The following is a 68,349-nucleotide window of genomic DNA, read 5'->3' as shown; positions in this document are numbered from 1 at the left end:
GTAGTGGACATAATAAATTAGTACAAAATGACAACTTTATCTAAAATTATCTGCTTTCATCGGTGTAGAAGCAAAGTATTGATTGCAATTATTGCAGTTTACCGTTAACTATCGTAGAATTATTTTGTGCAGTGTGTCAGTGTGACTTTTATAATATTTATTGTGCTATAATACTTGTTAAGTCATATTTAAAGTTAATATTTTATTTAATTTATTTTGTATTATGGAATTAATTAATTCAAATAAAGGAGGATTAAAGGCATGTTTAAATGGCTATATGTACGTTATAAGATATAAAGGAAAAGAAAAAATATCATGGCGATGTGTGAAGTCAAATAGCTTAAAATGTCCAGCTATTTGTCGAACCACATTAGATTACAGCAACCCACGTATATCAAAACAACATTTTTGATGGTATGTAAAAGTAATCAGAATGATGTAGATGTCACAAAATGTTTAGATATTATGCTAAAAACCATTAAAACGAATGAAATAAAACCAGCTGAAGTATTTGCCAGAGAAGTTGCAAATTTACCACGAGAAGTTCAAGCACAAATACCGCCGGAAGAAATTGTAAAACGAAGATTACGTCGACAAAAATAAAAAAATAATCCTGTGAGTCCAATTAGTTTAGCTGATTTAGTATTCAAAGTTGATTCCGAGTGGTGTACTCTTGGTGATACAAATTTAACAAGATTTTTGTTGTACGACAATGGTGTAATGGCAGAAGAACGAATTGTTATATTTGCCACTAATAACGGTCTTCGATATTTAACTAAATCGTCTACATGGTATATGGATGGAAATTTGTCCATCGCACCCAACATATTTCAACAACTTTATGTCATAAGAGTAGAAATAAATAATGTTTATTGCGGCTATTTATATTTTATTAGAAAAAAAAACACAAACAACATATGAAAAGATGTTATCTATTATTATGGGAAAATGTGAAGAACTAGAAATGTATCCGGATCCAAATACTATAAATTGTGATTTTGAAAAAGCAGTTATAAATGCGATAAAAATCACATTCGGAGATGATATTAAAATACAGGGTTGCTTTTATCATGTATGTCAAAGTACACAACGGCAAGTACAAAAACTGGGATTGGAAACATATTACAGAGAAGATGAGACGTTCAGTAAATTTTGTGCGATGTTAGACGGGCTTGCCTTTCTCCCTGTCAACGATATTGAAAAAGGTAATTAACATGCATACAATTATAAATTAATTAATTGTTCTATTGTACTTATATATTTTTATTTTTTTCAGGATTACTTTATTTAAAAGATATTATGCCAGACAAAGCCAAAGAACTAGTTACATATTTTGAAAATACATATATTGGAAGTATTAAACGAATAGGACGTAAACAACGTAAAATATGTGTTTTACATTCGCCATCGGTATTGAATGTTATGGAAACAACTTTACGTGATGGTAACCGGACAAATAATCAATGTGAAGGATGGAATCATAGGTTTTCAAATTTAGTTAGTAGGTACTTAAGCATACAATATTTATACAAGATTATTGTCGTTATATTATTCTAACCTATATTTAAAATTTCAATTTCTAGGTAACACATAATCATCCAAGTATTGGACTTTAATAAAAAAAATGCGCCTGGAGATAGCCACCGACGAAACAAAAATTGCACAAAGAGAGTTAGGGACATTGGATCCACCACGAAAAAAACCAAAATATGTAAAGATGCAAGAAAAACTTAAGCTTCTTTGTATTGAATATATGAATGGTGAAAAAGATTTAGATATTTTTTTAATTGCAATAGCAAATATAATATGATAACTTATATGATATTAATACGATATTTATATAATTAAATTATAATATTATAAGTTATATAGTTTTAAATAATATAAATCTTATAAAAACTAATTATTATATAACGCAACATATTATTTTTATTATTATTTTATTACCAGCTACTGTATTATAAAGTATTATGTTATTAAAATGTGCTTTAAAAATTAACAAATTTATAATCAACAAAATTATGAGTATTAAAAATACAGATTTTAATAATTTTTTTTTATTTGGATATTTTGTCCTATACATTGATTATTTTATCCCTGGATATTTTATCCGTTGGATATTTTAACCTTGGATATTTTGACTTGGATATTTTAGTATAGGATATTTTGTCCTTGGATATTTTGTCCCAATACCATGTAAATTAGGTAAAATAACGTAAATGCCTAGCCAATATCATAAATTCTTAACACTGTCGATATCGTCAATGCATTAATTTTAATATTAACATAAACAGTTTATGCATTAACTGTCAACTAGGCAAGGTTTTAAAATTCAAATATTTTGTTAACACATTTAAAACTATGACTAGAAACTTACCTAAATCTCTAAAACTGATCGACAATGTTGATCATTTTGTTTATCGAAATATATAAATTGGTTCAGAAATTGTAAATTATACATTAATTATACTTAATATTACATAGATAAAATAAATAAATTGAGTCATTTATTTTCACAATTTGATGTACCGTGACACTTTGAAGGTAACTACTATAGGTTAGGTTATATAGGGTAGATATTAGATACATGTTATGCAGTGCCCTAGTAGGCATCCGTATGTACAAATATTATAATTTAATTAATATAATTATTAATTAATTATTATAACAAATAAGTAATCGCGATTTATATTGTAAACCTAATATATAGATGAGACATATTATGTATCCAATAGACGGTTATCTTTTACTTAAACTGTACCTAATGTACGACCATCGACAATATTATTAGAGTAGGAAAGTACGTCATTGTTAGTACCGATTAATAGATAAATTGACTTAACAACGCGAGTCTGTTTCTAACTTTATTATTAAAATTTACAAATACACTATTTAAATTTTTACATACATAACTATTTAGAATTTATAATAAGTACCTACCTAAAATTAGAGTTCACCTAACAAGTTTACAATAAATGTTAGATTAAAATTTTTTTTTTCAATTATGTTTGAAAAAGTCCGGAGTTATCGTCATTAACTATAGGAAATATTTCTAAATGCATTATTGCCTGAACATTATGGACATTAGCGTTATTTCTAGTCAAAATCGTTTACCGTCTAATTTGATCGGAAATATCGTTATTGACTATATTCATTAACTTTAATTTCTTAGTTTACGTCTTTGCCTATAACATATATTATAATATACCTATGATGCGTTATATGTTTAACTATAATATGTTCTCCAATATTATTATATATATATTTTTTCTACGTAGTTTCCAGTTAATTTTTTATATTTTCTATACTTTATACTTATTTATAGGTTATAATAATATATAGTGGTACCTATATACTACTTTATAGCCTTTAATAATACAATACCAAATAATAAATAATAGTAATAATATTTGTGCAAACGATAGACGTTTGGGTGTTTGTGACGGTTGACTGCAATGTTTGTGAATAAAATTGTCACGGATTAGCAGAAAAAAAATATAAGCCGCAATACGAATATTTTTTTTCGATAGATTTACAACTATATGTAAAAAACCGATCCATACACAAAAAACGTATCATAAAAATAATATATAAATACCCAACAGTGATCACGTGTAGCTGCGTAGATACAAAAAGGAATAGTTACACATATATTATTTATTATATTTTACCCGGTACGTGCATCTTACATTCTAACGATATTATGATATGTTACTTTATATTGTCGTACGTGGCCCGAGACGAGGCTCCTGAGTCTATTATGTATATAATAATATAATATAATATAATAAAAATATATTATAGTTTTTCGACTGGCTCGAATTGTCGTCGACGTGAACGCGCGATGGGTGATTATCATTCCGCGGTGATGCGCATTTGCCAGCAATTTTTTAAATAACAATAATGTTCTATTTTAGTGATATTTTATCTACAACCCAAATTTACGAGAGTGGGGAAAGAAAAATTTCAAAACTATACCAACCACCGTAATTCTAATAAGACACGTCATGAACATTATTATATTATTATTATGAGTCATTAAATATACTTAAGTATATTGCCCAAGTATACTATACGATAGTATTCCTGCAGTCATTCTAAATTAATATTCTAAATATTACTATACTATAATATTATTACTTTATATTGGACTTGCCGCTTTCAGAGACGCAGAGTGTTATTGTCATTGGAAATTCGTCAAGAGCGTGCACGGCAAGTGTATAAGCAAAAACACGATTACAGGTTAGAGAACGAAAATTATGATGGATCGTAACCTCATCCGGTAATCGTATCACATACGATGGCGGTGTCATACTCGTATATTGTATAAAATAACAAAATATGTCTAAGCATGATAATATGATATTGAATTACGGCGCTATTATTATTGTGGTTTCTTCAATTTTCATTCAGTTTACGTGAGTGAAACTTATAGTGTCACATCGAAATTTCTGGTTGAAAACCGGACGTTTCAGCGGTATATAATATCGTGGTAGAAATCAGACGAATTCCTCTGCTTGATTCAACTGTCCAAAACGGAAAATGCAATTTCAATTAGTAAATAGTTTATATATTATTAATAGTATCTATAATAACTAGTAGTGTCGCGACTGCCAAACAATGATATACTTAACATTTTCTGGAAGAAGTGAACCATAATTATATCATAAGACTACATAATTTATTAATTAACATGTTTTGAATTACCAATTTACTGAATTAAGTTAGCTTAGTTTTATTTGAATAATGTGAGAATCTAATATTGTAAGCGTAGGTACTTTTAAGTTTGTCTTTACCTACTCTACTTTTTAGTTTATTCTATATGATTTTTTTCTTAGATTCCAAAACAAGTTTGGGTACTTACTAAATCTTTTCGAAATTTGCCAAGTATTAGTGTATCTTTGAATTGAGGCATTTTATTCTCTTAACTCTAAAATATGTGAAAGCTTTAAAAACATTTAATAATTGTGAAAAAAAAAACAATCATCACAGTAAAAAAAAAAGTTGTTAGATACAAATAGGTACCTAGTAAGTTACGTTAGGTTAGAGGGAAGTACCCACTCTTAGCACAGCGATACATTCTTAAAAAAAAAATACCTAGTCAGTATAATAAGCATTATGCTATTTGGAGAGAGTTTCATGCTATATTCTACGTGCGTAAGATTGATAAAAAAATAATTACTGAAGCACCTCTTAAATATAAATTATATTATGTTATATACTCATATAATAATAAGCATTAAGCTTAAGCTTTAAATATACATAAAGTGTGGCTTGGCGAAGTGTGGTGGTTGCAATCAATCACGATGAAACGCGATCTGAGAGTAAGCACCGGCGCGTGCTATGAGTTCCCGGATGGGTGACCATTCGGGTTCTTAGTGGCAAATCCTTACCACACATACACACACTTATCCAAAAACCAACCGTACCTTCCCCCACAGTAATAAACCTATTAAGAACCTACAAAAATAGATAATGGCCATAGTTACCGGGATTAAGTTCTATACAAAAAAAAAAAAGAAAAAAAGATGTCAAGTAATTTATTGATTAGGTATATTATTTAAATGACAAAAATCAAAATTTCCTGATTACACTACCTTATCATTTTTTTTCTAATGCTATAGCATTGTCCCCAATGGTCCATGCCTACCCAATATCTTTATTTTAATTTTATCAAATTGTTTATCAATATATTATATGGTTAATCAATAATTTGCATAATATTATTATAGTGAATTTATATTTTGGTTTTTAATACGTCAGTATTATTTTTTTTAATATCATCAAATTTTAGTCATTTTGGATTGTCCTAAATACTAATAATACCATCCACAATTAAACACAATTAAAAACTACACTATCTCTAGTCTATTATACTATAGGTTATATGTAGGTATATATTTGTAGGCATATGCATTATATTATGTTAATACAATTTCGTTTTGTATAACTGTAAAAGTAATCTAAATTCTCAGGCAATGTTAGACTTAAATTATTATTGTAAAGAGTAGCCACAACAAATAGTTTACAACAAATTCAAACCACACGTGTGTTTATTTACAATAAAGGTTGAGTATCTGTAGAAAAATTAGCTTCAAATAATTATTAAGAAGACCTTAAGCAAATTCTCACGTCCCAAATAACGAGGAGTTAGTAAGAAATGTCTGTTTGTAAAGGTAAATCGTATGTATTGTATACGTATATTAATACATAAAATGAATAACTTAAAAAAAAGTGGAATGTTATTAATGTGCAGTGATAACATTTTCTAAAATCTGTTCACACGCCTTAATACATAAATAATAAAGAACGAATGTGTGGCAGTTTTTTATAGTAGAAATGTATGCGGGTAAACCAGTGAGATGTTCGTGTATGTTTTTTATAAAATATATTTTTAGTTTCAAATCAGGTAGTATAGATGCATCAAGATAAAATTTTAAAAAAAAATGTTCCTGAAATATCTCGAAAGAAAGTAAATGCGTAGGTAGTACACAAAGTAATATTAAAAACAAAAAATACACGAAAACAGAATATTCTTATTATTTTCGGTACATCATTTTAATATAATAACATATTATGATAATATTATACCATAAATTATAATGCGTTGTGTTTTCCGCATAAGAGTATTATAACCGTCCGTCTCAGTAATCCGGTGAACTAGTTCACATCATGTGCGCATAGTATAATATTAATATTTAAAGACACTTTCATTACCGCGTGTATTTTCGTGTCTCGATTAAATTATAGGTCCCTATTGTTTTCCAACTGTTTAATTAAAAGTGGGTAACTTTTCAAATAATTGCGCGCACACACACGCACACTCACACGTGCTCTTTGTCGTTCTAGAGATTTTCAGTAGGTTGAAATCTAACCATTATTAAATGTAACCGACGATCGTACGATAAAGTAATCTGTATATTATGTCCGACACAAAACAACTATACAGTGTGCGCGACTATAATAAATATTATACTATAATTATAATACGCCGACTCGACAATAATATTATGTTACACTATTACAACGATGATTATAATCAATAGATCGCCTAATATGCCTTTTGGAAATCGGTGTTCGTATGTCTGAATTAATAAAAACAATGAAATAGTTTGTTTATTAATTGTACGAAGTGAAATGATATATAAAATATATATTTTTTTAAAAACCGAAATTACAAACCACTCCAATTAATATATTATTGTGAGGAATCCTTTACAAAAAATAAACCACAAAATTAAACCGACGAGTACGAAAATAATATTATTTCTTTGATCGTGTGCTGGTGAGTGAGTATGTGTTGGGAATCTACAGGTGGCCCATCAGGTATACAGCTGGTGCCTTTCATAATTTATTTATTATAATTCAGATTTCATTATATTATGTATTTTAAATACTCTCAAATTACGTATTTAAATCGTAATCGAAACCAGTAGTTTTCGAGTTATTCAACTGTATTTACTATGGGTAATAAATTCATTAATACAATGTTACATAGAAGTCAAGTAGCGCAAGTCACAAAAAGCAAATTTTTACAAGAGAGACCAAACAAAATTCACGCCAGACATACGTTTCAATACTATTACTTCCAATATAGTTTAGGCCTTACATCTGTATAACTCTTACTATCTATGCATTTATTGTAAGTTAGACTTATGTTTTAATACCTTTAAAAAAAATCACAAAATTATTTTCTGATAATAGAACTAACTATAGGTATATAAGAAAATGAACTTGTTAATGAAAATTAAAATGTTGCTTGACTTTTGTGGTACAGTGATAATAGGTTCGGTGTATATGGCGCTATGATAATTTGAAAATTATAGTAATTAATATTAATCTAAGTATGTTTAAAATTAGTAAAAAAAAATGGCTGAGTATAATATTACAAGTACTAGATTAAAATTAAATATGACATCTAACTCATATTAATTGTAAAAACCATTTTTAAGAATTATAATTCCGAGAATAATATCCACTAAAGAATTTAAATTCACATATTAAACAACTCAGAAACTACTACTATAAATTTTGATCATTTTAAAAAAATAACCTAACAATGTACATTAAAATAAATTGGTTATCATTTCAATATCGTCGCAGGACATTCTATCAATGGTATAAAAAATGTAAGTATTTGAAAATAATTGTATGGTCCTTAATAATCGTACTTCACTATTTTAAAAATTAGAATTTTAATAAATTCATTATTGAAAGGAAATATAGCATTCTTGGTGAATCATCCTATATAGTACCTATCACCTGTTGACCACAATAACCCATGCGATTTATGCCGACTGTTATACATTATAATATTATACTATTATGTGCGTGTATTATTATAAATTATAATATACCTACTATTGTATACATGTGTGTACAGTCATAAAAATAGATGTACCTAACGTATGTTCACGACTGACTTTCTTATTTTTTCTCTATTTTCTCAACAATTTTGAATTCCTAATGTGACCACGATTATACCTATACGCGGACATAGGTATAAAATATATTATTACGGTTTGATAATGTTGGAGATAAACACGACGTTTCGTCCGCCGTCAATGTTGTGTTTTTATTTCTTTCGAAAAATAGTTGTAATTATATTATTATCTACACTGTTTTAACTACCTACTACATATAATTATAAGTTTAGATCAGAGTGGCTATTTATTATATTATATACAAAATATGCACACGTAGCACACTATAGCAGATTTTTAATTTTATAAAATGGTTATCCGTTATCGTACTTTATACAGGTGTCGTAAGACGATGCGATTTTTTATAAATGAAAAACCAATAAAATATTCAAATCTATATTCAACGCAGATAGAAGATACTATACAATTTCAAAACACGTGATATTATTTTGGCCTATATTTTATTGTGATAATGTATTCCTAAATGTATAACTTTAAGTATACAATTTGGTTTTGTATAGGGGAACCAGCTGGGCAAAACGTATAGTATGGTCATATTATCTATTATCTTGTTAAGGCGTTTATGGTTTATGCACAACATTGAATATTGTTTATTTGTGTCAGATATAATATTTATAAGCCTGCAGCATGTCACATCGATAACGCTAATAAACGATGGTATTAAAAGTATGTTTATTTTTCGTTTCTTATATTATTATTTTCTTGTCCATTTTTTACAATTTTCTTCCATTTGTCGATGCATATGGGTGAAATTATAAATTTAAATAAGGAGAATACAATGTAATTATTTCATTACGTACTTTTGATGGACTGTTTTTCTTGCGTCATTATTACATATTGTTATCTATTCGCGTTTTAGTGTCAAAAATGTTTTTTAATTCACTGTAATATTTATGGCACGGCGTACGGTTGAATATTACGATGACTATAATATAGAGCATTATGGGTCATTAGATTTTAAAAAAATTGGTTGGTATTTATTTGCATTACACCTGCGTATTTATAATATTATCTATGTATGTGTTTTTTATCCGTACCCCCAAAATACCCCCCCCCCCAATCAGCCCAATAAATACTATTCAAACATCACGTGTATTCCACTGCCTACGGACATCGTAAAATATTCACAGGGCACGTCGTGCGAGGATAAGATTGATTGTTTTATGACTAGGAAAGGCACTTTATAACATGGCGAACTATGGACTATACGGAATTGATCGCGGTCCACAAGCAGTCTACCCGGTGATGTTTTTTTTATCAAACTCGTTCTCGGCGTACCTATCATAATATCATTTATCTATATTGTACGTATCCGAATATATTATTATTAATACTCGTCTGATTTTTTTTTTTTTTTTAGCTGATGGGCGTGACGACGGAGAGTTGAAGTAGTTTTTACTTACGCCCGAAACGATGATGATGATATTGTTATGCGTACCTATATGTACGATAAACGCGCGGTAACGGCCCACCGACAGAATTGGCAGTGGTAACGTTTTAAGTGCATAGTGTTACACACACACACACTTATTCATAATCTGTCAAGTGCGAGATTATTATGTACATTATATTATACAGGCCGGCGTTATCGTGAGTGTTGGCTGCTGCTGTTGATGCTGCGGGTCACGCGGGTGAAAATGTGCACTTGACCCTGCGAGCGATCTCGGCCTACATATTTCAACGCCGCCACCGCCGCCTTTCAGCTCCATTTGGGCCTGGTACAGTAATAATAATAATAATAATAATAATAATAATAATAATAATAAAAAGCGGTAATGCCGTCGTGTATCCTCTTTCTCCCCCTTCACACTGCGCTATCTGCATTCAGCACCGCCTGGGTTCGTCGCGTGTAGCTAGCCTAGCTGTTAATTATAATTATCGGCCGCTGTAAGTATAATAATAATTATAGTAATACAATCCGATCTTAATAGAGTCCGTTCGAATGGAAATAAGCTCTCCGGACACAGAATCGTCTCATAAGTATTTGATTTCTTTTAATTGTATAAGTACCACTATACGGTCACTGCAGCAACCGTCCAAATCACTAATTAACATATATATAATATATTATATAGGTAGGTACTAATATTATATTTTACTGTCAACGATTTGTAAATTATAGATAATTTAGTAAAAGATTTGAAAAACAAAAATTGAAAAATAAGAGAATATTTGATTTTGAAATAGAAATCTCAGAGTTTTGAATCGATATCGTTTTGCTTGGGCTGAGGTAGTGGGTGTATTTACTATTTCATAATGATTCATTCATTTTTTAGGATACGAGTATTATTTTATTACAAAATTATATCTAGTTTTATTAAAGTATATTTGTAGATAGATAACTCTGCAATGATGCGATAGCCAAACATCTTATATAGTCGCCACTAGTAGATGTCAAGGACATGCTCACAGACTGTATAATATACGATCAGGTATTTACAACTCAGACAGTACGTCCGATGCACTTGATAGATAAGTATTATTTTATCGTGCTTTCGATTAATATTTATTTTATCCTATTATTCTTCATCGAACTCCGAAGTCTGTTCAGCATAGTTTGTTTAATTACATGTTCCGCTCACTTTTTTCTTCTCGAATCAGGTTATTACAGTATGAAACTTATAAATCCTATGGAAACTGACTTATATGACTTTATATTATTTTTTTAATTATTTTTATTTTATTTTTTATCAAGATTTTTGTAGGAAATCCGCAAGTCGCGCGTTAGGATGACTCGCGGGTATCCTCTTCCACAGCAAGATTTGACGAACTGCATAGCGAATGTTAGCTCTGCGTATGTAATGTATATTATTATCGTTATGGAAATGCATCTATAATGAGGGTGGAAAATCATCGTGGTGCGTGTGATAATAATCAAATTCCAAAAATTATCGTCAAATAGCATCGAGTCTAATGTGACGGTGAAAATGCATTGCACAGCATCACGACGAACAAAAATATGCTCGTCCAGGCGATGCTCACATGTTAAATAGATTAGGTATGTCTATACTCTAGGGTCACCGGTAAACATTATACTATTTATATATACGATTAGGTATATACATAATTATATATAGGTAACTATTGCCGTATTACCTTCATAACGATGTACCTTCCTTAATATTTGTTTAATAATATTGTGTTCGTATAGGCACCTTCGCGTGATGCGCAAACCTCCGCCTACGATCGGTGAATTTCTAATAATTCGAAAGTGCCTATATGTACACTGTACACAGTATAATAATATCACATTATATAGGTAGGCGGTATTTGGAAAATGCAACAGGTAAGTCACGCTGTGTGGGGCCGTCTCTGGCTGCATGGAACGTCGTCGCATTCTGTTATTGTTATTATTCGCGTTGACGTGCCTATACACAGTATATTATATTAATATAAGACGTATCTCATCGTAAAAATAATACGACGAGCGATCGTAACAATAACCGTTTATCATAAAAAAAAATCCATGTGGGTGTAGACCCGATGATCGGAGAAATTCGATCAAATTTTTCGATTTAGATTTTATTATAGTTTTTGGGTCAGTATAAGTTACATATTATTCCTAGGTAGATATGGGTTACTCGCATTAATTAAAGGCAAGCTTATTAGTGACCGTTTTTCGTTTTAACCGATAAATGTGGAGGAATGTACCTTGTGCGAGATACGCGTCGAATCGGAAAATGTACGATCTCCAAGTTAAGTTATTGTATAATCATTAATCGATATTATAAATAATATTATCGACGGATTACAAACCGGAAAATAAAAGGATGTTTAAATCGCGTGTTTGCTTGTTTGTTTGTTTGTTTGTTTACATTATACGTACATACCATTTGAATATTCCGACAATTTGTCGACACGCTGTTATTATATTACATTATACTATCACATTATATGAATTCAATTATTTAGGAACCAAACCGGTTCAATTGTGTAACGACTAATGAGACGTCGACTTAACGAGATATTTAACGGTTTTTAAATCATATCTTCATGCATGAATATTGAATACTAAATTATAAATTATGGTAAACGCTGAAACGCAGACGTTTCTATTTTAATTAATAATTCGTATAAATTATGCTAAGAATCTCATATTTACATTACGTCGTTTTAGAATTTTACAAAAAGATCGCGTGGAGCAAAAACAATTAAGTGGAAACAAAATTGTTTTAATACATCGATGCATATTGCACCAAATTTCAATATTTATTATTATTATAAATCCATTTTTTCCTAAATATACTTTTTTAGTTCATCAAATAAAACAATCAATCATTTTTTTTTTTTTTTGAAATATAAGATTCTAAATCCTAATATTATGTTTATTTATCCATTAAAACTGTATCAAAATTAAACTGTCTAACGAAATATAACTTGATGTTTTTGATTAATTTCATATTATTTTGATTTACAATATGTGTGCGATGAGGTATTATCAATGCATATTATTTATTGTATATTATAGTACCTATATATAGATTGGGGTATACCGTATACGCCATACTATGGTAACCATAATAAAATATACCATATAAATAAGATGTATTATATATTTCCACTTTACGTGTACACTTGCAACTCGTTGAAATGACAAAACGCTATAACCGGTCGATCAAAGACAACCAAATGAAAACTTCGAACAAATAACGTGAAACAAAATATAAGATTTCTGATTTAATACGAATTTCACGAAGATGATGCGCATTACGCATTATAATATTATACACCATAAACAAATAATCTTAGAAAACGTACCTATATACATATTATATTATTACGTTTTGCCAGATCGTACGATAAACAAGTAGGTATACACTTGTCTTGTGTAAAAGCATTTATAAAACTATGGTTGTAAACATATTACCTACAAATGCGCGTCTTTGATCGTCGGTTGTTATCTTGTATTATAGATACCTATATGTGTATAACAGTTGACCGCCTGAACATACTACCTATATATTATACGAATAAGTAGGTTCTATGTACCTATACACTACGACGCGTCATAACACGAAGATGGTGTTCTCCACTATATTATACAAATTGACCATTCCCGAATTTTCTGGACCCGCTGTGTCCGTCCATGAACTTGGTGTACACTCGCATTTTATTACAGCTGCGTAGGTATATACGATACCGTAAAAGTATATAATATAATAGTAGGCGCGGTTGGAAAATCGTTAAGCCGCGGCGGTGTATATAGTTTCTATTCTGACTGCTGCAGTATCTACGCGCATACACTTAATGCGAATTATATATAGGGTTATAGAATGGAGTTGGGAGAAAAAAAAAACGAAACCATTAGGAAATAAAGAAGAAGAGTAAAAAGTGGCACACAAACGCTTTGGATCGCGTCCTCCGGAGATATGCATTTACACATGCGTTTATGATATATATATATCGTAAATATATATATAGATGATACTATATAGAATATATGTATGACAAAAAAACGAACGCACACAATTGATATGGCCTCGGGACAATTGAAGAAAAGCTACTTTCATCGAATGCTGCGCTGGTACACGACTTACGTGACTGAAATAATGATAATAGTAATGATAATAATAATAATAAAAAAAAAAAAATCCAAATACACTGGACAATTGGTAATCGGCAACTGGATGAAAGTAAAATCACTAAAAAATATTACCGCTTTCCAAACAGGATGCGCGGAAAATCTTCGGTATTTTTCCCGTAATTATTCAATTAAATTTCGATAACCGTCTGATTGAATGTTACATCGGTAGGATACTTATGTTGTCCGAGGTGCGTGTATAGCACCTGTACTGTTTACAAAAATCCATTGTATAGAGTAATCTGCAAAACATCTGGAACTATGAAATTGTTATGCAATAATCGACAGAAAAAATAATAATATTCATAATTTTATTTATTATATAATTATATTTTGTTTATTATTTATACACTTTATTATAATATTATTCGTTTACCGTTACACCTACGACTTCTTCAGTGTTTGGCGCAGAGCATACTATTTAGAACTTAATAAATAATTATCTCTGAAGCTACTATAGGTACTGAAAATGTTACATTCGGCAGACATATTTTCAAGATTCTCTCCTCTTCATACAATATATCAAACGGTTGGCACATTTTAAAAGAAAATGGTTTATTGACATTACAACAAAAGAGTACGTTTCAGACACACGCGTGATATCACAGAAATTACAGTGAAATTAATATTTGGAAATAAATGAAGAATTTTTTCGAACACTAACTATGATTAACTAAAACGAATAAAGACTCCAAAATATACCTAGGTATATAGCTGTCAAAATCACAAGAAAATATTTAATCTTTTTTGATTCATTGAATTCGCCATAAGTATAACTGGACATCGTATAATAACCAACTGAATATAGGACATTATATTATTTTCTTTTTTTCTAAATCAGTCTATGACTATTTGATACATGTATATTGTATATATAATACAATATATAATATACAGTTTTCGACTGTCACAAAGAAATATAATTAAGAAAATTGTGCGCACCATTGTAAACGCATGCCTAAACTAGGCATTAATATGGCGTTTAACATATTATTTTTCTGAAGTCCATGCGTGGTACAATTAATTCTGAAAATACCTAGTCGTCTATATTCTGTATCTATAAGGTACCGTTTTTATCGTATAAGTATAAGTAGCATTATTAATCATCTTTCGAAGCGCGAAAAACGTAATGTTTTGTGTAGATTTATTTTTCAACTGTTTTAAAACCAAAGGCAATATTATTAATGTAAGTTATAATGCACCACTCATATATTCGTATCTACACTTCGTCCATTTTTCTAGCGAACGGATACTATAATATTCGGGGGTCGTCTCTAAGGCAGGTGAACAGTGCGGTCCCTGAGATTGGAAAGGTGCGCCCTCACTTTTTGACATAATATGCAATATACTCAAACTAATTTTCAAATGTGTATTTTTTAGATAATTATTTAGGTATATTGTCATTAGTGTACCTAAGAAATTATCAGCTTAAATTATAAATATTAAATACTAATAATTAAGTACTGGTTTTATTATTATTTTTTTTAATGAAATTCGCTTTATTTCTTAGTTCATATTATTATTCTCCTTATTCAGGATTAATGTTATTAAATACTTTCCCTCGTAATATAAATTCAATGCATAATCAATAAATATTTTAAATATATGTAATTTTCTATAAAAATATAAATATATATTTACCATTTACCATTACTATTATAGCAGTACATAATTATTATAATTACGAATTTCTAGCCCCAACGTTTATATCATACCGTTTGTGGTATACTCCGAATACAACTCTGTATGATAATTGATTAGTGATTAGTGATGACATTACTGAAATTAAGGTATCATTATAATACAACAATATTTATTATAACAATATTATTATAAAGAATAGGTATAATATTATCTGTATTTGAAGAAAAGCTAATGTTTTGATTTTTTAAAAAAATATAAGTATTCAATTTTTTTTTATCTTGTAGATATTTTTATTTTTTATTTTTTTATTAGTTAACTCGTGGCAACTTGGCCATTGGGTGGTTTTTAAACTGTTGTAGGAGGGAACAGTAGGTGTAAACACGTAAGTGATAGTTTTGTTAAAGTTTGAATATTGTTATAGTAAGATAGGTTATAACACCTTAATAATTTATTTCGATAATGTAATCATATTGAGTGAATTACGTATTGAGATTATAACTATATTATTACGAGCGTGTAAGACGGATAAAAAAATTACACGGTGTGCACTGAAGAAAATTATTTTTCTTTAGCGATTACATCGCTGGATATTTTGGATAATCGTCGATATCGATGGATATCGTGGTAATCGAATACATCTAAAAAAAACCTCCATAAAATCGATAGTCGATATCGTTGGATTTTATAATAAATTCCTTCGTTAATACTAAATTCCCTTTTCGTGGGGCTGACGTGATAATGTACACAATTAGTGTAGGTACGTAATAATATAATGCTGCTAAAAAATAATACCGAGAAAGCCGCGTGAAATGTGCCATGGGACACGCTGTTTGTCTAAGTGGATTTCTAGACGGTATTCTTATTATTTATTTATTATTTTTTTTTTGTTCGTCAGGTCAAAACCTAAGTATGGTGACCATATACCTACCATCGTTGTCCGTCGTAGTAAACAATAGCGTGTGCACGCGCACGCTTTTGTTTCAGCGTGTGTGTACCTATATTATTATATACTTTATTAAAACGCATAAAGTGACCTCGCTTCCGGTCGTTTCGTCAAATGAATCGTTTCGTTTTAAATGGCAATTAACGTGTGAACCGGACCAGCGAAGGCCGTCCTAGCGGTCGACGACGGAGGATGCGACGGACGAGGATCTCATGATAATATACGCTCGCGCACCTGTCCGTCTGCGATTTTCCGCGATTCGCTCGCTGCAAGATTAGGTAGTATATTTATTATTATTATTATAATATCATTGTGACATTAACAGTTATTAAAATGATATTAGTGGATGGTTACCATTATATTATTGATTTAATACACGAGAAATACGACTTTCCAAACGATCGCGCGGTACCTCATCCGGACCACCACTCGTAGATTTCGAGTGCGTTTAGTTTGCGGTCTTCACGAAAAACGTACGACCCACGTGTGCACATAATATAATATACTTATAATATACATAACGTAGCTATTGATGTCTATATATTAGAAGTGTTGTGAACGAAATTTCTATTTTTTTATTTCGGCCGATCATTATATACGCCGTATATGACTGTTATATTATGATTGATATATTATTACACCGCACCCGTATATTTTATTTTAATTAGGTTAGGAGTTGAACCGTCAGCCATCATACTACGTGTTTTTTTGGAACACACACGCAGCCTAATACTACGTTGTGTGTCGATATATGGACTACGCGTATCATAGCTGGATTATGCGTATTATATTATTATCATTATATGTTTCAGTATGATTCTATTATACGCGTAGGATGTAGGAAGTGATCAGATCTAAACCTATAATATAACATATCATATATATATATATATGGGTACAGTGTAGAAGCTATATAAATAATTATTGTTAATTATCGCGACTATAATATTATATTATCGCGCTAGAAAGCTTCACGCATCTGCAGTAGAAAAATAGATTAAACAATATAATAGGTATTATAATATCGATACGCGATTTAAATAATCGGATTTACGGCTAACGGGACAATACGTGCGCTTCTTTCTTTACAGAAAACAATAGTGATTTTTCGTTTGGAAAAAGAGCCACAAGGGTCGCACCAGACAGAGATGTGTGCATACCGAGTGAAGATGACGGATCTCTTCTCAATCTTCCGAAGAACAATTCAATAGAATCCTGCAATGAACACCGACACAGACGAAGAGACGGAGGCAGAAAAATCCTTAAATAGTTTGTATGGGCTATAATAATAGAGACGGAAAGAAAGAAGAAAGTAATAAAAATGTATTATTTGTTTTGATAATGACCACGACCGCGACGTTTCGGTGCGCTGTCAAGAGTCGATAAATCCAATTAGTAATATAATATTAGTCAATCTCCGCAGTCGGCATAGTGGTTGTATCGAGATGTATTGTGAATCACTATCTGTGTTATCAGCTGACGTCTTGTACAATTTTACGCTTGAACGGTTTATACTTTTTATTTATAATAATAATATGGTTATAGCTATACTATTTTATTTGTATACATATATATGACTTTACAGGTAATTGATAAATGCGCAATAATCAGGGTTGGGATTGTATAGCACTTAAAATTGCATAAATATGCGCTATAATATTACCTTTAATGTCGCTAAATATGTGCTGAAAATATGCAATAAAAACAACAAAATATGCAAAAAAAAAAAAGGAAATTTATTAATTAATAATTTTTTAATCACTTACAAATTATTATAGGTAGTTACTCTGATCCAAATGAATTGACTATACAACGCATTCAACGCCCATTCGTTGATAATCGGCGATTAATAATCGCAATAGAAATCGACAAAAAAACCCAACAAAATCAGCAGATAACAAAAATTAGAACCAAATACCTAATACGAAATTATCGCAATAATTCGATTGACAAAAATCTAAAAACACGTTTACTAAAATATAATTTCATAAAATATGAACGATTTTGATTCAAAAATTGCAAAACAATCACAAAATATGCAAAAAAAAGCAAAATGAAATGTTTAATTTGAGTTCTCTGTATCATGAAACACATTTTTAGATTACTCTGTTATTTTTTAAGGATCTCATAAGAAATATGCAAATGCTATAAAATCCCAACCCTGGCAATAATAATATATAATATACGTTTTAAATCTAACTGAAAACGAAAAAACAAACGATTCACTATTGCAGGAAAGGATCTATTATGCATCTACATCCTCAGAACTCTGCATCCCACTCAGAGCAACATAATAATAGAACGCTACCGTATAGGTCCGGGGGTAAACGTGGTTAATGTTATACTAAACATGGAATTGCATTAGAAAACTCATGCACTCATCACGATCGATATGGGCTCGGTGCACGTATTTTCAAATCGTGATTTGACGCGTAGGTTTCATTGCGCCCGTGAAGTCTCCGGGCAACACATATAATAATACATATACATATATGTGCGTTATACGCCTAATGTATATATTTAAGACTTGTACTTTATGGCATGTATATGCGATAATGGACCCGACCCGGACACGTGTTCATTATTTCGCAGCGCTGCTTTTAATAATATATAAATAACGTTTGAGACCTCTTAAAAATGAGAATTATTTTCTCTGACGGGCGTTCGACGATCGTTCAAACGGTTAACATTGTTATAACACAACCGATTCGGCACCGCCACCAAATTCGGGATGGGCGACGGTGACGGGTAAAAGTAATTCGGAACAAAATATATTATAAAGTACCTATATTATTAAAAAAAAATTCTAATATGGAAAATATTATTACTATAAATTGGTGCACTTTAGTTTAGTACAAATATTTTAGTAGTTGCATAAGGTACCTATTTATAGTTAGGGTTTATAGCAAGTTTAGATTTGACTGGTATTAAAAAACAATACATTTCCTACAAAATGTCGTAATATACAAATAACTATTAAATTTATTATAGTTGAAATAATAAAAGAATATTCTATTGGTTATTAACATTGACAATGTACCAAATATTCGTAGGTCGAGGTTACCTTAAAATAAAAAATCAACAATTATTAAATTATAACATAAATTAAGACAAACCATCAAAATCCTTCAATTAATATTGACGATTTGATTATTTCTGATAAACATATTATTATGCACATTTAAAAATACGAGAAATGTTTAGCTTACTCGTATATCTTATAGTAAAAAATTGACCGCGAGAACGACAATAGTTCAATTTTGTAAAATTTAATCATTCTTAACGAATGTTCCACAATATAGTATCCATATGATTGGTTTATGGTATAGTTATAGTTATATATTTCTCCTGTTTAAAATTTTAATTATTAATATATAATATAATATAAATATAATATGTTTTGTACGTAACTCTAAATTAAAAATTAAAAATTAATTACTTATGTTATCAAATTTACTTACTGTACAAATTGTATAGATTGTAAATATGCTTAAATAAATTAAATAAATAAAAAAAAAAATTAAAAATTATTAGTTTATAGCTTAATATGCAGTATTACATTTGAATGTTTGATATATTTTTCACGTTTTAGATATTTTTTACTTGATGTATTTTTATTTTTACGTGTTTGATATTGCAAGAGTCTTTGAAGATATTTTCTTCGGAGTTAATTTGACTCGAGATATTTTGACCCGAGTTCATATTATTATAATAGTATTATAATAGGTACTGATGTAGCATTGCGGTTGTGGCTGTGGCGACGTGCGTGTTATTGTGTTATTATAGTGACCATAATAATATGTAAATAACGTGTAATATGTTATAATATAATAGTCAATTTATTAGTTCTGTCGTACTACGGGTAGTGTAGTTTATAAAACAATAATGGTTTTCAGTGAAATAAGGTGTCTACTTGCGACGGATCGAAAATAATATTATTATGATGCCGGAAAGTTTTCACAAACTTTCACTCGGATGTAGGCCTCCGTCGCATATAGAGATTTTCGACCAATTATTATTATTAATCTTTTTTTTTTTGTTCTCTCTAAGCTAACAAGCCGCCGCGTGCCGAAGACGCGCGTGTACGACGACCGTTTCGTTTGTTTATCTTCATGTATAATTATATATCTCGGGGTGACCATCTCGCGATAAATTTCGTCCAGAGAAACGAGCTGCCGGCGTGGTGCACTTAGGCGTACTATAGGTATATAACTTAAGTCTCCGTGCTGTCTGCTTACACACTGCTATAAGCACCTGCAGCTGCGTGTGGCCACGACGTATTTTTTTTCTAACCTACGCTCTTTTAAGTGTCACGGCTGTAGTTCGTATAGTCATCGTTATCGTCTTCGATGCGGTGCAGAGTTCGTGCGAGAAACTTTGCATATTATATACCGCCTTATCTGCGGCTGTACCTATATCTATATATTATATTATTATCAGTTTTCGTCTTCGAAACGCTGAATTCCGTAGGAGACGATAAGTGCAAGCCGCCGTATATTGTAATGGCAGCTAGGACTCGGAAATGGACGAGTCCCTCTGACCAATCAAAATCCTGGTATTTAAACGTGTATAATATAGCTTTCAAAAACGATCATTATAAACTATCAAGATCAGTTTGTGTGTTAATAATTTTTTTAACAATCGCCGCAAATTATATAAAACGTCCGATTTTTTTTTTTTAGTCAATCGTTTAAACATTTAAAAATTCATTATAATATTTTAAATTTACTTTTGTACTTTTGTGTTTAGTAATAGTATGCATCATAAATATTATGATATTATTATTTACATTTTATTCTATGTATTCCGAAGATTTCTACATTATTTTATCAATGTTTTAATATCGAACTAATGAAAGTGATGCATATCCGTTGGAGCGTTATGCGTTTTGGCGTATATTCCTTATACTGTGTTTGATAAATTATAAAATATAAAAGATACAATTGTAAAGATTAAGATAAAATATTATATTGTATACTATAACAACCTAAACTTAATAATTATTGCATCAGTGTCTTCGAACATTGGAAACGTGAACTCGTTATTGTGTTAGCAGTGCTTGTTATTAATCACTTATTAATTATTAGTTATTACGTATAATGTACCAACCAAGTATCTTAAAATCGTAAACATTTTTATACTATAAAACGAAATAAAAGATTGAAATTTATGTTTTTAATAAATCTAATCACTTGAACAACGGATCTTCTCGCTTACACGTGGAATTCACGGACAGTCCAAATTCTTGATTGCTAATACTATTATTATTTTTTTCTATTCCACACTTTGTAACCATAATATAAAAATGAAGTTTTTATGGGAACGGTCAGCTAGTGTTAAAATCATATCATTCGTCTTACAATTATTTAAAGATTGTTAGTTGTTACAGCGAATTTTGTGCATATACCATTATAACGAGCCAATTATTATAATTTAATATTATAGCTATCTTATATCATGTCTTCAATTATATCAAACCCCGTGTATTTGCACGTGGCCAAGATACGTGCTAGCTATTACGCTGCTTTTCCACGCCAAATATTATGATGGCAAACACACATGAAACGGAAATACAAGCACCGTCTGACACGTATGGTCCCAAACGTGGATTCGAAAATCATGACAAAAACCTGCAATGCTTAAAATTTTTTAGGAAAATGTTGTGCTGTGGGTATAATGCCGAGCAATTTATGTTGTGTGCGCTGCAATATTGTAAGTTTATATGCCTACCTATATATTATGAAGAAATCTTACATTTATTTCCGACCGTTTTGCCAGCCAGAAAGGACAAGGCAAAGGACTGAAGTACTATATAGAGCGTTTTACTTATATGACTTATTTTGAGTACAAAAGAAGCAGAAAAACTTAATAACCATTATTATGATAATAATCACAATTTAAAAATATTATTAAAGGTATTTCAAGTGACAAGTAGACACACTGAATATCCGTGTAATATCATTAATATATGTATAATATCAAATTGCTACGAATTTCTGATCCATACGGTTTGTGTTCGCATAAACGACGTGGGCGAGATAATAAATCATTATAATATATAGTGCAAAAAAAGAGATCAACTACAGAAACATTGTATTTTGAATAAAATAGTGTTCCCGGTAAAATATTGTCATTATGTGTCAACGGCGATTGTGTACGGTACCGGTATACGGTCATTCAATTTGCATAATAGTCTTAATGTTATCGATAGTCAGGAATTTTGACGATAAGACCTCGACGATTTCTTTTCGATCACGATTTACGACATAACAATATAACACAACGACCGAGAGAATAATATTAAAGTCGCGCGCGTCTATAGTTAAAAATATGAAATTTATTTTGTGGGTCCGACCGTGGTCGCGGTACCTATATATACAATAGTACAATATAACACGTGGTATATACCTACACCAAATTTGGCTACATCGTGGTTATCCGCTCTCCCGCAAAAATGATCGCATTCTACGAGTCCGGATGATTTTGTTACCATCGGACACTGCGGCCGCGACGCGTCGATAATCCGTGTCTTCTCGTTCATAATAATATAACACTAATAATGTGTTTTCCACGTCCAAACCTCGATTTCGATATAATACGGCGTGTAATTTACAGCATCATCATATCGCATCATCTGTGTACCTACTTACCCGACGTCTATATAATACTTCTCATGTAATATTATTGCAGTACACCGGTTTTCTAAAGCAGCTGGGTAAACGTACTCAAATACTTGTTAAGTATACTCCAATACAAAATAGTTTCCCAAAGTATCCGTGATTAAATTCGAAATACTAATTTTCGAATACTTATATTTTTTAATTTACGATATAGGTTATTTTCTTTTTTAATCTCCATGGTGTAATATAATATTTTTTTTACTGTGAATTATGCTCAGCTGAAAATTCAAATATTTTGACAAATAAGTCGAGTATTTAACAATATTTAGCTCGTTAAAATTAAGTAAAACACGAAAATCGATTCGATTGATTAATAAGGTAAACCAAATATTTTATAAACGTTTTTAAATTATTGAATGTATATATATAAATACATTAATAATATATTATAATAATTATACTATATCGACGATGGCAAACGTGAAAATTAATTATGCAAATTACCTACCTGTGGGCTGGGATAGAAAATTATGTCTCCGTACCGATGAGAACGCATACAATCGTAGAGGTGCCTAGTATGTAGAAAATATACCATTATTGTACCTAATTGATCGAAATGTGTGTCAAACGCACAGAAAATATCATTATACTCAAGGCTGGGCAAGTTAATGATTATTTTTAACTTAGTTAAGTTAAGTTAATATGCACCAATAACAAGAAGTTAAAAGTTAAGAGTTAATTTAACTCTAGGTTAACTCAGTTAAGTTAAAAGTCAATACACATTTTTTGTTAACTTTTTATTAAGTTAAAAAAAAGTATATTGCTTATACAACGCTAGCCTACTTAATTTTTTTCCAACCCAAAACTAAATTTGTAGGATATAGTGTTAATACTTCATACAGTATTTCCATATAAGTTAGATTCGAATGATATACATTTTTAACTTTAAACAATTTACGATACATATTTTTTGACATGAAAACGAAATAGACTGGAACAGTGAAATATTATAAAATTAAAAACAAAATAAATTAACTTAACTTACTTCTTAAAATGAAAAATTAACTCGTTAATTTCACGTTAATTAAGAAAAAAAATTATTAAGTTAACAGTTAAGTTAATGAAAAGCCAAAAGTAACTAGTTAAGTTAAAAAGTTAAAAGAAAATTAACTTTTTAACTTAACTTTAACTTTTTAACAAGTTAATGCCCACCTTTGATTATACTTATGCCTACACTGCAATACGCACCTATAGCTGCCGCGACTTACGGATATAAAACACGCAATCGGTTTTAGGAATTTTTTACGATTTTATACGAACATAAAAATGAAAATATGTAAAAGTAGATCACAGCCGGCCATATATGCAAAATCTGAGAAAAATTTTATAAACTCCGCTCGTCGTAGTGCATTATCGTCGTAATATCGTGCAGGAAACGAAATAAAATACATACACATATGAAGTACCTAGGTATAAACGTGTATTTCTAATTTTTTTTTCTACGCGCATTTCTTATAAATGCGTGTGATCTCGACGAGATGGTTGTTTTCGATAATCAAAAATATTATATATTATCGAATCCGGTTGTATGCGGAGACCGGGACTATAATTGTCACAGATTTTACTAATTAATTATTTTGATCACGGTGTTAGTTTTCCCGGGTAAATCAAATGAGAAACCACATCACACTTTTTAAACTTTTAGTTGCCAATGTTAACATTTTTACACAATCATAAACTTGAGTATTTAAAACAAATTATTATATAAAATATACGTACATAACATTAAATTACTATTATAGGTATGTCAACTTATTTGTCAACAAGGTATTATTTAAATTTTACAGCTTCTTTGTGTGGTACAATATTTTTCGAGCATCATATGTAAGTAGGTATTTGTTAATTTTTTATTGTACTAAGTAGTGGATAGTACTTCAGTGATCATAATATTATATTAAGTAGGTACATATCTCGATAATTATTGAACTTAAAAGTGTATAAAAATGATGGAAATTTGTCTAACATTACGCGCTAAAAATGACATGAATTTTTTTCTGCGTGCCATTAAAATATGAAATATATACACCTTTACATAAAAAGAAAAAAATTGTGGTCTTATTATTTACTTTTAAAATTAAAATTGAATATAATAAGTGTTTTAATTGTTTTCGTGCCTTATGGCCACAGATTTCTCATCTCTGGTATAGAACCTTAACGCTGCAGATAACTAATCATAAAATCAAAAACTAGCCATATAACTGAAGATAAGTCTGCATAAATAATAAACATAATATTGTACAACACTACGTTTTCAACAATCCGGCAGCGCATGTCTGATCCAAAATGTCAGTAGTGCAGTTTTAAGAAAGATACCAACATTTATATGACTCGCAACTCACAAGCACCTAATTTTTGGTCAGAAGATCAGTTTTGAATTCTCCAATATTTAAAATACAACTCATCATAATACACGATTATTTTGAGAAGAACAGATTTTTCAACTTTCGGTATCCAGGCCATTGATGTGACGGATCTAAGTGTTATTCGTTGTGTTTGTACAGATGAAATGATCGATTGCATCGCATCATCCGTCGACGTTGACCTAGCCGAGTGTATAGTGTACATTTTGAGCTCGCCTATACGTATTATATACATACTATAGAAACGAGTGTTTTTAATTGAACGAATTTTCGCCGCCAATCCCATGCACGAAAATAATTGATTTTCTTTCGTTTCTCATTCGTGTGCGTACCTATATTTGATTAGGCGATTTCGAACGGAAAAATATTTCTTCGCCGTCTCCTCCGCCGTTATACAGAACTCGAGGCGTCTCGTCGGCGATTTGAACGCAACTGACGAGCACGATGATAATTATTTATTTTAACGGTCGGAATTATTTTTTAACCGTCCGGATGACTCCGGCCATCATCATCGATTACAATTATTATTATATATACAACAGAGTGCTCGGGAATCGTCTCTTAACTGCAGAGGCTGCAGAGCGGTCCGACGTGAGCAGTTACCTACGCGTACGTATCTATCATATAATATGTTCACTGCTGCTGCACGTGTGTCGTGTATCCTATATAATAGTATCCAATAAGTAATATGAAATTATCGTTTATAGTAATATAATGGAATAATATCGGAATGCGACGGTTTCAACGTGACCGAAGCGGCGTGCGATGATGATAATAATAATATGGCAAACGATTATAATAACCGCGGGTGCCGCCGATAACAAGGTCACGTGCCGGATATATGTAGTACTACAGAAAATCTGATTATGATGGTACACAAACCTATCTAGTATCTATGATGTATAGTGCATGGGTGGAGAACCTATCATGGCACGTGCGTTGGCCAAATTTTGACGATTTTGATTACCATTGTTCAATCTTACATTTTAATGAAAAACAAATAAATAGTGGAAAACATTTTTAATTATTTCTTGACCATAAAGTTACCAATAATTATAAAATGTTGACAATTATTTGGAACTCATCAATTTCCGGCATGGTATTTTGTGCTTGGGAAATATTACTCATTCCAAACATTCGTTTACCACCTGGGTCCTGTTATATTATGTATAACTCGTTATCTTCGAACATAAGAATAAAGTTTTTATTAGATTATTCCATTGTAATGTACAATATTGTATTATGTTATGGTAAATTCTATTTAATGGTAATGGTTTTTACAGAATTTAGAAAATATCATTTATTTGAAGGCACGTAAATGTATATATTTTCTAACTAAATGTTCAACTACAATAATAGGTATGCTTCTTGAGTTAAATTAATAGAATTGTTTAACTTATATGCAAACAGTGTGCGTATTGTGCAATTTGATCTTAATAAAATTAAAACTATTTTCTAAATATTCACGCCATCGACATTTTCGACACTGAATCCGCCGCGGATGAAATCAAAACGGAGGATAATAATCAATACCTATACACGCCGAAGCAATAATAGTGCTGCTTATTGTGTTCAACGCGTTTAAAACTAACGCGTCACCCCTAACCTGATATTAAAAAAATGTTTTCGTTTTCCTTCAAAGAACCCGATCGTCCCGAGAACTAAAATATGTTCATATATAGGTAACGCCGTCACGGACATCCTATTTGATATTGTACCTACACATTTTTCTAAAACTTTGACCGCCAAACGCTGGCACGTGACCCGAAAAATATTCACAAACTCTGGGCTCTAAGTCGCATTAACATATTGTAGTCGTAATAATAATATGCTCTCGGACGTATATTATAGCTCGTTTTACTTTTGGTGAGAACAAAGATGGGCCGGAAGAAAGGGAATCGCGGCGGCAGCGAGTGAAAGACCGGTTGCGTTGCCGCTCGCGAAATGGCATATAAGGGGGTCCTGGCCGGCCGATGGGTTCATTATTTGCTCGATTCGCGTCCAGTTTTCCGGTAGTCCGCGTCGTCCGTCCGCCGTCACCCGCCGCAAACGTTTACAACGATAGCTGCACATTACAACCGTAACATCGTGGATCGTTCGAGTGGGCCGCCGCGATATCGATAAATCGGCAAAGAAAACATTTGTTTTTATTTTTCGATTTCATTCCGCTCGCCGCCGTTCAATCCGCACAATGTCTGCCGTAAAGTTCGTCGCCGTGTTTGCCCTGGTGGCCGTGGTCGCGTCGGTGGCCGGTTCGCCAATGTCGTCGTCCGCGGCTCAGCAGCCGCCTCCGCCGCATCGCGACCAACAGGACGGTGACAACGACGTGAACCTCGAGCCGCAGCCGCACCACCAAGCACAACACGCCAAGCCGTCGTACGTGATACGCGAGGAAGAGCTGATGCGCAAGTTGAACGCCAAGTGCGGCGCCCGGGACGTGTCCAGCTGCGTAATGCTGAAGCTGGTCACGTACATGAACAAGCTGATGAAGAAGAACAGCCTGGAGATCAGCGACATGATGGAGATCGCCAAGAAGGACGGACCGGCCGAGGAGACGGCCACAGCCGGCGAGGCGTCGGTCCGCGTGGACGGCTCGGCCAGAGGGTACACCGACGAGTCGGCGTTCGGCGAGGTGATGGCCGACAAGCTGTGGAGGTACGTCCAATCCCGGGCGCTCAAGATCAAGGTTCTGCCCGAGGCCGACTTCGTCGTGTCCGCGTCCCCGGAACAAGACGGGTCTCTTAACTTCGGCATGTCGTTCAGGTCCGGCAAAGACTTGAACGAGTCCGGTGAGCATATGATATTAAATTCATTTATATTATAATTATTGACGTTATCAGTTATTTTTGTTTCGCGACAGTACAATATAGTACGTTATGGCAAACAATCTGTTTCAATTTAGCCCATCTACCTATTAGGGTTGAGGTTACAAGTGGGTAGGCATTCTTTAGTTTAATATGTTACACACTATAAATATGTTAGAAATTATAAGTACGTGTTCTACGTATTAAATGTTTATTTTTTTTGCCATCGAAATATATAAATAAGTTTTAGATATTTTTTTTTAAAATAAACAGATTATAGTGATTATATCCTATATTAGTTATGTACCTATAATCACTAATTATTAGTAAGTACATTAAAATAACAAAGTCAATAAATTTTTTGTAAATCCAAAAAAATACATAAACAATGACACTCAATATTATCTGGGTTTTTACAATATTTTCCGAATAGTCGGGTATTAAGTAGGTATATAATATTATGAAAATTATCTTATCGTGGTATTTATTTGTTTTACGAGTTCACTTTTTTGGATTTCACTCCTACAGGTTACAACCACTAGTTATAATATATAATATATATTTTTTTATAAGTATAATATAAGTTGAGAAATATTATTGTGGACCCCAATTTTTGATGGAAAGCATATAAATAATTTCGCATGAGCTGTGGGTATACGTTAGAAGGAATACGCAAGAAAACATGGAACAAGTGTTGATTAAATTTATTGATCCCGTTCTCCCTAGTGTGAGAATATTGAGACTAATATTGTAAACTTCTAAAATACCTATGTATTTTTGTAATTGCGGTTTTAATTGCTACAATTATTTTTAAATGGTATTTTTTTTAACGAATAACAACATTATAATTGATAATATTCATTAGTTCCATAATATAATATATTATTATGACAATATTATATTTTAATATTATTTTTTGACTATTTTATATTCATACCTATTTTACCTAGGTAAATTCTTAATATTTTAAATATATGTACTTATACAAATTGTCCATTCAAAAAAACAAATTTGGACTATAATTATACATATCGGTCACTTGAGGTTCCAGGAGAATGAAAACCATACAATTATAATATAATAATAATTTTGTATAGTTTATCGTGTATTTCATATTCGTGACCATTTTTTATAAAATATTTAAACTACAAAATTTAAGATATTCCTAATCAACGAATACTGTTATATCGTAGCGCATATTTCATATTCAAAATCATTTTTAATAAAATATTTAAATTTCAACATTTACGATGTTCCCAATCAATGGAAACAGCTGTTGTATTGTACATACTGTTTAATTGTATGTACTGTAGACCTATATAAATCAATCATAGGTATAAAAAAAAGGTTTGAAGTAATCGACAACTATTTCAGCAATTATAAAATAATATAATAATACAGTCGAGTCTCTATAACTCGAATTTTCTTGCCCCTTGAAGTGTTTATAAGTTGTGTTGAGGTGTATTATAACTCAGAAAATAAATATTAAGTTAAATTTGTTTTTGATTCTCAGGGGATTCGAGTTATCGAGGCTCGACTGTAATAGTAATTTAATACCTATATGATTGGAAAAAAGTGTTAAAAAATGTGTTTCCATAGTTCTATATTTACTTTGTGACTATATCGCGTGTTTGATTTGTATATGGCTGTAAATTCAAAACTTGATTACCTGTTTACTCAGACGAGTAATTCTCCAAACGACGATTACCATTCAAGAGTACACCCGTTTATACGATCTTAATCATTTTATAGAAATCTGTCACCATTATTATTAGTAATAATTATAATCATTTTGAGTTATACTAAAATATTACTTTCACTTCCTATACCTAATAATTTAACATACACGCTATGATATATGGTTTGAACTATAATGTTATACATATTTAAACATACGCTCATCGTCTGAAATATACAATGCTTATATGCTAACAATTTGTTTCCAATTAGGAAAGTATACCTATAATAATATTATAATACGTATTGTGTCGTTACACGTGAACAATTTCAAGACGCGTCGTCTGTATTAATTGGCCTAAGTCATATTCATATCATGATAATATAACAATTATTACGTTCCAGTTGATTTTGTATTAATTGCCATATTCGATATCCATAGTACTGTTTTGTCCGGCAATTACCGTTATCAGTCAAACGGATTATTTGAAAGCCATAAAATATAATTATCAGCTAATATATAATTTTCCTTTCTCGGTAACACGACGTCTTGGTTGGACATTACAGGCTTATCATATTTACAGGATTTAGGGTAAAAAAATAGCAACGTCAAATTATTGTTTTTCTTTTATAATATATATATAAATTATTTTTCCATCATGTTTATCGATGAAGACGGCGCGACAGCGAAGACTAATAATAATTGTTTTAATAATTCTGAAATGCCTCGCGCCGCCCTCGCAAACGATCGCATATGGTTATTATAACGACCGATTAAGTACTTTCGCGCGCCATTTGATACAATTTTTTGACTCGTCGGAGCGTGTAAAATCATTTCCGAAATATTTCAATCGAAATGTTTTTACTTTCGTCCGGCACGACGCATTAATATATGGCAGTATGGCACCCGATGAAAACGTCAATATACGTACGTAGGTATAATATTATTGTGTGTTTTTCCGAGACAGATTTTACGACCGTTCAGAAAGTCGTTTTCACGTTATGTAGGTACACCTCGCGGTGATCGAATTCGACATAGGTCCGTTCGATATTATTCCATCTATACCGTACGCGAGTTGATTAAATATAATATACCTACGATACGTTCCCACACACACACACACGCAAACACATACGCACACACACACACACACACACCATCATCGCATACACAGTTGTACACACGTCGCGTCGTCAACCACATAACAATAATAATAATATTGTTATTATCATTTGAAATTCTCTCTCGCCGGTCCCCACAGCACGGTACCTACGTGACGGGAACTAACGATTTGACACATCGTTTTCGCATCGATTCTCTATCGTCAATTATCATCATCACACACACACACTCGCACGCATAACCCCACATGAACACGAGAATTCACACTCATACGTACGCTCACAGACGACGAGCAACAATACAACTAGGTTAGACACAATGCACTTTTCTTTTCGAATTATTAACGTTTAATTTTCGTCCGAGAGTTGACAACAATGGAAACGATTACCCGCGGGTGGGCGGGAGGACGAAGCGAACGACTACCGCGGCGGCGACTGCCGTTCGGAAAAATATATAAGGACCTACCTACTTAGTTATCTGCCTATGTATATATATATTATATGTGTGTGTGTGTGTATGTAGACGATATAGGATAATGTGCGATATAATATCGATATGGAGGCAGGTCCGACGTCCGAACAGCTCTCGGAATGTTTCCAGAATCTTAGCGGACGGTAAAAATCCGGTCGGTGACCAGCGCGAAACATAGCTGGTTAGGTTACCAGACGACCAGCGTGAAACATTATTATTATTTTTGTGAATTCGGCGCATCGCAGCTGCAGACGAGTTATATTATACGCGTGTACAATAATTGCTGCAGAAGTAGTTTAATAATAACAATAATAGTGTATAGAGCCGTACCGCACCATAGGCGCAATTTGGGTTAAATTTATGGGGGTGCTGGATTTATGTCGACTAAAGCAATCAGTGGGGGACTCTGCCCCCGACACCCCCCTCCTTTCATACAACGTAATTTTTTACACCTTCGCATTAATCTTAATATAGACAATTACCTATAACATAATACACTTTTATCTATATTATTATTCTGATAAGTACCTATGCATAGGTTATATACATCATGTATTATTATTAATATGAAATTAATAAGGTCTTAGAAATAAATGTTTCCAAATACCTATGGCATAATAGTATAGTCAATAAAAATTTGATGATGCTATCAACAATTTTGGGGGGCTAATATGATTTTTGGTGGTGCTAAGCACCCCCAAGCACGAAACAATTTGCGCCTATGTACCGCACCATAGGTCGACTATAGGCATATACAAGTATAGTAGGTACATAATATAGCTGACTGTTATCACCACAATCATCACAGACATTTTCTTGAGGAAAATTCAAGTGTGGTCTAACGTCTGATATAATCATCGGATTCTAGTGTATATAATGTAATTATAGGCATATCATTAAAATATAATATAAGTGAGAATGTGTGTGATACTTAAAATAAATTTAGATTATATTTTCAAATTATTTTTTATTTTTTTTTTTTAATGCACAATTTTATTTTAATTCTAAAAACACACTACTTCAGATTATAATATATCTTTTACTCAGATCACATACAATTTATATAGGTACGAACGTGTATAATAACTAATAAGCTCTATATTCTCTAGTCACCCAGTATAGTCATAGTATATAAACGTAACAAAACGTTTAAATGCGATTCGTCAAAGAATATTATGTAGTAAATTGAAAAAAATTAGCTAAAATCTCGCATATGATTTTTATTCGACCATTACCGTGACCCTGTTTTTTTTTTTGCCACGGTTGCAGGACGGGGTAAGAACAAGAACATGGGACCAATGATGGCGGCCATGATGATGAAAATGGGAATGCTCAAGGTCATTGCCTTCAAGGTCCTCGCCCTGCTCGTAGGAAAAGCTTTGTTTGTCAGCAAGCTCGCCTTCCTGTTGGCCACCGTCATCGGACTGAAAAAGTTATTCAGCCAACAGAAACACGTCACGTACGAGGTGGTAGCTCACCCACACCACGAGTCCCACGGAAGTGACTCCTACAGCTCGGCCGGATGGGGTCGTTCGTCGTCGGAGGCAGCGCACAACATGGCCTACTCCGGACAGGGCCAGTAAACACGACGACTTCGTAATTATTAGGTAAGTTCTTGACTAAACGATGGGTCAGTTAATTTTTGTTAAAGATGTTTTCTTTACTAATTGGTTAATTTTCTAATTGACTTGATGAATATCTTCGCTAGTTTGAGTGACCGTTGTGATAACTCGACTTTTTTACGGTTTCCGTTTGATTTGAACAGTTATCCTTATAAGGTTAAAACTAAAAATTGATTTTATGTCATATCAAATCAATGATTTGATTTTTGTAATTATATTATTAATGATGATGAAATATATCGCTCATTGGGAGCCGGGAAAAACAGAAAAAAATGTTCTAAAAAACAACGAAATAATTAATTTACAACAGTCAAATAATAATGATAAATTGATAATTAACAGGTTTAAATAGAAGCAGCATAAAATAAACGCGCAAATGTTTTGATTAAAGGTTTAAATATGTATATTATATTATGACGATCAGTTTTTTTTAAACTTATTATTGACTTTAAAGTTGAACAGTTAAATTTATTATTTACATAATAACTATCGGTTTATAACTTATCGTTCTTATATTTTGACTTAACAAACTCAAGTTAATTATGTACATACTTTATTTGTCTTCTTTTAACGTAAACAATCGTTTTCTGTGTTTAACTAGTAACGCGAGATAACTATTATCTATATGAACATTTACTCGAAGAAAAACATTTTTATTTAAACATATTTTTACTCCGGTTAACCGACAAACATTGCATTGTTTTTAAATTTCCATAATCATTCATGTTTTTGTGTTAAAATCTCGAGCAACAACAATATTATAACAATTATAAATTTATAACCAATTTCCTGATGATAAAAATAGCGTAGGTATTCGTTATTTCATATAGGTACCTATTCACAATATAATGACGTTGAAAATGTATGGTAAATCGTTTTTGACGTCATAATTTTATGGTAAAATTTGTCAAATGTAGAGGTAATTAAATTCAAACGTTTACAAGAAGTAAAACAAGAAGAACATAATTTTTTCGCACATGTCATTTGGAATAGTTCATCAACTACAGACAAAAATTAGGATAACAGAGGGCGTTCCGGTCTAGACTCGGACACGTGTTTAATACGGCCTAAACCATATTATACATCATAATACCTAATTCTTTTTTCATTTTTTTTTTGTTTTCTACACATAGGTATATAAGTAACTGCATAAGACATCACACGATGAGCTCAAGTCTTGTACTCTACTGCAGTGTCTATGCCTGTTCGAACGTTTAGTCAGCACCTGCTCGTCCTCACTTCCGGCGTTCAATATATTATCTGAACGTCCGTTAATTTATTTGAAAAAAAAAACAAACAAGAATATCACGTTATTTATTATTTATTATTTATATTATATTTATTGCGTTAATTGTTAGATAGTTTTTGATATCCAATATAAAATGATGTATTGAAAAATGTTTTTAAATGTGCAGTACCTATTTATTATATGTCATCTACCCGCGATCGATGATATAATAATATGCTATCTACCACACATTTAGGATAATAACTAGAGGTTTCATTATTTATTAATTTATAGCTATTATTAATATCTTATTTTTGTTAAAGTCTACCCCGGTCTTAAAACAAAGTCAATGGCTCGTGAACCAAACCATATGTTATGTAGGTTTAATACTGTTTTTAACCATATAATTGATATTATTTAGCATTATAATAATATGTTTATACTAAATAATTTAGTAATTTTCCATTCGCACAATATTATTGAATTTAATAGCTTACTATAGTATGCTGTGTAAGTGTAACTATGTATACCTTCCTAGCTTATTATAGTAATACAATGGAATACAAGACACGTACAATATTTATAGAAAATGCATGAATGTACTAATTCACAAAATAAATCGTTACCTACCAATGTACGTATACCGTATGTAATAATGGAACGCACAAAACATGTATCAATATCTTAAAGTTGTAATAAAATAAAGACAATTTGACAAAACGCCAATTTATTATGAGTTTTTTTACATTTTTTTTTTTTTGAGCAAAACGGAGTCGAAACGTCCGCATATTAAAATGTTAATAAATAAATAAATAAATAAATAAATAAAAATACAATATGTTCTATAATATAATAACTATGATTATCTGTATAGGTAATAATTGAAAAATTCGTCTTGCCAAAATAAATTATAAAATTGTATATACATCTCACTCTACACTTGGATCACCGTGAACGATTCACTATACCTATACTTTATTACTGTTGCGAATTCGGTTTGGCTATACGTAGAGTCGGGACTATATAAACAAAGACGCGCGTGTGTGTTTATATGGGGTTTTCTGAGAGTCGTGGATTTCAGTTAATTAATTAATTAGGTTTGAGGTACTTGGGTGTAGTGGGATACAGCACGCGTTGTATACAGTGCGAGTAGAGGATATTTTTCTTAAAAAAAAAAAACAAAATTGGTCCTGTAATGTACCAGCAAAATAAATTATAATAATTATATGCGATCGTCGACGGCAGCAGTTTCGTCTTATGACTTCACTCTGCCGGACTTGACTATGTTGTCCGACTGATTGCGGTTGACCAACGCCGGCCTGTACGTGACCGGACTCACGTACGAATAGTGCGCCTGCATGTCGCCGCCGCCGTTGAAGTCTCCGGACGACATGTAATGTTGCTGTGGCGGTGGTGGTCCGTACTGGTCGGTGGGCTGATGTTGGTTTTGCGGCGGTGGTCCGTACTGGTCGGTGGGTTGATGTTGGTGTTGCTGCGGCTCCTGTTGCGGTTCGTAAGACGACTGGCCGGCGTCAGAGTAGTGGGATACCATGGGCGCCATCTGCGGGGGATGTTCGTCAAAGTGCGCGGGCGCCGACACCCACTTGACCTGCACCGACTTCTTGGCCGGCGACTGTTTCATTTCCATCAGCTTGCACGCCAACAGGTAGGCGCCGACCACGATACCCAGCTTGGTGGCGAAAAACGAGTGTATGATGAACAGCTTGATCGCGGCCATGGCCTTCATCATCAGCATGCTGACGGCCGCCGTACCGGCCATCGTCATGGCCATCATCGCTGGTTTGGGTTTTTTCCCCCGACCTGCGCACGAAACAAACGAGTCAAGTATTAAATTCACCACTTGATACTTTTGTTGTACGGTAGTATAGTATTATTTTTTTTTAATAATGATATTATGTTGATTTAAAAATTTAAACGAGTTGTTTTAGAGTTTTATCTTTTATTTTCTATGGATAATAAGGATAACTGTAGACTATTGAATATTTGATTATAATATTGTAATTTATATAAATAAAATAAAATAACCCACTCGGAAACCGTTTTTATTTAAAGACACTAATAATGTATGAAAAATAATTTCATTTAAAAAAAGTTTGTATTGCTCCAGGACATTCTTTAGATGTCGTTAATGAATAAAAATATGATATTAAGATGTTATTTGAAAATGTCAAGATATCAATATTTTAATTAACATTTAACATAAATTAGATATGAAAGAATGCATGCTTATCTATTTCTATTTTCAATAAAAATTGTGGTCTAGAATCGAACAGATTTATGCCGTTTTAAGGGATATATTATATCCCTAATATTAGGATATATGAAATCAATAATAAGATGATTTTTGACGGTACTTACTTTAAATTAGAGGCTAATAATAAAATAAGATAACAATATTAACAAAACGTTAAAACAAAACAGAAATATGTTTATTATAGTATGTTTTCGAGACGGATGAAATTAGGTGATACGTGACCTAAATTAACTGTAGAATTATTGTGTTACCTATTTAATTAATTTTTCTAGAACAAATCGCAGAAATTAAATTAAATAAAAAATAAAGTAAGGTTACGGGTACTTACAGCACTGTTTTTATTAATCTGCATTTATAGAAACGTTTTAATTTCACCTCATAATATTAATAATATTAGGTACAAAAATCTTGTATACCTACTCGTAGACAATGTTATTATATGTTAATATAATCATGAAATAAATTACACGTGTAACATATGTAAGTAGTATATCTATAATTAAAAAAAAATATGAACAAAATACAATTAATTAGTATGTTTCACTCGTTACGCTTTGCTCCCATCAGTAAGCATAACCCAGTGTTGCATTGTTATTTTTACTGCCTATGAAAAAAGTTTGTTCATCGTTTTACATTAAAAATAAATAGTTTTGCTTTGCTTTGCCGTGGTTGAAGTTTGCTAATAGCTATTTTATATTATAATATTAATATTAATATCTGTAAGCAGTAAATTTATCTATTCCGATATTTCGGTAATCTTAAAAGTTTTAAAGGCGATTATACAAAATTAATTTTTTTTTTTTTCATTGATCTCTAAAAAATATTAACATTGACATCGTCATTAGTTACATGAATGTTATGAATTAGTGTGATCAAATACAAAGATAAATTATAATATTATATAATATTTTTTTTTAAATAAATTGAACAGTTTTGTTTGTCTCATAAAATTAATTATATCTAGGTTTTTTTCATGATTGCGTCCGAGTGCGGTGTACAAAATTAATTATAACGACACGATCAATCCAAATAGAAATTTTAAAATTTGGCGTCTAAGAATTTAATTAGTTTTTTTTTCAAAATAATAGTAATATTATCAGCAAACTAATACGCGTATTTCCAACGTATAAAAAAAGTTATGGGATGAATGTTTATGTGAGTAAGCTAACATTTCGCTCATTTTCTGTGTTTTTACCACTTTCTCGACGAACGTTGAGAATTTTCAAAACGATGACCTCTTTCGTTAAGTACTTACTATAGTCTATGACGCATTCACTTTCCAACGAGACACTTAAGAAGCATTTTTATCACCTTAAAAAGTGTTTTTCGAAACCATAACACAACATTGCAAATAAAATATTCAACTATATAATTCCTTGAGCAGAATCTAAATCCACCTACTCACTAGCGCGCACTTATACTATATACGAAGTATACGATATATTATTATGATATAAAACACATAAACCCCAAAATCTTTGTTTCCTTCTTTATTACTTATTTCTGGTTCATTGACTCCTTGCTAAATTTAATATTAAGGTTCTTGCCAGAAGCACACGCGGGGTTCACCTCAATTTTGTATTCCACTTGGTTCTAGGTCTCTTTGTATGTTTGTCGGTCGATCATTAAAATGCGACACACGGACACTTTGTACGGTCTGGTAAAAAGGTACATTGCAGAACGCGAACACTTTGTACGGTCGGGTAAAAATGTTAATTTCAGACACTTTGTACTTGTTTATACATAAAGCGTATATTGTAAACATAAGTATTAAATTATATACCTAAGTAATAAGTATATATTATAATGTCAAATGTCAATCATTAAAATGTAAAAATTAAAAATAAAATGTCAATTAAAAATGGTTTAAAATATATAGTAGGTACCTATATTAACAATAGTCAAAATAATCAAAGTTTTTTTAACTAACTGGTTAGATAACAGCCAATTATTACTTGGTGCTATAATATGTATATTTATAAATTAATTTAGGAACTTGATGACTTAAACATCTTGAAATTATCAAAATAATCAAATAATCCAATACGATTATAAATTATAATTGTATTATATTATTATCAACAATTATGTCAAGAAGTAAATTAAAATGTAGTACAGTATAAATATGTTAAAATGACAAAAAAAAAAAATTATTTTCGCTAGGTAATAAACTTATAACTCACGATTCCCTCCTATTTGGACTGTATGATAGATTTTTGTATAATCTTAGATTTACCAAATAATATTTTTATTTTTTTTTTTGGTTCGTTGGTTTTTATTCAATCTGTTACAAAAAAAGAGAATAATAAGAACAATTGATGGCAAATATAGGTTAAAATAAAACTAACAAGGCAGATTAAACAGACTGTAGAGGTCTCGCAGCGGAGGTACTACTGCATGAGTATAAATACTATTTAAACTTAATAACATGATCTGGACTTCAGACTTTTTATATTAAATATATACTCTATGTATATAATAGTACGAAGTCCGCGTTCTGAAATCTACCTTTTTACCGACTGTACAAATAAGTGTCCGCGTTATGCATTTTGAACAATGGAACGTACAAAATAACCGTTTACCATACCACATTCCTCTGCCAATATCTCCTAAATGAGCCCATCGCCCCCCCCCCCCCCCGAACGTCGAGTCACGCGAGGACCCGCCGTTTCAATAAAAATAAGAACATAATGATTGAAAATCGCTAACCATATAATTGTAAATACACAATATGTGAATGATGTTTTTTATTTTAGAGCTCGTACGTACTTGATTTTAAAATTCCAACAAGCACGTGCAATTAACATTATTACAATATAATTGTTATTGACTTAGAATTTTGAACATTTATTGTTTCATCCCCCTTGTTCATTATTTGTATAGTATATTATACCTGCCATTGGTATACATATTTATGATGTATCTATCAAATAATAATAATATTATATTATATATTAGGTACTAGAACTTAAACACGCGATTACAAAATTAACACAATAAATGGATTTTTAAAAGTTACTTAAGTTTCGAGACTTTGAATAATACATACCTAAAAAAGGTAAATTTGTTAAAAGTCTATTTATTTTTTTTGTTGTCATAAGTGAAATTATATGACAACCTAAATACCTATAACTAATATGGCGCCAGTGTCATTAATTTAATAGTTGTCTTTTCTAATATTTAGATAAGTTAACACTGTTTAAAATTTCCATAGATCTCAAGAATATTTTAATATCTTTTAAATGAATACAGTCTGTCCATAATAATTTATAATATAAAACTCGTTTAAAAAATACATTTCAAATAATATATATTAATAATTTTGTCGAAACGATAAAAATAAAAATGTTGTATACCTCCTAGTGGTTTTTCTTTGCGACGGTTGTGTGTAAGTATATAATATATTCCTCCAGATAAATTTTATCGTAAAAGTATTTTGATAAATATAAAAAAAATATGTAGATATTTTGAAGTCGTGAGTAATAAAAAGTTTATAAATATATTATAATATTAAATTATATGGATTGTCGTGGTGAAACTATCTAAACAATTCGTTTCTGCGGCTTAAACGTAAAAACGTTTCCCATCGAACACGATATAACACAAAGTCAGACGCTGCGTAAGATAAGTATATAGGCATTGTTTTCAGTTTAGTTTTATTACCTACCTACCCACCTATCAGTTGTATTATCTAACCAGACGTGTGTCTGCAGATCGCGACTCACCTTCGGCCGGTTCGCCGCCGTCGTCACCGGTCATCCAAGCTTCCAACAAGTCGAACGGAGTGCCGGACGACATCAGCAACCCTTGAGCTTCGATTGTCCGTGAAATGTCAGCCAGGCTGGACAATCCTTCGGCGGTGTTGGCTGCAGACGCGACTTGGTCAACGGGAAAGACGTCGGCGGTGGCGGCGGAGGCACACGACCACCACAGCACGGCGGCGGCGCCGACGACCAGTTGATTCGACGTCATCGTGATAGCGACGGGTTATCAAAATATATAATATAAGTAAATCGACTTTTGGTACGTCTACGGCGACAGCGAAGAACACTACTGCAGACACCTGTCGGATTCGTACACAAATCGGGAACGGACGACTTCGGGCCGAAGGACACGAGTTTCAGTAGTGGTGCCGACGGACCGCGAGCAAGGCGCTTTTATGCGCGTTCCGGGCCGTGAGCGTCGCCCCCGAACGCCGTTGACCGTGCAGCGCCGAGCACGCGTTTTCCGGGATGCAGTGGGATATAAAATAATAATAATATCATTATATTGCATTATACGACACGATATAATTAACGACGACGCCGCCGCCGTTCTATGTATACAGGGTGAACCACATTCATTTTAAAAATCGACTTAAACGGCGTAGTGTGTAAAGCACAATAATGTATACTTGTAAAATAATCGGGTTTCAATATACCTACTATACAGTATTACAAAATATTATGATATGGTCAATATTATGCCACACCCGGTACATATCAATACACGGTGGTATACCTATTCAAAATTAGGTTTTTTTTTTGTATTCGTCCATTTCAATGGCTAACTGTAGAAGTGTAGACAGTAGGTTACTCACGATCATTATAAACACTCATAAGAAATCTGTTCTATTGCCCCTTAAAAACAACGAAAATGAAGAAAAAAAAATTCACGACTACCTCATTCTTATACAATGGTAAATAATAATTTTTGTTTCGACCAAGCTTGGTAGCGATACGATGTTTGTTAAATTGTTAGACTTCATTTTTATTAACAGATAAATATTGGTTTTGTTCAACGCTGAATGAAGACCTCTTATTAGTAATATAGGAGAACCAATTAAAACTCTTTTAAGTCAAATTTTCTTTAAATCCATTGTTATAGGATTGTAGGTTAGGTAGGTATATGTCAAATATCTGAAAATAAAGATCGTCTACCTAAAATTTACCCGTTGCTGAGCTATATGAAATCGTGATCGGATGGAGACGTTTGAATCGTCCTGTATATTATATATTATAAACATCATCCGCATTGTACAAAGTAGAATATTAATTTTGACGAGTCCGCGACTTATATTCATATGTATTATACGACTGTGGTGCAGTGTTTTCTCCGCCGACGTCGGCAATTACAGTGCGCCTTTGGCGTGTCTAATATTACATATTATATTATTATATTTCATTTTACACAGTCACTGGCATCGGTATTTATCCAAAATGTATTCACAACGGTTTATACTGCTGCTTAGGTACTTATTACTTGCATACAAGCAAAATATCGTATTTATTGTATCGGTATTGACAAATTCGTAAGGCATCGTTCAGGACCGATTTGGAGACACAATATCCACGCCGCTCTTCTTCTACACTTAATAATTGCAGTGGTATCTTTAGACATTTTTATGCACTGTTTAATGAGTTTAAAATTGTCAATAGAAAACATTAGCACCAAAACTATAAAAGTAAAAAAAAAATCGTATCCTAAAAAGCTTTAAAATCCTAAATACTTGTGTGACAAATGTATTATCTGAAACTTCAGAGTTTTTGAGTTATAACTACTAGTTAGTACATACTTAGAGTAAGGTATACCAAAAATTAATTTTACAAAATGAATTACAAATAAAAACATTTTATACAAATATTTAGAGGACGCTACACCCGCATGTGTTGTCTCCGTCTTTCAAATGTACAACATAGCAAAAACTGTTTTGCGCCGGAAAGAACAGAGAAGGTTACAGTTATATCTACGAAACGAGATTTTCACCACATAAAAAGGAGAACTTTGACTGTGCAACGTTGTTTTTATTTTTTTGATATCATTTATATGAAAAGGTTTTTCAAGTTTGAAAAACACAAACAATAATGGTTTTTGAAACAATAAGAACTTGTTTCATATAAGTGATATCAATAAAATAAAAACAACGTTGTACAGCCAAAGTTCTCCTTTTTATGTGGTGAAAATCTCGTTTCTTAGTGTATGACTGTAACCTTCTCAGTTCTATCCCGTGCAAAACAGTTTTTTCTATGTTGGACATATTTTGTGAGACAACCCATGCGGGTGTAGCGTCCTCTTAAGAGATTTTTCTAGTCAGTGCCACAGTGGTTACATTTTAAAGACATACATAATATATATTGGTCTTAGTACATGTTTTTCAGAAATGTTGACTGAAATTTCTGATAAGGATATTATTATACGAACTACAAAATGCAGTCGAATCATATCATCGGCATTTAAAAGACCAGTTTGAGGTTGCTCAATTTATAGATATAGCATTTTATGTCTTACTAAAATTACAAAGTGAAACATATTTATTTATGAACTCTCCTCTTCTAAACTCAAAATTAAAGACACTTCACAAGAGTATAATTTCACAATTATGGAAGAAATAGAATCATGGTGAAATAAGTTAAATATAATATCTGAACAATGTGACATTAAAAATCAACCAGTTTAAATAAACAATTTGTGATGCAACAATTATTATTATGTTCATTTATTTTTGTTTATATTACTATTTTATTTCCACGACTATGATAATTTTACTTACCTAATTATTATTATTGTCGATTTTAATATAAGTATGTGTTATATATAAACTATAATTGAAAAATCAACCATAAACCTCAAATAATAATATTGGTGCAAATTATAATTCGGTGTTATATCGTATGTGCTTTGTCATTAATAATTGTAGGGTACCTATAATTTTAAATTTTATATCTAATGAACGAAACTATCCCAATTCAAGTTTTGTTATTTCTTCGTAATTTATAAAACAATATTAGTATTAAAATTATAAGTATTGAAATTTGAAATCATAAATACGTAATTTAGTAGTTAGGTACCCACTATAAATTACGTACAATATTGTTTTGCTTTTTATAGTTAATTTATATTTCGAGGTCTAACGCATTCAAATATAAAATCATTGAATATCCATTACTACAGTGATCTACCCAATACGCTCAAAACCTAAAGTTATGCACATAAATTGTATGGTTTCGGGATTTGTGTTATCCAAATACAAGAGCTTTATGTTGTAGAAGTGCATTGGCATACTCACCAGTATTCGATGGTATTGGTTCGACGTTGAGTGATTTTACTTGGTACTCTTACTATCATCACGTAGGTGACTAACTCTTGGGCAAGAAGACTTATCTAAACCAATTTAATAATTATTATATCCTTTTGCGAGTTCCATGCTTAATGCGTAACGATCTTCAGTGAAGACTTAACTGGGAACAGACAACAGATCAATTATTAAAGTTGACAGGTTGGAAGCTCGATAATAGAAGATGGACCAATATTTAATAGAGTATCATTGATCATAGTACTGACGTGGTGAAAAAAGTTTTTTTTATTATTCAATTTTGGTAGAATGTATTTGACTTAGTGCCTTATTAAGTTATACTTAAAAACTTAATTGTAATAACTTAACAGTTATTAATGTGCAATAAGCTAGTTTCTTTCCGATTAAATTATTTTCATTCAATTAGCAAAATGATCGGTGTAATACAAAGTATGTTTTTAATTTGTTTTACATTTACAAATGTTATTTTTAACAGAGTGTCTGTATCTGCTATTAAATGTGATTTCTACAACGAACCCATTTCCTTCATTACCACAAAAAAACGTTCAATTTTTAGCTTTTTCCTATTACACATATTTATACATCATGTATACGAGATCAAACACGGTGAAACACTCAACATTAGTGTTGTAGGTGTATCGTATCAGACAATAAAGTAATGTGAGTACATAAAGCGTACGTACTGGTATAAAATATGATATATATATATATATTATATATATATATATTAATGCCAACACTATTATTTAAGGTGTTAATTTTAAGTTCTAGACACGCTCTGTATACGTTTACGACTGGTGTTTCACTGATTTAGGCACATCATAGATTATACTTATATCTTTGACCATTGATACCGTGGTTAGTTTTCTCGCGGTGTATGTGCGGAAGACAAAACAAGAAGAACCGAAGAGGTCGCTAGGCACAGCTCTAGTACTTAAATATGAACTCGCGATCATGGTTAAGGGTCATTAGCTCAATTAGCCATCAGCTCAATATTGATTCGTTAAATGTCGAGTTCATGCAATTCGGTTATGTATTATCATCTATAATTTGTGGGTCGAGTCACAATTTATTGTTCGAGTATTTTTGGCCACGGCGAAGATGCAGCTACATGTCGCGCGAAATAGTGTTGAAATTAAATAATATGTCACTTCAAATAACATTTTAAACGTCATATTATTAAGGTAAAATGATTAAAATATTAGTATTGTTTGAGAAAATTATTATCATTGAACGGTCTAAACTTGCTTTGTAGAAACTATTACGAGGTATATTATTTGTTTAACGTTCAATCGTATTGTTAAAAACGATGCCGTTTAAGACTTTATTATTGAAGTTATTAACATATATTTTTGTAAAATAATTTGTAGTAAACGGTCTCAACTGTTTTTGAAATAATACAACTGTGGATATTATATATACGTTTGTGAACTATAATATTAATTATAAAACGGATTTGGATGAGGTCCGATAGATGAAAACTCAAACTTTTTTTTCGTATGTAGGTACACGTAGATTAGTCACTAACGAGTAACAAGGTCATGCATGTAGCTATTTAGAACACTAACCAATTTGTAATTCTTTTTTATTACTTTTATCCTAATGATCTCAGAAATGCAACGTAAATGCTAATTTGTTTCCTTAAAATATAAGCCATAAGAAAGACACGGATGGGTTGGGAGGACAATTATTATACTGTTGTTGTACGTGAAAAATATTTATGTTTTATTATTTTTATTTAACGGATGAAGATTTATTAAAATAAAAATGTTCATCATACATTATTATATTGCACTTTTGTTTATTTAACTTTCGTATTAAAAATATAATGTGCATAGGCTTTTATAGTATTATATGTATGACTGTAACAGAACTAAAAATGCGTGAATTTGTTTTAACTATTTTATTTTGTCCATTTTTGTGCACCTCATATTTGTTTTTTTTTTTAATAAAATAAATTGTCACTCGAAATTAAATATTGCAACAATTCTATAGAGAGTGCTACTCGTTGGCGCATCCAAATTACCGAGCTACGCGTTCTCGTACCCAAATTTCTCCCACTCTACCATAATATAGTTCTAGGCATGGTTTAAATATATTTTAGCCATGGTTGCTACAAGCCTACAACCATGGCTAAATATATAGGTATGATCGCAACTTTGTGATACGCAGGTGTAATGGCCGCCATACTGGCAGTGAATATTATCATTTTGATTTATTTGCCAACAAAACCATACAAATTATTAATTTCTTAGCTAAATAAATCCAAAAATCACTGCCAGCTGAGATTCCTTTCCACGCTAAAACATGCAATAATAATTGTACATGCGCAGCCCATAACAAAAATGCGTCTCAATCCGATCATACCTATATATATTTTATCCATAGTAGCAACGACGGTGGCGGCTGCCAGAGTTGACGGCGGCAAGCGTACAGGCAGATGGGTCGCTGTAAATTGCGGCCCATTTTTAATTTTTTATGTAAATTGCGGCCCAGGCATATTTTGTACATACGTAAATTGCGGCCTGGTTATGATTTTTATTACCTACCCAAATATATTTTTCATTTATAAGTAATTACGTCTAAGCCTTTTTTTGCAAAATCAATAATCAATATTTTCCTTCTCATTTTTCAAGCTCCGTTTCGCCAGCACTGCCACTTTCGAATTTTAATACCTGCAAAAGTTGACAGTATTATGTACTTTTTTATGTACAATTTTGTACAATCAAAATAAAATTTTGGACACCCCCCTAAACACGATAAAACCCGTTATCGCCATGTGTGTGTTGGAGAAACGTTTCCCCAGCACTCCCTTCGCTTAAAGTTGAACAAATTACATTTTCAATGATACAGTATTATGTACTTTTTTATGTACAATTTTGTACAAGCAAAATACAATTTTGTACACACTCCCAAACACGAGAAAACCCGTTATTGCCATGCGCGTGCTGGAGAAACGTTTCCCCACTCGGAAATTACATTATTACACTCAACTCGACACAATATGCTTACAAAGTTTTATGAGAACATAATATTTATAGTTATAATACCTAACTATACAATATACAATAAACAATAACAATAACAATTTAGGTACTTATACAATTTTATTATAACAATATACAATATGCATGACATAAGATGAATGAAGTTGATGACAAAATATTTAACATAATATCTTTTAAATAATAACTATAACAGGTCATAACCCTTATAAATAACACAATTTGTAACAAAAAAGGATAATACACAGGATATACATAGGAGAACACTGGATAAAAATAATAGTTATGATAATGAACATTTTCCTCCAGTGAAAAATATGAAAAAATAATTTTAAAAAAAATACGACTTATATCTCGTCGTCTCATAGCTATTCCTCAGGCGGTACTGTGCCGCACCAGCAACATAAAGTTCTACCGACTTTAAGGATTCTTCTCCTTAAAGCCGATAGAATTGACCTTCGTCGTGGACGACAAACCACTGCAGGCGAAACTTCAGGTAGAATTTCCAGCTGCAGAACTGGCTGTATTTCCGTCGTTACAATAACAGTCTGAACACTGCAGTCCGCGGAAATGTGTGGTAAATCCAGTGCAATATCTGCAGCAGTTATCGAATGCCGGAAACCTGGCCCACTCGTCCCTTCCATTCGTCATCACAACATTTCCCAAGGGCTTTTTTTCGATTAAATCGAGGAAACGTCGATGAAAACGCACGGGTATGACAAAGTTTAATGATCGTCTGACAGCCGCTGCACATAGAGCTTTAGACAGCGCTTCAGATAATCTAAATGTTGCAGCAAGCTTCGTCCTATGACAACGGCTCTTTGGAACTAGCAGCTGCGGAACTAGTTGTATTTCCGGCGTAACTATAACAGTCTGAACACTGTCCGTGTTCTTTTGTCTCGGCACTACATTTAAATTTTTGTACATAGCCGCAGACTGTACATTATTAGCTACAATTTCTAAAAACTCCAACTGGTCCGTCGTTAAATTGTATGCGTATTGTGATTCTTCATCAACCTTGCAGTAAGAACCTGAAGTCGCAGTTTTTTGTTCACGATCCATAACTAAGTGACAATTAGTCAGTTTTATACAAGAATTAGAGAAATACAAATGATAATTAATCGGAAATAAACTGTTTGAATAATAATATGATAAATAACATGTAAATATTGCATAGCAACAAAATATAATAACATAGACAGCCAAAACATTAATTTCACAACGTCATTTATTTATTAATTTTTTTTTTTATATAAAGAAAACTAAATTTATTTTCAATTAATACCTCTAATAATAAAAAATAAATGAAAACAAACGTTTATTGGGAATAGATAGGTATAATAATAATTATATTTAAATTTAAATACAGAAATGTTTAGTTCCAGCATGGAACCTTATTCTATTAAATTTTTAAATGTAAGGTATCTACATGAATATTAAAAAGCGGGTAAATGGATGTCACTCTGTCGAACAGTAGGTTAGGTTAGGTCACAATGCAAAATTTATCTTGGATTCAATGATATAATATCATTGTATAAGAAAAACGATTCTGAGCGGAGACGGTTTATCATTCTAGATTTTTTTAATTTTTATTATTTATTATAGCCTTATAGTAGATTTAATATTAGAATATTAGAATTTTTTTACGCAACGGTGATAAACAAATCATTAGAAATTAAAATCCCATTTTAAGCGGATTTTCGTAATTTGTCAGTAGTTTTTCCCGTGGCATTAAATAACTATTGAGAAAATCGAAAAATTACCTCTTTTAAGTGCCATCATCTTGATCCAATTTGCTAAATGATAAGGTACTAAATATAGGTATACGTTGAAATAATATGTTGAAATCGAAGAACTCCATCTGGTAGAAATTTTGTATATAGGCTCCATTGTAAAACCACTAGCTTCCCTCTCCGCTCAGAATCTAAAATTGTACGGGTTTTTAACTACATAACAATTTGCAAATTTCGAACTTAAACTGCTTATAAAAATAATATTGTGACTATGTATGCTTCATAAATTATATTAATTTGTATATGAACAACACATGAAGAACCTTGTATTACATTTTCAAGGATTTTGACTTTTCATCACATTTTCAACCGAATTGTATAGCAAAAAAAAACTAAAAATAATTTAAAATGTCAAATGTTGCTCAAAACGCATAAAATATATTAGAAAAGTTTTGTATTAATTTATTTTAGCTAGGTAAATTAGTTATTAGCTATTATTATTGCTATGTACTCTGTCAAATCAAAATTTTAATAACATTCTTGAAAATTGAAATATCAAAAAATAATCTTTTGAGATTCACTAGATAATATTCCTACCTTTAAGTAACTCTGTTTCGCCACCAGCACTGCCACTTTCGAATTTTAATACCGAAATTGACAGTATTATGTATGCCCATAAATAAAAAAATTATCATAGAAAGATTTTTTTTGTTTGATTGTAACATAAAAACTAATAACTTTACTGTAGAAACATTTTCACTAAAATTTTATTTTATAGTTTTCCATACATGATACAATTTTCAAAATATTTTGACTCGTTTTGATCTATTTATAGTATAATAGCAGTTGAGAAATATTAATGATATTTAGGCATGGTATATTTTTATAAGTATTTAAACTTCAAATGTTGACAAAGTTTATCAAAATCTCGAAAAATTGCAAATCATTTTGTAGTTAAAAATTTATAAAATGTTAAATTTTTATAGCTATGAAATTAAAGTTTATAACAGTGATTCTCATAAATATTTTATTGTATTATTTAAATACTTTATGAGTTTGAATCTTTGTTCTAGACTTTTAAGTACTTAAAGTCCTTTTGGATCTAACAGCAGGTAAGTCTTCATAACGATTGAAAATCTATTTAATAAAAGTTTATGATTATTTTGTAATAAATATTATCGAAAATAAAATAAAATATATTATAATTATTGTAAAATATTTGATATCTAATTATAATCTATGAGTATAGTCTGCGCTGAAAATCGTAGTAAATACTAAACAATTTGAGGTGTAGGTATAAAAAATATAATAATATAATATTATAAAATAATATTGTATATAATAATATGTACTTTTGTGTAAGCATAAAGTGTTGCCCGGCGTATTACATAGGCAAAATAGGTACATTACTGCAGTTTCAATATTAACCATAATTATTAGGTCATTTCAGCGTATCTCAACTTTGTTCGCCGATAGTGTGGTTGCTCACAAACCAAACCACATCTTACCCCACCGTAAATACCCAAATACTTAACTTAACAAAAGTCATGATATTTTAAAAATAAACTACATTACTTAAATAAATGTTTTTAGGCTAACAAACCGTCTCTTTCGAATCATTTTTCGTATACAATGATATTATTTCATTAAATTCAAATTTAACACTATCCATTACAGCAACCCATTTTGTAACCTCTCTACAGCAGAGTGACAACCACTTACCTACCTTTTTTAATATACAAATATTTTAATCCATCTATATCATTAATAATAATTGTTATTTCAATACAGTTTTCCGTAATGATGACAATTTGGATAAATCCATAGAAAAAACGCCCAGGAACCCAGGTAGTAATATTATTAAATATTTTAATACATTGTAAGAAAAAAAAATAATTTTTTGTTAGTTAAATAAATACAACACGTCAACACAAGCTATCCCTAAAACACCAGTTCTTACATCAATAATTGTAAATTTGAAAACGTAATCAGTAATCACTAATCAATTTCTAAAACAAAGTTCCCGCTATTATAGGTATGCATTATTTTTCAGAAAGTTGTTTTATTATACTTCACCATCAGCGGAACAGAAAAAAATTCCATCAAACTCAAGTCATTTTGAAGAATTTGAAGTTAAAAGAATTTGGCTGTCGAAATATAGCTAAAAAAAAATCCCAGTAGCACAACCTACAATAATTACTATACGACTGAAAAGAAAAGTGTTTAACTGGACGGTATTATAATATCCATGCTTAGTTAGTGGTTCAGTGCTTCACACACAAAATGGTTTATCATTTATATCAGTAGTAAATTATAGGTACAGACCTGCAGTACAAAAATACAAAACTATATTAGGGCACCCCCTGGCTACGGCACTGACAACACATAATATAAAGTAATAGTAGGTGCCTAATCTACTAAATAAGTACCCGTGTAGAAAATTAATACTTTATAATATCCTTAATACCTAACTATACACCTAATTCAGAGACAATTAAATATGTACCTATATTATCCCATTGTCACGCAGGGTGAAATTTATAACAAACTACATAATATTATGTATTGTTTTGTAACTGAACTTGCAAATCTACCAATTTTAAAGTAGTTTTGAGTGCACAAAACATATATAAATCATTACACCTATCTAATTATCAAGGCTGGGCAAGTTAATGATTTTTTTTAACTAAATTAACGAAATAGACTGAAATAGTGAAATATAATTAAATTAAAAATAAAATAACTTAACTCTTAATTCTTAAAATGAAAAACTAATTCGTTAGTTTCACGTTAATTAAAAAAGAAATTTAGTAAGTTAAAAGTTAAGTTAATGAAAAGCCAAAGAAACTGGTTAAGTTAGAAATTTAAAACTAAATTAACTTTTTAAACTTTACTTTTACTTTTTAACTCGTTAATGCCTAATCTTGCTAATTATTATTCATGGCTTTTCTTTCCATCTATAATTTATATTTTATATTCATACAAAATGAATTTACTTTTTATATCGAAACAGACTTACCTATATAATATAAATATTATACATTATAAAAACAGTAGTATTTTCATAATATACACTCGGCGTGGTCACTTGATCGCTCAAACAATTAAAATAGAAAACATCCCTTGAATTTTTATGTAAAACCACCGTGGATAGGTCCAGACTATCATAATCTGATTTCTAGATCGTTTTTAGTATTCTTAACTATATTTTTAAAACAACAAAATTTCAAAAATAGGGTGTCCAGTAAAAACAGAAATATACCCACATTTTAGAAAAGTAAAAAGTAAAAACTAGAAAATACTTGATGTGACGTCAAACTAACAAGTTGCACAAAAAATTTGCATTATTATTAGGAATATGACAAATGTATGAATTATAATAGTTTGTTTCACTTGTTATTTAAATACATCTTATACTTTTGTGTCTGCCTTAATTTACTGTTAGCTATTTGCAGCCAACTCCAATGATATCAACAGCTAATAGTGGCATGGCGATAACGCGGAAGTAGCTTAAAAATAATTAGTATACACTTTAATCCAACAGAATAATACCGATAAACTTATTTTGTACTTTGCCTATTATCAACTGCTACGCCTGAACGATGTTTTTCAGGTTTTTATTAAGTATTAAGTCTTACCTAATAAATAGTATGACAGAAGTAAATATTTTATCAATTTTTCTATCTAATATTAAATAATAACTATAAATTAAGTTGTAATTAATATGTACTTTGTTTATTAGAACCGACTTAGGCCCGTTTTACAATCACAGTTTAAACCTCGGTTACGCTTAGCCCATATGGTTTTAACGGTCAAATTCTGCGGTTTAACATTAGTTTAATTATTGTAATACGTATATTTTTTTGTAAGTATATCCGTTTTGGTAATTTTTTTTTATTTTATGGTGCTCGTCTTCGTAATACTGTTAATTCTATAGTACGAATGCTGAAAATGGTTTTACAATACGGTACAAATTATAGTACAGTTAATGACAAAAAAAAAAATTTATAAAATGCATTATTCAGTTCTGGTGGTGCTGGGGTAACGTTACCCAAGCACCCCAGCGGAAAATTTGATTTTTTTTTTGGAAATATTTAGGTACAAATTCTTAAATTGTTGGTACAAATTGGTACAAATTATTAATAATTTTTACATAATTACAAGTTACATTTTATATAGTTTTAACAATTTTACATAGTTACAAGTTACATTTTATATAGTTTTAACATTTTTCCATAATCACAAGTTACATTTAATATATTTTCTTTATATTCTTCTAATATTGCTTTCATATTCAAGGACTATTCGCGTTATATAGAACTTACTAACTAAGCACTACAACACAACAGTCGGCGGAAAAAACGTTTTGTTCTTTGCCACGTCGATTTGCGGCGCTTGGGTTTGGCTGCGGTTGCTTCAAGCTGTCGGAAACTGTCCGGCCGCAAACTCGCGGCGGTTACTGTCGTCCATACGGGGACTGTTATACGGCCAAACTCGGACGCATCGTGGACAGTGTCTTGTGGCGGCTGGTCCTCGGCGTCCGTCGACGAAAGGACGACTGCAATGTCCGGAATGGAGCGCCATCGCCGTCCCTGCAGATCCGCAGACCAAACCTGCAGCTCCTGCGACGGCAAAGAGACGGAGGCGGCTGGCGTCATCCTCGCCATGTTGACTAGCGATAAATAGCACAGTGATTTTAGACTTTCACAACAGCTGATGTTATTGTCGACGATTTCGGCCGATCCGCTTGACGGGTCGGCCGAACAAGTTGGTGCCGAGTCGCCTGCTGCGCGCGGTAAGTCAATCGGTCCAAGCGTTGAGGCAGCGGACGGGGCGACACGATTGAATGTGATCTCAATAGTTGATCGATTATTTCTGAGCTCGTAAAAGACTCTTCTCATCAATTCGGCGGCTGGCGACTGGTCCAGGAGTTCAATTTCTGACGAAGTCATGATCCTGTTTTGTGCAGCAGCGACGTTGGAAGACGACATCATTGGTCTATCTCAATTATTGTAATATCAGAAAACAAATGACGGATAATACGCGATAATGATAAGTTTTCGATGCAACAATAAATAAATAATAAGTTATGCAGACTCGGAGACAAATAATAATTTACATACTATATCGTTGTCCATAGCAACGATATTTTCAAAACTTTCGTCTCGTGGATAAAATATATTGCATAAGTTTATTGATCACCATTGAAATATGTTAATTAATTCAAATTTAAAAATAAAAATTGCACCAAGAAATTAAACAAGTCAGGCACAAGCTCACTCTGCGATGGTGCTATGATTCCCGGTTTCTAAACGTATTATAATACAACCCATTAAGCTATAATTACATATATTATATTATGTACAAATCAACAATTAGGTAACTTTTATATTTCGGTACCTATTTGTTTAATACTGGCTAGAATGAATTTACTTTGATCAGAACCTTTATAAAAACTTAATATGGAAGGCATGTGTAACTGTGTACAAAAAAATATACTATACTATACCATACCTACTATAATATAACTATTTTCTGGTAACTAACGGATGGATGGACACGACGGAGATCTACGGTGTTCTAAAGTTCTAAACTAATTTTTAGAAACCTAAAACAGGTAAATCATATGATGCACCTATAGAAATCCAATAGGTTAATTTTAGACTATATAAAATGGTCATAGAATCCAATAACTGTACTTAGGAGGTTATAGGTATATAATTGAATAGGTCAATTTAATATAATATATGGTTTCAAGCTTATAAAGTTTTTTTTTTCTTTATGAATAATACATTTTCTAAAACATTCAATTAAAATATAGAGTGTACTTTGGCATCATTATTTGTTCCGCGTCTTATTAACCAGCCATAAAATGTACAAACTCGCGATGACTGATGCATAAAAGTTAAAATATATTATGAAAACCGTAATGTGTGCAATATAATATATTATTATGGAAATAATGTGTATATTCAGTGGTGTTCCCATTAATTTTTTTGATAGTATACTATATCATCAAATATAAACATTTAATACAATACGAATATTTTTATTATGGCCTATAGGAATAAAGCCGGTAAAGAGCGTGTCAATAATATGGAAAAAAATTTAAATCAGATTTTTTATAATATATCCTCTTTATATTACGTATATTTTGTCAATCTTTCCAAATATTAAAAACATTAAGAAAATACATTGGTAAAAAACATTTTCCGCAACTTATTTTCATCGTTTGATTCTTGTCGTTCCTTACCTCGTGGAGCTGAAACTGTTGAACGGTGATCTTTCAACCAAATCTTCACATGAGGTCGTGGATTGAAATATGCAACTGAAGGGCCATTGATAGAGATGAACATCAAATCTGACACATTTTCGATGTTTAAACTAGTCCTCAAATCAGTTATTTTCAAGTTCATATCTGAAAATCCTCGTTCGCAATCAGCTGTTGAAGTCGGGAGTAGGTATATTTAATGCCTCCATGAAACTAGAAGAAGCATTTCTTGAACGGAGGTCAACTACACTTTCAGATTCAAATACAAATATTACGTTGGTAAATTATAATTAATATCAAAATTTAGAACTTATTTACGTTTATGTTAAACATTAAACGGTAGATCACACAAATTACAATCGTATTATATATAAATGAACAAATTTTACGAGTTAGTGGTGACCACGGACTAAGATATACAGGACTGGAAACGACGGCGTTATCGATGGAACCAAATGTACAAGGCACGGCCCAAGACATAATATCTTAGTCCGTGGGACGAGTGCAACGAAGTATCAAAACAAGTCTTCTCCGGTGGTATGGACACTGCTATCTGCTCTATACGTGTGTATATTCCAGTGAGTTATAAACCATAGTCAGCAGATGGCGTGGCCAGTTTGTTTACGCTCTTTTCACAGTAATAATAATATTACATCGATACGATGATCGCGTATTACGGCCGTAATAAATAATAATTATAAGACGGTATTGATACGGACCTGTTTAAAACAGTATTCTTTAATTTATGGATAATACCATTAATTAATGGCTTATACATTAATTCACAACAAACGGCTACAAAAAAGTGCCGCCTTTTCTCATTTTTATTTTACAAGAATCAGACATCAATATAATATTATCGTTCAATTACAACACAGCAACGGAATAATATTATATTATTAATATTAACGATCGAATTGTTTGGTTATCAATTACCATCACTGGTAATATCGGGGGCAATGTGCAAAATTTTTTTTTCGGAGTCTATTTAGTGGGTGTTAGGTGTTACTTTGGGGTCTTGGAGGCAGTCCGATTTTAAGACTATTGATGAATCTGTTAATTAGACACGTATGAATCCCATAATTACTTTTTGCCAAAGGCCCCGAAGCCCTCGGACCGCATTTAGGCTGGACTTCAATAACTATAGAGTATATACCTGCAGTGGTCACCAATTAATATTTTTGAAGGACTACGTTAGGAATATGGAAATTGTTTGAAGGCAAAAAAAAATTGATGTCTGATGTCGGTGAAATCCAATAAATAAAGATAATAAACACTATAACGTATTATGTTATTAGTTTTTACTTTTTTTTACTTATCTGCGGGCCAGATTAAATTTGTTCTCGGACTGCCATTTGGTGACCCCTGCAGGTATTGACTGCAGCCTATAAGTTCTAGTATGATGAATTCCAAAATCATTAACAACTGCGTGTAGTTCATACGTATTCAAATTATAAAAGATGTGAAATTCTGTCGGAAGGCTTTGAGTATGAATATTAACAAAATACAGCTGTAACGCAGTACAAGATGCCGAAGTGGCTAACTGAAGAGAATTTAAATAAAATTATGATTTATTTATACATATAATTTTTTTAATATATTGTAACTCGCGGCGATCGACGTCGTGTGTAATCGTATCGTCTTAACAGTTTTCGCTGTAATTATTATTTCTATAACACACATTTATATACATATGCACATAATATACGTGAAAACAATTGATCGGTGACTCATCTGCGTATAATAATATGTTCAGATATACGTATAATTACGACAAAATATACCATCATCAGTAACAAATTTAACTGTTGTTCGTCGCACCTTCCTCGGTGTACATTTTACTCTATGCGTGGTATGTACGGTATGCGATTTGTGAACATATAGGTACATAACCATGATCGACAAATCGTGGGTTTAAAATATAAGAGTTTATCATTGGATTCTATAATATAGAAATATTTGTACAACCAAAAATATAATATGTAATTGGTATCAAATATTCCATCACCAGCTGTTAAAATCATTACATCGATCAATATTATAGATATCTAAGTCAAATAAAACTCGTCGAGCTAACTATATAATAACAAAATTGACTTAATAAGGTCATATTACGTTTTTGTATAAAATATATTTTATAAACTATCATCAATAAGATTTAACTTATGATATCGAAGCAAAGTCTCATACCTAGGTATACCCATACTATTAAAAGGCTACAACAATATTAATCTCAAATTATGTACTGCAGCCTGTGTCGACAAAATAATAGTCTATACAGTTACTATATATTACCAACGCGATTAGACATTTTTTTATGTACAGTATAATTATTTTAATATTGCTTTGATTTTCTTTAGTACCTACCTTTGAATTTTATCAAAATAACGGTAAATATTGCATAGAATAAAATATGTATTTTATAAGCCCTAAAATATTTTTAGTAATGCTTACGAGGAGCAGCAATTATTACAGTGCACAATTTATTTCTTTTAACGAAAAGTCTCGAGGAGCCTCATCGCTACTTACGACTATTATTTAAGGGGCAACATTTAGACAATTTTTTTATTTCGTTTTTGCCGCCCGGGATCTATGTGTTAGTAAAGTTGTAAATGATTATTAGTGTGAGTGAAAATCATTGAGGGTACCACTCTTTTTCGCGCATGAACATGTCGATAACTCGATAACAGTATACAATTCTCTATACAAATTGTACGACAACTTACTATTGTTTTGACAAATTTAAAGTTAATTAACGTTGTCTGAATTTGATTCTGCAAAAAATATTTGAATTGATTTGGTTGGATATACGATATTATACGTTTACATAATATATGTTATAAGAATGTTTGAAAAAAATTCAAAACAGAAAATTAGTTACTATATAATATACGGTATTTTGCAATAATAGTAAAAAGACAATAAAGACAATTTGGTCTATTTGATATTAAGTAGGTATGAATAATCTTTAGAATTTTTTTGAGAGCACCATATGACTCATCGTTATTCAATTTACAATAACAACACACCGTTAACACGCCCGTCCATAAGTGACCTATTCAAAGCTGCAGCGTGGCCTACTCCTCAAATAGCCGGCTTTTATTTACGGACGATTCTTTCAGAATAATATAATTCATATGTAGTATAATGTTGATAACTATTGAGAACAAAATATGTTCAGTACGATACCGTCAGTGTTTGGTAAGTAACAAATTGGACGTATTACAATAATATTTTGACCATCGTGTATTGAAATATACCTTTTCATTTAGGTATACTTAAGTGACCTTTTCAAAGCTGCAGTGACCTACTCCTCAAATAGTCAATTTTATTTACGAACAATTCCTTCATAACTTTTATGTAGAACGATATTGATTATATTAGTATTATATTTAGAACAAAATATTATGTTCAGTACAATATTATCTCCGTCAGTGTTTTATAAGTAACAAATTTGACGTATTATAACGACTGATTAGTGGCGTAGCTGTATTATGGGAAAGGGCCCGGGGCAGTAAAATAAACTAGGCCCCTAACTAATATTGTCTTTATGGAAATTCAAAATATACATATTGAGTATATTGGCTCCTTGAGTTATGCCCTCCCCCCCCTGAGCTCTGGGGCCTCAGGGCACTGCACCACTTTGCACTATGATAGCTACACCACTGAGGCGAATCATATCACCGTGTTAGTCGTTCTTGAATTTTTGGGGAGAAAGACCCGTAAAACGACACAGGTGAAAAATTATCAGAATAGATTAATTCCACTCACCATTTTGCTATGTGAGTGCGATTATAAAAATAAATTTTTTAATTGATGAATATTGATAATTACAGCATTAATATTAATTACAAATATAGGTGCTTATGATTAAATAACATAATATCAAATTAAATATTGTATAAGTTCAATAAATAAAATGGAACTTGATCAAGTATTAAAGAATCGATATATTTAATGAAAATTAAAAAACTTAATATATATTATGTGTAAATCAAACATTGGAAATAAAATTCAGTTTACTTTTATATAATGTCTTAGATTAATATTTTCAAACATAATTAATATTTTGTTTTGCATTACGATTTGTATAGTAAATTCTGTAAAAACAAAATGAAAAAGAGTTCTGTTTATCCCATGTTATATAGGGTTGTGGCTCCTTAAAAAAACTCCACTTCTTGATATTATAATAATTAATCACCGATTAGAGTACCTATATTATACTATAATATTATAATTACTATATTGTAGTTATTTGTTAATCTATCGAAGTAGGAAATTTAGGAAATTTTTTCTTTTGGATTTGTATTCCAATTACAGTCGTTCTTACGATCTGCCACGAGTCGAGTCGTGGTAGGTAATACAACATATTAAATAATAAACTATTGTTGGCCAAATGGGCCCGAAAAAAACCAACAACGCAACGCAACGTACACGCTTGTAGGCAGTGGACACATCATGCAGTGTTTCCTCGGCGTACAAGTTTGAAAACTCGTTAAGTCCGTTATCAGACATTACAATAATATTATCTATACAGTGACCCAAGGTGATGTATAATGGGGGTTATGACACCCCCGTCGAGCCGTGCCATGTCAAATTATTAATTCAATTGAACTGTAAAGGAATAATAATTTTATTTTATTATTGATTATTATCATTATCTATTGATCATAACAGGCGTAAATGTACAAATATTTTGTTTGATCAAATCAGCGTTATAGTATGTATGTACAATGCACATTGTATTATAATATTTATAATTAACCTCATACAAAAGTCCTGGTCAAACCACTGATATACTTTTATTCGATATAAAATTAAACAATAAAAATGCATGCGAAATAATCAACAATAATTGAATTATTTACTATCTACAAACAAAGTTGGTGTTGAAACTCGAAGGTAGAGAGATATTTAGTTATAAACTATAAATACGATATAAAATTAACTAATATATTATACTAATAATTAATACAATAACGACATATTATACGAGTTTGTTTCATATTATTTCAGATGCATAAAAATTGCTTACATTCTTATTAATATTAATAATACATTATAATATATTTTTAGATTTTAGATATTTCTGAAAAGTATTATTCACACTATATTGAAATAAGTTGGTCCCAATAATAATCTATTGACTTCCGGTCTATATCCTTTTTTTTTGCATTATTATTTATTTTAAAGCCTCACGTCTAACCATACAAAACTATCTAAGCTAGAACAATTTTTTTAACATATATAGCGCGTTTGTTTTACAACTGCAAACGTAGAGACAGTTTATTTCTTTACAATTATTATTGTCTCTAGCAGAACAGATATTATTGCACACAAAAACAATGTTATATAATATAATATGATGTGTGTGCAGTGTATATTAATTGTTGCTGAAATAAAAATTTGGTTTTCAAAAAAAAAAAAAAATTAAGTTTCGTACGATGATAATATTTTTTTTACTACCGACGACGATGCTGTTGTTGTTATTATCATTGAATTATCATTAGAAAGCGGGTAAAAGTAGACGATATATTATACACCGCAGTAAACTACTATGATAGCATGATATTATTGTGTGCGTAAGTTACGATCGGTTTTTATGCGTAGTATGCGCTGCAGCAGCATAGTAGTCGTCGTCGCAAACTTATAAAAATAATATATTATTATCGTCATTCGCTCAATCCGAACGGATAAAAGGATGATAATGTAATATTATATTATCAAAACCGAACGCGAGGATGACGATAATTTTACTTTCATCTTGCGTGGTCAACGAACACAAATAATAATGCATCATAATATAGGCAGTATAATAGGTAGGTAGGTATACGTACTACACCGACCGTAATCGTATATGCCTATAATATAATACATAGGCACAGGTGTACATCTATACACCGGTCAGTAGCAATATGGATAATAATAGTATAATACCACCTACGCGTACATCATAACGTCGCAAATAACGATATAATGATATCGATAAATTATCGACGGTGCCGGTTATTCATTATGATTTGAAATTTGGAAGTAGCTGCTGGTGCAGTTGTGCGGGTACTTCATACAACTATGAAAGTTTAAAAGTGTTCCTAGGCAACGTACCTTACCAATATTATACCGACCGCACCGTTGCTATACCTATATTATAATTATATAGAAGTACAGCCAGTGGTAATGGATAATATTATTATAATATTACAATTATTATTATTTATTATTGACCACGACACCGCGGCGACTATAAACGTGACGATATTATCGGCGGCTTCTCTTTGGCAAATACGGATAATAATATTATTGTCATCGACGGTGGTCGTGTAGGATTTCAAATTTTTGAAGTATCCACTGGTGTTGTACAGGCAGCCTAAAACTACTATGAAAGTTGAAAACTGTCCTCGCGCGTTTTGGTCAAACGAAAACTGGTCGGTTAGCACTGCGTATAATCGATTTGTGTATGTGTGTATATTATACTTGTATATATATATTATATTATATATTATTTTTTCTTTGTCGGTGGCATGTGTGCAGTAACGGTCCAGGATATATAGAAGTGCGTGTTTCTCTCGGCGTATAGCTGTCCGGAAACCGGTTGGGCGATCAAACATTTTTTTTTTAGGGCTATAATAAATAGCCGAGTAAAGGCCAACCATAAGAGGGACGGAGCGGAATAAATTAGAAAACGAGTAATAACAAGCAAAAGTAAATTCCAATATATATATATATTATCGAGAAGATCCGGTCGAGAATCTGTGGCCCACTTAGGTCCGTCATGTATACGCGTGGCTAGATTTTGTTTGTTCGGATGCTAAACTCACACACACACACACACACACACACACACACACACACAGATATATACATTCAAACTAATTTTGCGAACCAAATTCACTGATATAATATGCGAGTGTGTGATGTGTACTATTTAATACTAGTAACGTGTTTTCGAAGTGCAATTAGGCAGTTATGTTAAACCTATTTTAGTACCATGTAATCATTGGCAATTTTATATATTTGTTTATAATATACAATAATATGTACTAAATAAACAATATTAGAATGAATAATTATGGCGTTGAATTAACTATCGGTTTGTTTTCAGTATTTTTCGAATAGGTACCCATCAAAAGCTGATATAATTACTAACAAATTTTTAGCAAATAACATCTATTAGTTCAAAACACAGTGGTTGCCGGCTATAAATATTACTGTAATCTATATAACAATATTTAAGTACCTACCTATATTGCAATGTGCATGGTCATGTGTCATAATGTGAATATTCAATATACAACGAATTAATATTATTATATATTATTCGTCACAGTACACAATATGTGATTATTATGATTTGGAACTTATATTATTATCGAGTAGGTACCTATATTTCGTTATACTTTTCACAATGTATATTGTACCTAATGTCTTTTTAAATTATATATAATATGTATTAAGCTAGCTAATATTACAAGCTTGGTTTTAATTATTTTAAAGCGTAATAATACACGTATTAAAATCGTTTCTCGTCTTAAAATATATCACGTGCATTTTTTTTATGTTTGTCATTACAGGTACTTAAATAGAGCTTGTGGCTAAATTACTTGATAAATTAGTTGTTCTTCGCATACCAAATTTTCTTGCGGCTACTGTTGAGTTATTACAGTGCCAGTTAATCTGCGTGTACTGATTGATTAAATATACATAGGAACGTCCTTTTAAATAGCAATATAACAGTACACTAATATCTATTTTAGTTGTCCATTTATAAGCCAAGTCAAACACGAGAAAAGTTACAACTATTACGATTATCATAATATACACACACACACCGATTTCCGTCTAGTTATTTTTCATATTATTTTTATTCTAATCAGTAATTACAATTTATGAAATCTTTGTGCGACATGCGAGTAAATATTGTTACTATGATATCATCAACGATAATTAGGTACAAATTCAGAATCGATTAAGTTTTAAATAATATATAATCGTTTAATCATGTTTCAATTTAATCAATGTTAATACTTGTCTGACCTGTTTAAAAAATATAGCTGAAATACATGCAATTTCGAAAGACAGCGTAACTATATTATAATACCCTCTTATAAATACATTAAATGCATTAAATACAATTATTGAATTATTTACAAATTTTGTAAGTTCTTATGCTGTAGTTACAATAAATTGTAAATACCGACCGTTAATATTATTAATTATATTTGTGTACACCTTAAATTATATCATTATAATTATTATTATACATTTGTTGTCTTAAGCTTTTTACCGATATCACGGTATTAAATTAAATATACATAGTATGTCTTCACATTTTTAAAAAATGTGGAGTTTATTGCATTGTCGTAAGCCATGTTTTCTATTATAGTAGGTACTAATCAATGTTATTGTTTTTTTTCAAGTACCTACCTATACCTATAAGGTCCCAAGAGTTATTGTTTCCTTTCGTTTTTGCCACGGGATCAAAGGTGTGTGTTGTTTAAGTCCCAGCTGGTCATCCATTACGCATTATCGCCGACTGGATACAAAGTGAAATGTTTAAATAAACACTTTTATTTGGTACATTTGAAAAGAAGAGAAAACCAAATTATAGCGAATATGACAGTAATATTCCTGCACAGTGATATAAATTACTATAAAAGTTATGGGCAAACTGTGACGATTACTAAAGACTGCGTTCCTATATTATACGATCGTACCTACCTAATGCTAATGATAAAATAAAGGGCAAACGCAATTTCTCTTGGGCCATAAATTACTCGCGTGTATGATTTGTACTTCTTACATATTATTTATATATAAGCGACAAATAGTTATTGAAATACAACAATATAAATGCAGTACATATTTTGTTTTGGTTGATTCATTGGACAATTAATCGCAATTTGCAATGACAGTAAATAATTAAACCTAAGTAGGTGGTTTTGTTTGTTTGTTTAAGTCACACAAGTAGACTAGACATTTTCAATTATATACCTTTTATAGTACTGAGTGGCTTAGTGCGAACGAAACTTATTATTATTATTATTATAGTGATAAAACGGTAGAAAACATATTAAAATGTATTGCAGTGAACAGCAGTTTGATTTATTGAGTGAAATTGTATAATTACAACTTATTTTGAAGAGCACGTCATACATGACTTTTTTTACGATTATGGTTTTACATTGCACTTTCTAACAATAAAAAGGATTAATCTCGGAGAATTAGTCAAGTATCGCGTAGTCAATACATAATATAATAATATATAAATATTTATGGGTAGGTAATGCGTGTTTATATTACAAATGTGCGTAACTACAATAACGTTTGTGGTAATAATAATATATTCATTCAATATATTGTTTGGAAGTTTGCAGACTAGTCGTATACTATCGTTAAAACAATATATTATGTAAGTTAACGGTTAGACCAACTAAATTAGTGGTAAAAATGTTCATTGATAGTAAGTTAACTACAACTGGGGACGCGCGCGTGCAGACTATAGTTGGTGGTTTCCAGCGGTGATCTTCGGATACAAAACATATTGAGTTCTGGACCATTAACCGTGTCAAATAAACGGTTATTTATAGATTCTGAGCATAGCAATGGAAGTATCGGTTTTACAAATATGTGTGTTTAATTGGTTTTTTTGTGTCCTAAGACACTTTTTTAAATTGAAAAATGCTTCAATATTCAACTACAGTATATTCCATAGAAGTATATTCAAAGGTTTAGGCCTGGTTTTCTTTAAAAAATAATATCTATTCGGTAAAATTGGTGTTGGTGGTCAAAAGTAAAATAAACAAATCCTTTACTTTTAATTGGATTTAACTTAATAATTGGAAAAAAATAAAAAAATATTTAAGCAACACATTTTTGATAAAATAAAATATTAATTTCGTTACAATATTCAAAAATGAATAACTATGTAATTTTTTGTAAAATTAAACATTTATATTACAATTTCATAGACGTGATATAATTATCTACATATTTTGGCTTTATTTGAACTATTTATAGGTATTTCCAATTGTTTACTGTATTTTATTTTTAATATTTATAAATTTAATATCTGTATGATTTGCCAAAAAGTTCAAGAATTTATTAGAAAGATCCTTATAATTTGTTTTTTCCTTTAAAAAAAGTTCAATTTAAATTTAAATTACAGGTTTTTGAGCATTAATGATCATTGAACTCCACATGAAAAATTCCAAACACGCCCCTAATCTGATTTATAACATAGTTTTTATTATTTTCGGCGTTTGAATTATTTCCTCAGGAAAACTCAAGACCAATGATTGTACATAGATAGGTCGGTATAAGTATATTGTTGACGTTCGGGTAAACAATACTGATTTCAAATGAATCTCACATTCGAACGTTTTGGGGTTCTGCGTGCTGGCTTATAGAAATTTTGACATTTTGAAAATCTCGTGACTTCCTTCGGTGGTACCTACATCTTTAATCCATTGACGACTGTACTGGATCACGCATCGGGACGAATCATAATATTATAATATACCACCTTCAGTCGACAATCTATATACCGTTTCAACCGTATACCGCGTATTAGTTACAAAACATCGACCGGATAGGTCGTCTCTATAATACATAATAATAATTGTTATACACGCGGTCTAGAGGTCAGACGGTAATAATAAACTTGTCACTACCGTAGGGTATAGGCATCGCGGTAGTATTGGATTCGAGGGACTCACCCAGACAATGTTTAAATCAAATAACAATATAGAATATTATAATATTTTAACAAATATTACCTATATGTTATGTGTGCACTATAAATATTATTATTTATTTATTTAAATTTACGACAAATGGCTCAAGTTCACAGTTGTAGGTAGTTAACAACTAATAAGTAGTAAAACCTATACAGGGTGATTCACCAAGCATGCTTGCTACCCTCAATAATGTAGTTATTTAAATACTGCTTTTTCGAATTTTCAAATGTACTTTGAAACCATATTTTCAAATTCTTGAGATTTTTTGTACTCGTTAAGGAGTGACTTATGAAAATACAAACATCTGTTTTTCAAATTAGAACACTCCTTTTCAACTGTAAATTGTACAGTGGATAAATTTTCTGAAATTGTTGACGTATCAGGATCAAAATTCATACGAATAGTTTTTGAGTTATTTACCTTCATGTTCTAAGGATAAAAGTTCCATGGTAATGAGTTTATAAGCCATGATGATTTGACAATTTTTAGTCAGTAATATTAATCCATCAACATAAAAAATTTGCAAAGACGGCCAAAGTATAATAAATACTAAATCCAATTTTACAACTATTTTATATTTTTGTAAAACCATTTTTAAGGACTATTATCTTTAGTACAAACATTTTAATAACTAAGAAACTACTTATTTAAATTTGGATTTAAGTACATCAATATTTTCAAAAAAATTATCCACTAAATAGCTTACAGTAAAAATGGGGGATTCTCGTTTTAAAAATAGAAGTTTGTATCGCCACAAGACAAGTGGGTAGTACAAAAATATTCAAGAATTTTAAAATATGGTCTTTGAGTATATTTAAAAATTCCAAAAATCAGAATTTAAATAAATATATCATTAAATGAAAAAATGGGAGTGAGCATGCTTGGTGTATCATATACTGTAACCCGGTATACAGTATGTAGACATGTAGTACCTACATAATAATAATTATGAGTGCAATAAAAGTACAACATCAGCCGAGGATATCATATGTATATAAATATCAATAAACTGTAAAATAAATCATGAAATATTTAATTTTAAGAGTGGCAAATTATCTTGTTTGAAAAAGTGTATTACTTTCGATAATGATTCTACTTAGTGGCGGGGTATGTTAACCATGATAATAAATGAGGTTCCACTAATTGAAGTCTTTTACGATTGCCTATATTATTGCGCCGCGTTGTCGGCTGGCTGGCCGGCCGTGTGTATCCGATGTGCGCTTACAATAATTAATTCACTCGCGTACGGCCAAATTCGGTAAAATGGATAAAAAAAAAAATGTGGCACGAGTACAAATATAGTACCTATAATATAGGTGCCGTGAATTCAGGCAAACGAGATAGGTAGGTATCGCTCGCGCTTGATTGTCCGTGTAAGTGTGCGAGTGGGTGTGTGGGCATGTTGTTTAGGGTAATACTCACGGAGGAAAAAATTATAATATTAGAAACGGTGTGACACAGGTACCCACACGCGTGCGGTAGGTCTGACATTATATCGGTGTAACCTATACTTGCGAAAATCGTTTTGTCACGTTTTCGACGTGCCGTAAGTGATGCGTGCAGATGATCATAAGTAAAATTATAATATAATATTATGGTCAAACGAACCGTCGATGTCCGCAATGATGTATAGGTACACGCGCGACTGCATAATATTATTACACGTTTATTATATTCGAATAGAATAGTATCATTACCGTACATTGTACATATTATATTTGTATATACGACGTATGATAAGGGTTGTAGTCAATTTGCACCAAAAATGACCCCCCAAAATATATACAACAATACAACATGTATAATTTGCACCATTTTTTTTTTTAAATGCGTTTGTAATTTGCACTAAAATAAGGATATGTAATTTGCACCATCCTCAGGTAGTAAGAAATAGGAATTGTAATTTGCACCAAAATTAAAATCGATTATTTTTTCGATAGTATCTCGATATGGTACCAACTTACAAGTTGTTGTACATATTGTAGTAAGTTTAAATAAAATCGTATAAAAAAAGTTGGCCAATTAAAATAATTTCACATATAATTAGTTATATAAACCTACAACAATATGTGTATAAGCTCAGCTATTTTATAAATAAAAACTAAGCTAACGTTTTATAGGATTATAGACATCTTTATCGAAAACTATATTGTACACATTTGTTTTTTTTATTCTCACATAATATAATTATTTTAATTGGCTAACTTTTTTATATTCATAATAATACGATTTTTTATACACTTTCAACAATATGTGTATAAGCTCAGCTATTTTATAAATAAAAACTAAACTAAATTTATATTAGAGTATAGAAACTTGTAAGTTGGTACTATCGAGATACTATCAAAAAATAATGGATTTTAATTTTGGTGCAAATTACAAACACTACTTTCGATTACCTGCAATGGTGCAAATTATATCTTTAATTTGGTGCAAATTACAAACTCCCATTATAATAGTATAGTGCGTTTTACTTATTTAGTAATAATTGTTTATCTTAATGATTTGTTTTTAGGTCTTTCGAATGGGACCATATATTAATATTTTTGATCAATCGATCCTAACCTTACCATAATTTAATACCCCCGACTGGTAATCCTTGGTCTTTGCCATATTTATATACATCAAAGCATCTAAATTAATCAGATTTCCATTATTATGTCAACAGTTCCGATTGTCT

At 31.2% G+C, this 68,349-nt stretch overlaps 2 protein-coding genes and 1 pseudogene across 2 annotated transcripts; 2 read left to right on the top strand and 1 right to left on the bottom strand.

Annotated features, from left to right (window-relative positions):
• The first annotated feature begins 925 nt into the window (after positions 1-925).
• On the top strand, positions 926-17,882 carry LOC132952492 (uncharacterized; annotated as a pseudogene).
• A 9,744-nt stretch (positions 17,883-27,626) lies between these two features.
• On the top strand, positions 27,627-35,303 carry LOC132952232 (uncharacterized). The gene is made up of 3 exons (XM_061024456.1): positions 27,627-28,441; positions 32,997-33,334; positions 34,483-35,303. The coding sequence occupies exons 1-2, from the start codon at positions 27,844-27,846 to the stop codon at positions 33,308-33,310; spliced, it is 912 nt and encodes a 303-aa protein (XP_060880439.1). The 5' UTR covers positions 27,627-27,843; the 3' UTR covers positions 33,311-33,334; positions 34,483-35,303.
• Positions 35,304-35,400: 97 nt separating this feature from the next.
• On the bottom strand, positions 35,401-40,993 carry LOC132952233 (uncharacterized). The gene is made up of 2 exons (XM_061024457.1): positions 40,578-40,993; positions 35,401-36,398 (listed from the first exon to the last, which is right to left on the bottom strand). Exons 1-2 carry the CDS (start codon positions 40,822-40,824, stop codon positions 35,833-35,835), a joined length of 813 nt encoding a protein of 270 aa, XP_060880440.1. The 5' UTR covers positions 40,825-40,993; the 3' UTR covers positions 35,401-35,832.
• Between the last annotated feature and the right edge of the window lie 27,356 nt (positions 40,994-68,349).

Source organism: Metopolophium dirhodum, chromosome 9 (genome assembly GCF_019925205.1).
Source record: "Metopolophium dirhodum isolate CAU chromosome 9, ASM1992520v1, whole genome shotgun sequence".
Classification (NCBI taxonomy): domain Eukaryota; kingdom Metazoa; phylum Arthropoda; class Insecta; order Hemiptera; family Aphididae; genus Metopolophium; species Metopolophium dirhodum.
The sequence above is the reverse complement of the archived record's forward strand: the minus strand, read 5'-3'. Positions and strand labels throughout refer to the sequence as shown.

What these genes read in the sequence shown, in the direction of transcription:
- LOC132952232 (XM_061024456.1), top strand. Translation starts at nt 27,844, where the DNA reads ATGTCTGCCGTAAAGTTCGTCGCCGTGTTTGCCCTGGTGGCCGTGGTC. An exon ending in CAAAGACTTGAACGAGTCCG is followed by an intron (nt 28,442 to 32,996) that starts GTGAGCATATGA and finishes CCACGGTTGCAG; the next exon opens with GACGGGGTAAGAACAAGAAC.
- LOC132952233 (XM_061024457.1), bottom strand. Translation starts at nt 40,824, where the DNA reads ATGACGTCGAATCAACTGGTCGTCGGCGCCGCCGCCGTGCTGTGGTGG. An exon ending in CGGCGGCGAACCGGCCGAAG is followed by an intron (nt 36,399 to 40,577) that starts GTGAGTCGCGAT and finishes TTTCGTGCGCAG; the next exon opens with GTCGGGGGAAAAAACCCAAA.